This window comes from Rutidosis leptorrhynchoides, chromosome 4, assembly GCF_046630445.1.
Source record: "Rutidosis leptorrhynchoides isolate AG116_Rl617_1_P2 chromosome 4, CSIRO_AGI_Rlap_v1, whole genome shotgun sequence".
Classification (NCBI taxonomy): Eukaryota; Viridiplantae; Streptophyta; class Magnoliopsida; order Asterales; family Asteraceae; genus Rutidosis; species Rutidosis leptorrhynchoides.
The window spans coordinates 14,808,982-14,881,070 of record NC_092336.1 but is presented as its reverse complement, the minus strand read 5'-3'; the positions used below and the strand labels follow the sequence as shown (position 1 = coordinate 14,881,070).

At 33.1% G+C, this 72,089-nt stretch overlaps 4 protein-coding genes and 1 non-coding gene across 5 annotated transcripts; 2 read left to right on the top strand and 3 right to left on the bottom strand.

The window, feature by feature from the left end:
• The first annotated feature begins 17,440 nt into the window (after positions 1 to 17,440).
• LOC139845815 (small nucleolar RNA R71) lies at positions 17,441 to 17,547 on the top strand. The gene has a single exon (XR_011758571.1). It is a non-coding gene; the product is annotated as a small nucleolar RNA R71 (small nucleolar RNA).
• Positions 17,548 to 32,547: 15,000 nt separating this feature from the next.
• On the bottom strand, positions 32,548 to 33,834 carry LOC139840422 (pelargonidin 3-O-(6-caffeoylglucoside) 5-O-(6-O-malonylglucoside) 4'''-malonyltransferase-like). The gene has a single exon (XM_071830689.1). The coding sequence runs from the start codon at positions 33,832 to 33,834 to the stop codon at positions 32,548 to 32,550; it is 1,287 nt and encodes a 428-aa protein (XP_071686790.1).
• Positions 33,835 to 36,231: 2,397 nt separating this feature from the next.
• On the bottom strand, positions 36,232 to 38,663 carry LOC139843653 (uncharacterized). Its single transcript, XM_071833770.1, has 5 exons — positions 38,384 to 38,663; positions 37,858 to 38,091; positions 37,473 to 37,551; positions 37,174 to 37,252; positions 36,232 to 36,550 (listed from the first exon to the last, which is right to left on the bottom strand). Exons 1-5 carry the CDS (start codon positions 38,660 to 38,662, stop codon positions 36,475 to 36,477), a joined length of 747 nt encoding a protein of 248 aa, XP_071689871.1. The 5' UTR covers position 38,663; the 3' UTR covers positions 36,232 to 36,474.
• Positions 38,664 to 53,943: 15,280 nt separating this feature from the next.
• Positions 53,944 to 60,575, top strand: LOC139839588 (uncharacterized). Its single transcript, XM_071829689.1, has 12 exons — positions 53,944 to 54,276; positions 54,679 to 54,807; positions 56,360 to 56,452; positions 56,559 to 56,638; positions 56,864 to 56,977; positions 57,229 to 57,302; positions 57,453 to 57,529; positions 57,684 to 57,767; positions 57,856 to 57,948; positions 58,309 to 58,416; positions 58,516 to 58,590; positions 59,894 to 60,575. The coding sequence occupies exons 1-12, from the start codon at positions 53,989 to 53,991 to the stop codon at positions 60,320 to 60,322; spliced, it is 1,644 nt and encodes a 547-aa protein (XP_071685790.1). The 5' UTR covers positions 53,944 to 53,988; the 3' UTR covers positions 60,323 to 60,575.
• Positions 60,576 to 62,297: 1,722 nt separating this feature from the next.
• LOC139844136 (uncharacterized) lies at positions 62,298 to 64,860 on the bottom strand. Its single transcript, XM_071834347.1, has 9 exons — positions 64,649 to 64,860; positions 64,401 to 64,476; positions 64,195 to 64,234; positions 63,859 to 63,917; positions 63,738 to 63,775; positions 63,508 to 63,571; positions 62,889 to 62,942; positions 62,683 to 62,784; positions 62,298 to 62,491 (listed from the first exon to the last, which is right to left on the bottom strand). The coding sequence occupies exons 1-9, from the start codon at positions 64,822 to 64,824 to the stop codon at positions 62,435 to 62,437; spliced, it is 666 nt and encodes a 221-aa protein (XP_071690448.1). The 5' UTR covers positions 64,825 to 64,860; the 3' UTR covers positions 62,298 to 62,434.
• Positions 64,861 to 72,089: the final 7,229 nt, after the last annotated feature.

The window sequence follows — 72,089 nt, the reverse complement described above, 5'->3', positions numbered from 1 at the left end:
GGACCAACTAAGGAGATTTTATTGATATAACTCGTGCACATACATGAGGGTTACAATAGGATGCTTATATAGGCAAAAAAACACCTTGGAGAACAAGAAAAACATAAATATGGAAACTACCCGTCAGACACTAGCCGCGCCGCGGCTATATAGGGCCGCACCGCGCCTCCAAGGCAAAATCCCAAACAGTAGGTTTCTTCAATCTGATGCTTTGTTCACGTGTTAGGCCGCGGCACACCTCTTTACTTGAACCGTTTCCTTCGTCTTGTTTTGATATCCTTCACATCCAACAATCTCCCACTTGAAGATAGTCAAAACCATGACTCATTTTGTTAACCCATCATATCATCAAACTAACCAAGATCGCCAAAGCACCCTTTACCGCCAAACTCCTTTTGGGACACGCACACTCCTATCACATACGCCGGATAAGCAGACTTACGATACAAGGTCTTCAACACTTCTTGTTAGAATCGAATCATCATCTCTCTATCTCCCTAGTCGGTCACCACCTTCTCATTAGTTCATGAGAAGACCCGTTGAGGCTATGCAAAACCTCAACTTGTCCACTGACACCACCTTAGTAAACATATCCGCGGGATTCTTCATACCAAGGACTTTCTCCAATATCAAAGTACCATTCTCAATACGTTCTCGAATAAAATGATACCTCAAATCAATGTGTTTCGTACGATTATGAAACACCGGATTCTTCGCGAGATTGATTGCCCTTTGGTTGTCACAAAATAAGACGCAATTGTCGTGTCTTTTACCCAACTCACACAAGAAGTTCTTCAACCAAACAAGCTCTTTAGAAGCTTCCGCAATAGCCATATACTCGGCCTAGTGGTCGACTGTGATGACCCGAAAATTTCCGACTAAATTTAAACTTTATCTTTATATTATTCTGACACGATAAGCAATGTTTGTTAAGTTAAATCTCAAGGATTTTAAACTATGTTTATACATTCATTTAAACCTCGACCAAATTCCAATGATTCACGAACCATTAAATGAACATATATGAATATGTATGTATATGTGTATATGTTATAAATTGAAAATGTCAACAAAGTATTTAAACGTATAACGCTTTATATGAACGTATTTGTTTCAATATGATTATCGACGAAATAAAAAAAAAATATTAAATGATTGGATTATCAAAAACATTGAATTATGATTACAAGTCTCTGTTGAGAGGTCCACTATGATTTGAGAAAATCTATTCCTCTTAATGATATTCAGAATAATTTGTAAAGCTATTTATAAATAAAAATAAAAAGTGTCATTTACGAAAGTTAGACAAAAGCTAGTGGAGAATTGGTTTCCATAATATTCTATTAATCTATTTTCAAACGTACAAAAACGTTTTCAGTTTAAAAAGAACTTTATTATTAAAACGTATATAACTTTTCTAAATATCTAGAATCACTTTTGATAACTCATTACTTAACCAGTATAATAAATATAACGATATTTATATTTTATTTCATTAAATATATATAATGATTTAAATTAATATTATATATATTTATACGCGTATTATACATACATAGTTTTATACTTTTACTATACTTTAACTTTACCTTTACTTTTACTTTACTTTAACTTTAATAATTCACTTTAATAATTCATACTTTAATAATTCACTTTAATAATTCATACTTTAATAATTCACTTTAATAATTCATAATTTAATAATTCATACTTTAATAATTCACTTTAATAATTTAAAAATCTATTATAAATAGAATTCAATAGGTTTCATTATTTCATAGAAACTTGAAAATATATTTCTCTAAACTCTCTCAATCGATTTACATATATATATATATATATATATATATATATATATATATATATATATATATATATATATTGCTCTGTATTATTTCAAGATATTATTAGTATACATAAAATATTACGACGGAGTGATGTCCGAGTGATTTCAAAATAGTTTTTTGAATGAGTCGAAGCTAAGAAAATTATGGGTTATAGCTATGGAGGTGATGGGTATGGTTCATGGGTATGCTCGTGAGGTCAATCTAGTGTTTATCATCTCCGTTGCGTCTACGTACTTTCTTGCAATATTGAATCTCAATATTGATACGTGAGCACTCATAACTTAACTTTTATATATCAATAGTGTATCCCTGACTAGTGCTCGAGTATATAGGATTATGCATGCTTGTACATTCGATATTGTCCTTAGATAGGTTTGTTGAATCCTGAATTAGATACATATGCTACTGAGATAGGGTATATGATATGCATGTCATTGGGAAGCTAGCGAAAAATTAAGAACTTTTCATTTAGATATCGAATGGTTTCGATGAACGGATTTGAAGTTATAGTCAACTGAATTTTAGTATTATTGTTAAAATGATTATTATTACTATCGTCGTTATTATTTTAATAGAAATATCATTGTTATTATAAAATATCATTATTACTATTATGTTAGTATTATCATTTTATCATAATAACATTTTTAGTAAATATAAATATTGTTATTTTTTTTATAGAATAATAATAATTATTATTACAAAATAATACAACTTTTACTTATTATTATTATGATCAATATTATTTTATCAAATAAATAGGGGATACAAAGATATTTTTCACCACGCGTAATATAATTACATTAATAATACTTACCACTATAGTTTTACGATATTAAGTGAACTTTATAAATTTTACTACTTAAGATATATAAAAGTATATTTTATCATATATAAACGTTAATATAAATTTTTATTAATAAATGACTTTTATTATTATAAAATCTAATAAATATATTTAAATATATAAAACGACTATAGTTAAGTTATATAATAAACACGTATAAATTTTAGAAGTCATTTTGGGTCAAGTTGACTTTTGTTGACTTTTGCATATTAGTCTCGAGCATTAGGATTGTGGTACACTATGACTTGACCAAAAATTGTTAGACAAATATTGACCAACATATAAATATATATAATTAATATAGGTTCGTGAATCCGAGGCCAACCTTGCACTTGTTAAATGACGTTATATGTATTTTTACTACGAAATACAGTATGGTGAGTTTCATTTGCTCCCTTTTATATATATTTTTGGGACTGAGAATACATGCGCTGTTTTTTATAAATGTTTTACGAAATAGGCACAAGTACTAAAACTAATTCTACGTGAGTTTAAACCAGAAATATACCCTTAGCTTGGTAATATTAAACTACTTGTCTATGTACGGTAGGCGCGAATCCTAAAGATAGATCTATTGGGCCTGACAAACCCCATCCTGACTATGGGATGCTTTAGTACTTCGAGGTTATTTTAAACACACCTGATCTGGTGTACTTCAGAGGGTAAAACATGAACGTTAAGGCTTGTTACCAGGTGCCTACAATTTATAGAATACTTTTATACACTTGCGAGTGTACATATATTTATAAACGGAAATCTTGTGGTCTATTAATATATTGAAATGATTGTTATGATAAACCTATGAATTCACCAACCTTTTGGTTGACACTTTAAAGCATGTTTATTCTCAGGTATTAAAGAAATCTTCCGCTGTGCATTAGCTCATTTTAAGGATATTACTTGGAGTCATTCATGGCATATTTTGAAAGACGTTGCATTCGAGTCATTGAGTTCATCAAGATTATTATTATGTCAATTATAGTTGGATATATTATGAAATGGTGTGCATGCCATCAACTTTTGTTGTAAAGAAAGTTTGTCTTTTAAAACCGAATGTAATGTTTGTAAAATGTATCATATAGAGGTCAAAATACCTCGCGATGTAATCAACTATTATGAATCGTTTATAATGTATATGAACGGGTCCTTTCATCGACAGAGCAATACTCCTTTGTAGTCTAGACATCCAACTAACCGCCGTCTTACCAACCATGAACACATATCCCGTAGTACTCTTACCCGAATCACCAAATCCACCTAAATTTGAATCCGCATAACCTCTAAGTACAACATTGCCCTTAGTGAAATATAATCTCATACTAGAAGTACCTTTCAAATAACGAAGCAACCATTTGACCGCTTTCCAATGCCCTTTCTCGGATTAGACATATAACGGCTTACAACTCCCAATGCATGAGCTATATCCGGTCTTGTACAAACCATGGCACACATAATTCTTCCCACGGCCGATCTATATGAAACCTTATCCATCTCCGCTTTGTCTTCTTCCATTTTAGGTGATTGATTCTTCGATTACTTCATCGCGCTACCCAAAGGCATAGAACGAGCCTTTGCTTTATCAACATTAAACTTTTCTACTACTTTCTCAATATATTTGGATTGAGAAAAGTATAGAACACCTCTAGCACGATCACGCATAATACTCATTTCAAGTATTTGCTTAGCACTACCAAGATCTTTCATCTCGAACTCTTTTGAAAGCATATCTTTCAACTTATTGATCTCGGACATGTCGGAACCCGTAAGAAACATGTCATCAACGTATAACAATAAGATTATGTAAGAAGACTTGAATTTCTTCAAGTAACAACAATGGTCCACTTCACATTTTACAAAATCAACCTTCTTCATAAACTCATCAAATCTCAAGTACCATTGCCGAGGTGCTTGCTTTAATCCATACAAACTTTTCTTTAACATACAAACCCACTTATCCTTACCCTTTACCTCAAAGCCCTCGGGTTGCCTCATATAGATCTCCTCATCAAGATCCCCTTGTAAGAATGTGGTCTTCACATCTAGTTGTTGTAGATATAAGTCCTCGGATGTGACCAACGAAAGTACCAAATGAATAGTAGTCATCTTCACTACCAGTGAAAATATCTCTTGGTAATCAACCCATTTTCTTTGTTGAAACCCTTTAACCACTAATCGTGCTTTGTACCTCTTCTTGCCATCCACCTCATTCTTTATTCTATACACCCATTTGTTTTGCAACGTCTTTTTATCATAAGGTAATTTCACTAGTGACCAAGTCTTGTTATTCTCAAGTGACCCCATCTCTTCTTTCATAGCAAGCTCCCATTGTATGGATTCTTTGGAATTTCTTGCTTCAAAGTAACTTTCGGGTTCACCATTCTCGGTATAGAGTAGGTAGTTTGTTGATGGAGAATACCTAGGATTAGGTTTGGGTACTCTAGTCGAGCGTCTAAGTATAGGGACAATCGGTATGATTGAACCGGTTTCATTAGTAGTCTCCTCATCACTAGAACTCGCACTATGTTCGGAATTATCACCGCTATCCGAACCATCCCCATCATTGTCAAGATCCGACCCATCACCATTAATCGGCAATTCATTGTTCCCTGAACTCCCACTAAAACCCGCAAGATCATCAAGAATAACATGATCCAGTTTTTGACACTCCGTTACCGGTTTTCCATAGACCGAATCTTCATCAAAGGTAACATCACGCGATCGAATAACTTTTCTAGCTTCATTATCCCAACAACGATAGTCCATCTCATCTGAACCATAACCAATGAACGTACACTTCTTTTACTTAGCATCAAGTTTATCTTTATCAATATCTTTGGTTTTCACATAAACATTATACCTAAAGATTCTAAGATGATTGATGTGTGCGAGGTGGTGTATAAAATAGTTAAATTTTTACAACAAAATACTATTAAATACGATACAATTTTAAACAAGTTATTTATTTATTTATAGAGTGGATATACCTAAACCTTGCTACAACACTTATAGGCAGTGTACCTAATTGTACAGTAGTGTAGTTTTTAGTAAGTCCGGTTCGTCCACAGGGAACTCGCCAAGTTTAACGCTATATTTTTAAAACTTATAATTGTAAAAATACAAAAATATATAAATAATATTATTATTATAAAAGGGGGATTTTACCGTTTAATGACCGGTTTGTCGATTTTAAAACTTTAGTCGTAGTTAAAACCTAATGTAAAATATTAAAAATATAAAAGACTTAATTTAAAGCGTAAAGTAAATGACAATAATTAAAATGCGATAAATTAAAATGCGATAAATAAAATGACAATAAATAAAATTGCGATAATTAAAAGTGCAATTAAATATGAAATAAAGGAATTATGCTTATTTAAACTTCCGTAATCATGATGTTTGACGTGTTGATTTTAGTTTATTACCATGGATTAATTGTCCTTTGTCCTGGATTATTCAATATGTCCATCTGATTTTTGTCCATAACAGTCCATCAGTCATAAATTTAAAGTGCGAGTGTCCTCGTCAAATTATCCTTATATCCTAAGTCAAATATTCCAACTAATTGGGGACTTAAACTATAATTACACCAATTTTCCTTGTATATAATTCACCCCTGTTTTAATAAGTCCATAGACTATTAATCCATTCCCGTGTCCTTTTTAAATGAACGATTATTAATACTTATAAATATCTCGCCCATCGTGTCTGATCGAGTGTATATGGTTATTTATAGGTACGTTCAATTGTAAATCTTTATATTAAATTAACAAACTATCATTTAATTAAACAAATATAAAGCCCATTAATAGCCCATAGTCTAATTTCCACAAGTGTCGTTCTTTTGTCCAAACCCCAATTAAAGTACAAAACCCAATTACCCAATTTTAATATTTTAGCCCAACATCATGATTACTTTGGCTTAAATAAGCATAATAATAACTTAGCTACGAGACATTAATTTAAAAAGGTTGAACATAACTTACAATGATTAATAATAGCGTAGCGTTACACGGACAGAATTTCGACTTACACCCTTACAACATTCGCTAACATACCCTTATTATTAGAATTTAAAATTAAAATTAAAATTAAAATTATAATATATATATATATATATATATATATATATATATATATATATATATATATATATATATATATATATATATATATATACGTGAGATAGAGAGAATGAATTAGAAAAGGTGTATCGAATTCAGCAAAATGCGTTGCCTTTTATAGGCCCCATCTGGATACTGTGCACTCCGCGAGTGCGGTTTTTCTTACCTTCGAAGCTCCGCGAGTGCGGAGCTGTGGATTCCAGCTCACACTTTGGATCCTAGCTTTGCCGACGGTTTTTAAAATATAAATATAATATATATATATATAATTTTAAGAATTATTTATATATTATATTATATTTATTTGCATAGTTGACTTGTAATTTTCGGCCCGTTGCGTCGTGCGTTGAAAGTTGACTTAGGTCCTGGTTCCGGATTTTCGAACGTCCTTGTGTACTATTTAATATCTTGTACTTTGCATTTTGCGCCTTGTACTCTTGCAATTTTGAGACGTTTCTCATCAATAATTTGAACCACTTTGATTGTACTTTGTACTTTTTAGCTTTTTGGTCGTTTGCATCTTCAAATCGTCGAATCTGTCTTTTGTCTTCACCTTTTATTATTTAAATGAATATTACTTGTAAATAGAACAATTGCAACTAAAAGCTTGTCTTTCTTGAGGGATAATGCTATGAAATATATGTTCGTTTTTAGCATTATCAAATATTCCCACACTTGAGCGTTGCTTGTCCTCAAGCATTATAGTCTTGAAATAAAAATACTAGAATCACTTCTTTATTCTTCACACTTTGTACATCAGTGAATTCTATACGGCGGTATGAACAATGGTAGTAACGTTGTGGTTTACAGTCCCATATGACTATGAAAATTTAGATCCTTAAGGAAATTGGATCTTTATGAAAACATTTGATCTTTTGAAAATTCAATCTAGTTTTTACCCTAGATAAGTTTTCCGGAATAACCCTTCACCGGTGTTTGCAAAATGTCTTTGTGGGTTTGGTGGGTTTCAGATTTGAAAATTTTAGCTCAAAACTTATGGTTTTGTGTCACCCACTTGCTAACCTTGCATTGGGAAAGCAACACGTCCAGTATACTTACTCCGTATATTACCTTTCGGTAAACTACCGTCCGGTTGTAAAGAAAAGCGTTGAACAAGCAACTGTTAAGGCAATGTCCCCTGACATGCTTTTAATTATGGTCTATAACGTGTCGGATGCAATTACTATCCTTTGTAGGAGCAATAGTAAAGCTCACCCTATAGTTTTTCGGTCTGGCATAAGGTCCTGTCTTCGAACATGCTATACAACCACCGTTCTTACGGTTGACACCCGATTTGGTTCAGGTGACCTAATGAATTTTAGGTGAATTTCTAGGATTTTACGTTCAATGGTAATGAACGCATTAAAAATGGGTTTTTAGAAAACAAATCGGTTTGTAATTTTGATCAAAATATTTTCTCGTTCAAGCTCGAGTTTAGATATCATCGAATTCCATGAGTTTGAATTCTCAATCTTTAAAAGTCAATCTCTAGGATTGAGTAATATCAGTCTTAAAAGCTGATTTTTGATCTTTAAGGAGATTATCCTTTCTGGGGGTCTGATTCATTAGTCTTATCAAGCTAATTTGCACGGCGCACTCCCCATTTTACGAGACAGATCCTCTCATGGTTAGGATAAGTCTGACCACTTGGCGACCCTGTTTGATGCTGAGGTCCGTGGATTTCCAGCTGATTTTCGAGAAAACTTTTCAAGGTTTTTTGTAGACTCTACAACTGGTCTGGACGACAACTTCTTGACCTAAATCAAGAAGCGCGTGTCTTTTTTGGAAGACTTTACTTCCTTTTAATGATGAAATTGATTCATCGTGTAGATCCATCTATTCTTTCAAAAGTATTACAATAAATCAGGTAAAATGGTTAATTTTGTCCAAAACAAAAGTATCTTTGTACAAAACATGTGATATATGTTTTAAAGAACTAGGTAAATTTTTCCCACACTTAGCTTTTATTTTCCTTTATTTGCCTTTTTATTGTCCTCTATTCCATTTTAAATGAATTCTAACATTTTGGGTTGTTTCTCAATTTATGTCCTTTCCGAGGTAACAATAATTTCGGTGTTAACACCTAGTTTTAGCGTTCATAAATATGTATAAACATGATTTTGAATTCATTTATTTGAAAATTTTGAAAAAATTTACTAGAATTGGGTAGTCAGTATATAAGACTAGGGCTGTTCTTTATTATCAGAGAGCACTAGATTCTAATACAACTACTGCGTTACTAGTATTTTTAATGGTAACCAAGTGTATAAGTCAAAAATTTTAAAAATCCGAAAGAATTTAACCCCTTCCCACACTTAAGATCTTGCAATGCCCTCATTTGCAAGAAATCAGTAACAATTTAAATTATTGAGGGTGATTAGCGTAGAAAAAATGATTAAATTTTACCAAAGTTTCCAAACATATTGGCGTTTGTTTGTTGAATGATAAATGGTGCACATCATTTGTTCATTCCTGCAGTTGTTATTTCACATATATTTTGCATCGTGCAGTTGAAATTAGTTGCTTTTGCTGAACTTAATGCCAGTCTTTGAAAATGCGCTGTTTTACCCTGTTTTGTACATGAGATAAATTACAAACATATATATACGTATTTTTGAAGTTGGGTATATCACCCCACATTCAAAAATTATTAAAAATCTAATAAGAAAAGTTAGAAAATTATAAAAACTATTAAAGTATCAAAAGAAATATTAAAAGTATAAAATTACAAGTTACCAGATAAATAAAAATAAGCATAAAGAAAATCAGGGTTGATAAGGATTGTGCCAGTAGGGATTCCATTCATAGCCGTATGTACTGTAGAATGCTTGAGCTGGGTCATATGTAGGATATGGTGGTCGGGTCTGTATAGTCCAGGGAGGAAATACGGGCATTGGAGTAGCAATGTAGTTTGTATTTATGTGTGCACGATGACTTATGATTTGGTTTTGATGATACTGCCAATCTTGAAATGCTCGTTGTCTAGCCATTTCATACTCATGATGAGCCATAAAAAGTTGCATTTCTGTCATCTCATTCCCCCCTCCCGCGTTACCTTGCTGCTGATCTCTTTCGACCTGTGGATGCGAGCCATCATATGGTGCTGCAGCGTTATGTCTTTTCTTTAAAACCTTAGCACCATGATATACTTTCAAACCAATTGGATCACGGGGTTCTGGTGCTGCAATTATTAATCCCCCTGACTTCTATCGACACCGAGATACTCAGCAATTAAAGTAACAAAGATACCACCTCCGATTATACCATTAGGCCGTATACTCTTAACTATAGCTGGTAAATAATAACCCACACAATAAGGTATACTCACAGCGCTCTGTGGGTCTCGAATACACATGAGATAAAATAAATCATTCTCATTTACTTTCTCTTTGTTCTTACCTCGCTGTGTAATCGAGTTTGTTAAGAACCTATGGATTACTCTTAGCTCAGCTCTATCAATATCAGCATAAGAGTTATTCCCTCCACGAAATCGGTTATGCCTAGTCATTCTACTCCATACACCATTCATATCAAAATTCTCATCAACCCTCCTACCCTCAATTATCAACCTTTGATAATCAGCAGATGCTAGTTCCTCATGCGTATATATACACAAAGCCTAAGCCATGTCTAGTAGAAACATATGGCGCATTACACCTCCTAATAAAAATCTAATAAAACTACGATCGGTTAAGGTAGATACCTGATCATTTATTTCAACACTACATAATAATTTCACACACCATTCTCTATATACACGCCTACGTATATTAAACAAATGTTTCCAATCAGTAAAAGTAGAATTACCATACCTTTGTGTAAGTAATTCTCTGATTGGACCGGCCAATCCGACTGATTCTAACGGTTCCCAATCTATTACTCTAGGTACTTCAACAACATTAGACTGAAGTGTGTGCAAGTTCCTCTGGTATTTTGGATAATCTATCTAATGTCGATCAAACCTTAAATTAGGATGTAAATCTGCGAATTCTATATTTGAATATGAAATGAATTGATGCGGTAAATCTTGTTTACATTGGTCATTAATCTCCTGTTCTTCTGCATTCTCAGGAGGAGCATTGTGAGCCTGAGATGCGGATGAAGATGCACCCCTTTCAGTCGATTTTCTTGAGTAACTTCTTGGTAGCATCCTTCTCAACATGATTTTAGCAAAAAATTTGATGTTTAACGGTGAAAAATCGCGAATTTGAGAGTGGTTTTGTGGGTTTTTTCGCAGAAAAATAAAAAAATGGGTGTGTGTGTGTGGAAACTGGTTTGTCAACCAGTTTATCTGGTCTGGAATTCCAGACCTCCACGAGTGCGGATGTGGAACCCACAATGTACCGCGAGTGCTAAATTTCCCCTTTTTTTTTTATATAAAACCTTTATTAATAAAACAATTACTTGATTAATTTAAACTTTTGTTTTCCTTTTTATTTAGGACGAGGTTGTTTCGGTACGTTGACCTAGTCCGTCCCTCGACAAAATTTTTAAAAAATTCGTCATTTTAAAGCGTTGTTTTAAAAGCAAAGATTTTTGGGTTTTTTTAATGTTTTTGGCATACTTTAAATCAATAAGATTAAAAATAATGATAATAAAATTTCTCGTCCCTCCCTTGGGTAGAGCAATTTCGGTTCAACTACCTAGTTTTCAACTCACGATGAATTTTAAATATCAAATTTTTAACTTAACGAAATAAAGTAAATTTTTGTTTTTAAATTCACACCAAACTTAAATTTAAAATGCATAAAATTAAAAATTCATATTATTAATATTTTTATACATACAAACTTATTAAAAATATTAATTTTTCAAATATTTACAAACTTAAATATATTGATTTTAAAAAGTTTACAATAATAATTTAATATTAATTTTAAAAACAAAGTAAAAATAAAATTAAAAATCTTTTTGGTCTTTTATCCCACTTTAATCAATCAAATATTGTCAAAAATATACGCCCCTTTTTTCGGTAAAGTAATTTCGGCTATATTATCTAGTTTTACTCCTGACGAATTTTTGAAATATTTTGGGTTGATTGATTAAATATATTTATACCTTAAGAATAAACGGTAAATTTCGCAGTGATGTAATAAATTTTTGTATGATATCAATAATTTCGGTTACGCATACCTAATTTTATTGAATACCAATTTAATACTTTATAGTGAACGATTCAGCGTTTATTATCAAAAGGTTAAAAGCAATAAAAATAAAAACTGTACATACTTACCTGTGAGAAAGAATTCTCAAAGACCTGCTTTAGCCGACTCATAGGAGAGTCGTGTGATTTGGTTCTCCATAGCTACGTAAGCATAACCTCGAATCTTCAATATCTTTTCTTCTAAACATATGAACGGTCCTTCTCTGCATAGAGTAACAAATTCGGTATTTGAATATGTTTGATTATTTGAACATTTACCTTCGTGTGACCATTTTCCGTATTTGTAACATCTTTCAAGGTGTCGTGCTCGTCTTTTTGTTGCGGATTTTGATTTTCCTTTACCAAAATGTATCTTATGATGATCTTTTCTGAGTTCTTTCCTTACTCCGTCCATTTTGCCTCTTATGAATGAAACCAAGTCACTCGGAAGTGTGTCATTATTACGTTTAGTAATCATAGCGTGTAGCATTAGACCATGGTTCAGATCAAAGGAATTCTCCATCTCGTAAAGCCTAAAAAAAATAAAAATTCAGAATAGGAGAAGACTAGTTCTTTAGGGTCTGCTAGGGAAAGACCATTCGGATTCCATTCTTGGAAACTACACGAAAACAGAATATCTGACTCTAACAGAAATATATATTTACCTTAAAAGACTTGATTCTCCCCACACTTAGTTAGCTGTGGTGTTAAAATTGTGATTAACTTCATCTTCAACTTTCATTGGATTATCTATATAATGTTTAACTCTGTGGCCATTAACCTTAAATTCAATTCCATTTGAATTTATTAATTCTACTGTTCCGTACGGGAAAACTCTTTTGACTATGAATGATCCAGACCATCTTGATTTCAATTTTCCAGGAAATAGCTTGAATCATGAATTGAAAAGAAGAACTCTGTCTCCTTCTTTAAATTCTTTTGAACTTCTGATTCTTTTATCATGCCATTTCTTCGTTCTTTCTTTATAGATTAACGAATTTTCGTATGCTTCATGTCTTAATTCTTCTAATTCATTTAATTGACTTAACCGTAGACGTCCAGCTTCATGCAAATCAAGATTACATGTTTTCAAAGCCCAAAATGCTTTGTGTTCAATTTCTACTGGAAGATGACATGCTTTCCCGTAAACGAGTCTGAAAGGTGTGGTTCCAATTAGAGTTTTGTAGGCAGTTCTAAAAGCCCAGAGTGCATCCTCCAATTTCATGGACCATTCCTTCTGATTTGATCCTATGGTTTTCTCTAGAATACGTTTTAAAGCTCGGTTGGTATTTTCAACTTGTCCACTTGTTTGTGGATGATAAGCGGTTGAGATTTTATGAGTTACTCCATATCTTCTGAGAACTTTCTCAAGTTGATTATTACAAAAATGAGTACCCCGATCACTTATTAAAGCTTTCGGTGTTCCAAACCTGGCAAAAAGACGTTTTAAAAAGTTGACTACAACTCGTGCATCGTTAGTTGGGAGAGCTTGTGCTTCCGCCCATTTGAATACATAATCAATGGCAACAAGAATGTAGAGATTATTATGAGATTTTGGAAATTGACCCATAAAGTCAATACCCCAAACGTCAAATACTTCACATACTTGAATGACATTTTGTGGCATTTCATCACGTTGACTTATTTTTCCGGCCCTTTGATAAGCATCACAGGATTTGCAAAGAAGGTGTGCGTCTTTGAAAATTGTAGGCCAATAGAATCCAGCATCGTAAACTTTTCTTGCTGTAAGTTGAGGCCCATAATGCCCTCCTGTTGGTCCTGTGTGACAATGGTTTAAGATTTGACTGGCTTCATCCCTGAATACACATCGGCGTATTATTCCATCGGGACAACTTTTAAACAAATGTGGATCTTCTCAGAAATAGTGTTTTATATCACTAAAGAATTTCTTTCGTTTTTGGTACGACAACCCTTTTTCAAGGAATCCACATACTAAATAGTTTGCATAGTCTGCAAACCATGAAATTTCATTATATTCTATCTTCAATAGATATTCATCAGGAAAGTTATCTTGTATGGCCGATTCATTTAGAACTTCTAATTCGGGATTTTCAAGACGAGAAAGATGATCAGCGGCGAGATTTTCCGCTCCCTTTTTGTCTCGGATTTCAATATCGAACTCTTGTAAGAGTAAGATCCAACGGATTAATCATGGTTTAGCATCTTGTTTTGAAAATAGGTATCTAAGAGCAGAATGGTCAGTATAGACCACCGTTTTTGCTAGAACGAGATATGAACGGAATTTGTCAAAAGCAAAGACAATAGCAAGGAGTTCTTTTTCAGTAGTTGTGTAATTCGTTTGTGCTCCTTGTAACGTCTTACTAGCATAATAAATAGGTTGAAATCGTTTTTTAATCCTTTGTCCTAAAACGGCTCCCATTGCAAAATCACTTGCATCGCACATGAGTTCAAAAGGTAGATTCCAATTTGGTGTTATCATGATTGGCGCATTAGTGAGTTTTTCTTTAAGAATATTAAAATATTTGATGCATTCATCTGAAAAGATGAATGGAGCATCCTTTTCTAGGAGTTTATTCATAGGAGTGGCAATTTTAGAAAAATCTTTTATAAAACGTCGGTAAAAACTGGCATGCCCTAGAAAACTCCTAACTCCTCTAACATTGGTGGGATGTGGAAGTTTAGCAATTACATCTACTTTAGCTCTATCCACTTCAATTCCTTCCTTTGAAATTTTATGACCAAGAACGATGCCTTCTTTAACCATGAAATGGCATTTCTCCCAATTAAGTACTAGATTTGATTGTTCGCATCTAATAAGCATTCGTTCAAGATTAACTAGACATAATTCAAATGTATCACCGAAGACTGAAAAGTCATCCATAAAAACTTCCATGCATTCCTCTATCATGTCGTGAAAAATCGCCATCATGCACCTTTGAAAGGTTACAAGGGCGTTGCAAAGTCCAAATGGCATGCGTTTATAAGCAAAAGTACCATAAGGGCATGTGAACGTGGTTTTCTCTTGGTCCTCGGGTGCTATTGGAATTTGAAAATATCCGGAAAAACCATCAAGAAAACAATAATAACTATTTCCGGCTAATCTTTCCAACATTTGATCAATGAAAGGTAAGGGAAAGTGATCTTTTCTGGTGGCGTCATTTAATTTTATATAATCAATACAAACACGCCATCTTGTTACAGTCCTAGTAGAAATAAGCTCATTTTTCTCATTTGTGATGACAGTCATGCCACCCTTCTTAGGTACGCATTGAACTGGGCTTACCCATGGACTATCAGAGATTGGATAAATTAAACCTGCATCTAGCAGTTTAATAATTTCTTTTTTAACAACATCTTGCATATTAGGATTTAGTCTTCGTTGGCGTTGCACATACGTTTTATGACCTTCTTCCATAAAGATTTTATGTGTGCAATACGAAGGACTTATTCCTTTAATGTCATGAATTTTCCATGCAATAGCTGGTTTATGAGCTTTTAGCACAGTAATGAGTTGAGATTTTTCATTTTCAGTAAGAGAAGACGATATTATTACAGGTAATTCAGATTCACCATGTAAATAAGCATATTCTAAATGGTTTGGAAGTGGCTTTAATTCTAATGTTGGTGGTTCTTCTATCGATGATTTATATCGATATCTGTCTTCTTCTTTTAGCATTTGAATTTCTTCTATTGTTGGTTAATATCCATTAGCCATAAGTGTAGCTAACATTTCAGTTTCATCAATTGGTTCAATTCCTTCTCCTAAAGAACATTCCCCTGTTCCTTGTAATTCTGGAAATTCTTCTAACAATTCTGCATGTGAATCTATAGTTTGAATATAATAACAAGTATCATCTGCAGATTACGGTTGTTGCATGGCTCTATCAACAGAAAAGGTAACACTCTCGTCCTCTATACTTAGGGTCAGTTTCTTACCAAACACGTCTATTATTGCTTTGGCCGTGTTTAAGAAGGTCTTCCTAACATGAGAGGAACTCGAGAATCTTCTTCCATATCCAGAATAACAAAATCTACTAGAAATACTAAAGTACCAACTTTAACTAGCATGTTCTCCATTATCCCTCTAGGATATTTTACTGATCGATCTGCTAGTTGTATGCTTATTCGTGTTGGTTTCAATTCTCCAAGGTCTAGTTTAACGTATAGTGAATATGGCATTAAATTTATACTAGCACTTAAGTCTGCTAATGCTTCTATTGAACTAAGACTACCCAGAAAATATGGAATCGTGAAACTTCCTGGATCTGATAATTTTTCTGGTATCTTATTCAACAGCACTGCAGAACAATTTGCATTCATAGTAACAGCCGAGAGTTCTTTCATTTTCTTTCTATTTGTGATTAGATCTTTCAAGAATTTAGCATATCTAGGCATTCCTGAAATCACATCAATGAAAGGAAGATTTACATTTATCTGTTTAAACATATCCAAAAATTTGGATTGCTCGGCTTCAAGTCTCTCTTTTCTCATTTTACTAGGGTAAGGAAGTGGTGGTTGGTATGGTTTAACATATGGTTTAGCCTTAACTGTGTTATTTTCATTAACCTTTTCAACTACCGGTTCTTTTTCCTTATCTTGCTCAGGTTGTCGTTCTTGTAGAGTAGGAATAGCTTCATCAGAAATTACAGGCATTTCAGGTGGTTTAAGTGTAATACCACTTCTTGTGGTAATGGCTTTAGCTGTTTCATTCCGGGGGTTAGCATTTGTATCACTAGGTAAACTTCCCGGTTTTCTTTCACCTATTAACCTTGATAGGTTACTTACTTCTTGTTCCAGATTTTGAATAGAAGCTTGTTGATTTCTAAATGCTTGAGCATTTTGTTCATTGGTTTGTTTCTGAGATGTGAAAAATTGAGTTTGAGATTCAACTAGCTTCGACATCATATCTTCTAAATTTGGCTTTTTATCATCGGTTTGTGGTGGTTTTGTTTGAAAAATAGGTCTTTGCTGATTGTAAGTATTATTGGATACTTGTTGATTGCTAGGACCTTGTTGGTTGTTGTATGGAACATTTCGGTTATAATTCTGATTTTGATTGTAGATTGGTCTTGGCGGTTGATAATTATTCTAATAATTATTTTCAGGCCTTTGGTTTATGTATAAAACATTCTCTCTTTGTTCCATTGTTAGTTCAATACTGAGATAATCTTTTGTCAAATGTGGTCCTCCACACTGCTCACAACTAATTCTTATTGAGTGAATATCTTTAGTCATCTTTTTCATTCGTCTCTCGACAGCATCTATCTTTGCGGAAATGGAATCGAAGTCATGGCTAGAATCGGTTCTAGCTGCTTTAGATGATCTAATGATATCTTTTTCTTGGTGCCACTCATGTGAGTGGGAAGCAGTGTTATCAATAATTTTGTAAGCGTCAGTTGCGGTTTTCTTCATAATAGAACCACCAGCTGCTATATCTATATCTTTCCTTGTAGTGATGTCGCATCCTTGGTAGAATATTTGTACTATTTGACAGGTGTCTAAACCATGTTGCGGACATCCTCTCAATAACTTTTCAAATCTTGTCCACGCTTCATATAGTGTTTCATTTGGCTTTTGTGTGAACGTAACAATTTCTCCTTGAAGTCTCACGGCTTTAGATACCGGAAAGAATTGTTTAAGAAATTTTTCAACTAAAACGTCCCATGTATCAATCGCCCCTTTAGGTAACGATTCTGACCAATCTTTGGCTTCTCCCTTTAAAGTCCAGGGAAATAACATGAGATATATCTGTTCATCCTCCACTTCTCTGATTTTAAATAAAGTACATATCCTATTAAATGTACGAAGATGTTCATTTGGATCTTCCTTCGGTGCACCACTAAATTGGCATTGATTAGTTACCATGTGTAGAATTTGTCCTTTGATTTCATAATCTGGCGCATTAATATCAGGTTGAGTAATTGTGTGACCTTGGCTAGTGCGTTTAGCTCGCATTCGGTCTTCCATACTTAGAGGTTCCAGATTCTCCATGATTGAATTTGTTGAATCTGAATCACTAGAGGATTCTGATTTAATGGGTTGTTCCTTGACAATTTCTGTTTGAATAATTGGTGGTTCCGGAGGAAAGATTAGTGGTTCAGGATCTCTGAATTGTCCCTGAATATCCTCCGGATTCTCAATTGTGAGGTCGGGTTCAAAATATGGATTATCGTAAATTTGAATTGGAGTACTTGGTCGACTGGATGACGATTCTAAAGAAAAATCAACGGCGACAATATTTGCTAGATGTCTTGATCTGGTTACAGGTGGTGAACGTATAAAAGGTGGTGAACGTTTTGCTCGGTGCATTCACTGAATATCCTATTAGTTTTTTAAAAAGAAAGAAAAATTATATAAGTTATCCAATTAATAGACTTTTCTGCTTTTGCCCACGTTTCGAATAGCCAATAGATGTAGCAGGGAGCCAGAACCCTTTAAATCGGAAGCTCACAACTCAGCCACTAACAAATCCAACTATTACTACGAACCAGAAAATTTTGGATGTCTATCAATTTAACCACTTAAAATAATTTTTCGTTGAAATTTAAAGAAATTTTAGAGAAGAAATAGAAAATTCTATGTCCTAATAACTAGAGTGGCGAAAAATAAGAAAGAAAAAGAGCGCGTCGAAAAACGTCGAAAAATAAAAATAAGAAAGAAAAATGTCGAAACTTAAAAGTCTAAAACTAAGAATTAAAGGTTGCGTCTAAAGGTATTAAAGCTTAAAAGAAATTCTATATCCAAAACGGCAATAACTTAAAAAGTACTAAAATCTTAAAACGGCGTCGCAAAAATCGAAAGCACCTAAATCTTATTCTAAAGAAAAAACACTTAAGGAATTTTACGGCAAAGCCTAAAAATCTAGAAATAAAAATAACTATGGCAAAAACTATGACTTAAAACTAAATACGAACGAAAAATACAAATATTACGCTAAAACAAATAAAAAGATACAAAATATAAAAAATAAACTTAAAGTTGTAAAAAGTACAATTTTTATAAAAATATTATTTTTAAATTAATATTTTATAAAAGTATTAATTTTATAAGTAATAAAACTAATTAAAACCTAAAAATAAAAATTTAATAAACTAAAACTAATTAATATTTTAATTAAACCCTAATTAATAATAATAAATAAATAACCCTAATTTCGTAATTAATGCTGCAATGTTTGACCTGTCAGATACCTCCGCGAGTGCGGATGCCAACTGGCAAAAAGTACCGCGAGTGCGGATGCCACAGATGCATGTCGAATTTTTTTAGGCTCAGTTTCTATTTTATTTTTTTACTTTTCTGTTTTTATTTTATAGAAAATGTTTTATAATATAACTAAAACTTATATTTTAAATAAAAATCACTTATTAGTATTTTATAACTAAAAATACTTTTTTTTTCTTTTTAGAGACTTAAAGATATATAGTTTTTATATTTTTATATTTTTCAAATTAAAAACTTATGTAAATATACTTTTACAAAAATATTTTAAAAACTAAATTTTTTTTTAATAGGGTCTCGCTTCGGCGTTAAGTGTTATTCCCCGGTAGCGGCGCCAAAAATACTTGATGTGTGCGAGGTGGTGTATAAAATAGTTATATTTTTACAACAAAATACTATTAAATACGATACAATTTTACACAAGTTATTTATTTATTTATAGAGTGGATATACCTAAACCTTGCTACAACACTTATAGGCAGTGTACCTAATCGTACAGTAGTGTAGTTTTTAGTAAGTCCGGTTTGTCCACAGGGAACTCGCCAAGTTTAATGCTATATTTTTAAAACTTATAATTGTAAAAATACAAAAATATATAAATAATATTATTATTATAAAAGGGGGATTTTACCGTTTAATGACCGGTTTGTCGATTTTAAAACTTTAGTCGCAGTTAAAACCTAATGTAAAATATTAAAAATATAAAAGACTTAATTTAATGCGTAAAGTAAATGACAATAATTAAAATGCGATAAATAAAATGACAATAAATAAAATTGCGATAATTAAAAGTGCAATTAAATATGAAATAAAGGAATTATGCTTATTTAAACTTCCGTAATCATGATGTTTGACGTGTTGATTTTAGTTTATTACCATGGGTTAATTGTCCTTTATCCTGGATTATTCAATATGTCCATCTAGTTTTTGTCCATAACAGTCCATCAGTCATAAATATAAAGTGCGAGTGTCCTCGTCAAATTATCCTTATATCTGAAGTCAAATATTCTAACTAATTGGGGACTTAAACTATAATTACACCAATTTTCCTTGTATATAATTCAACCCTGTTTTAATAAGTCCATAGACTATTAATCCATTCTCGTGTCCGGTTAAATAAACAATTATTAATACTTATAAATATCCCGCCCATCGTGTCCGATCGAGTTTATATAGTTATTTATAGGTACGTTCAATTGTAAATCTTTATATTAAATTAACAAACTATCATTTAATTAAACAAATATAAAGTCCATTAATAGCCCATAGTCTAATTTACACAAGTGTCGTTCTTTTGTCCAAACCCTAATTATAGTACAAAGCCCAATTACCCAATTTTAATATTTTAGCCCAACATCATGATTACTTTAGCTTAAATAAGTATAATAATAACTTAGCTACGAGACATTAATTTAAAAAGGTTGAACATAACTTACAATGATTAATAATAGCGTAGCGTTACACGAATATAATTTCAACTTACACCCTTACAACATTCGCTAACATACCCTTATTATTAGAATTTAAAATTAAAATTAAAATTAAAATTAAAATTATAATATATATATATATATATATATATATATATATATATATATATATATATATATATATATATATATACGTGAGATAGAGAGAATGAATTAGAAAAGGTGTATTGAATTCAGCAAAATGCGTTGCCTTTTATAGGCCCCATCTGGATACTGTGCACTCCGTGAGTGTGGTTTTTCTTGCCTTCGAAGCTCCGCGAGTGCGGAGCTGTAGATTCCAGCTCACACTTTGGATCCTAGCTTTGCAGACGGTTTTTAAAATATAAATATAATATATATATATAATTTTAAGAATTATTTATACTCCGTATATTATATTATATTTATTTGCATAGTTGACTTGTAATTTTCGGCCCGTTGCGTCGTGCGTTGTAAGTTGACTTAGGTCCCGGTTCCGGATTTTCGAACGTCCTTGTGTACTATTTAATATCTTGCACTTTGCATTTTGCGTCTTGTACTCTTGCAATTTTGAGACGTTTCTCATCAATAATTTGATCCACTTTGATTGTACTTTGTACTTTTTAGCTTTTTGGTCGTTTGCGTCTTCAAATCGTCGAATCTGTCTTTTGTCTTCACCTTTTATTATTTAAACGAATATTACTTGTAAATAGAACAATTGCAACTAAAAGCTTGTCTTTCTTGAAGGATAATGCTATGAAATATATGTTCGTTTTTAGCATTATCAATGATTATAACTAACCTTTTTACCTAGCCATTCTTCCTCGGGAATTCGGAAACCCAATGGTGTTGAAGGTTCCCTATTAATCAAATAAGCCATCGTATTAACCACATCCGCCCAAAACATCTTAGGCAAATCGGCATGTAGTCTCATACTTCTAGCCCTTTCATTCAACGTACGATTCATACGTTCAGCGACCCCATTGTGTTGTTGTGTCTTCGGTACCATTTTCAACATTCTAATACCGAGCTTTGCACAATGGTCTTTAAACTCAAGACTACCATATTCTCCTTCATTGTCCGACCTTAAGCATTTGACCTTTAAATTTGTCTCATTCTCAACCATAGCTTTCCACTTCACAAAAGCACCAAATACTTCGGATTTAGCTTTAAGAAAGTAAACCCATACCTTTCGAGTGGAGTCTTCAATGAAGGTGACATAATAACGAGAACCTCCATGTGATTCTACATTCGTTGGCCCAAAAACATCCGTATGAACTAGCTCCAATTTCTTTAACTTTGGTGAATTCCCCGATTTAACAAAAGTCACCTTCTTTTGTTTCCCATAAGTGCATGGTCCGCAAAACCCTAACTCTATCTTTTTTAAATCCAGAATTCTCCTACTCGAACTAAGAACCTTCATACCCTTCTCACCCATATGCCTGAGTCTTCGGTGCCATACAGTAGAACTAGCCCCAACGTCAACCGTAGCAATCACCGTGTCTTTTTCAAACATCTCAACCATATAAAGAGTTCCTCTTTTATGTCCACGTGCCACGACACTATGTGATGACCCGAAAAATTTCGACTTATTTAAACCAATTCTCTATACGATTTATTATTTTGACACGTTAAACAAAGTCTGTTAGATTGAGTCTCAAAATTTTAGAACTGTTTCATATATACAATTACCTTTGACTACTCTCGACGATTCATGAACAATTATATGTATGTATATATATATATATATATATGTACAAGTAAAAATGACTTTGCTACAGTAAAACACTATTTGCTACAGTAAAACACTATTTGCTACAGTGAAACCGTATTTTGAAACAGTGATTTGCTACAGTAACACTATTTGCTACAGTGAATTCCTACAGTAAACACTATTTGCTACATTAAACACTATTTGCTACAGTAAACACTATTTGCTACAGTAGACACTATTTGCTACAGTACCGCTATTTGATGTCGACGAACTAGAAAACAAGCAGAAATGAGTTGTTCAACCTAGCCATGCGATCGCATGGCAAATGCACTGAAAACCCATGCGATCGCATGGGGCCCAAAAACACTATTTGCTACAGTTTTTCAGTTGCAAGAATTATCGGACCGTTGATTTATTCGTCACAGTTTTTCACCTTGGGGTGCTCCTATTCTGTTCGTCAAGAAGAAGGATGGATCTATGAGAATGTGCATAGATTACCGAGAATTAAACAAATTAACGATCAAGAATCGGTACCCATTACCGAGGATTGATGATTTGTTTGATCAATTGCAAGGTTCAAGTATTTATTCCAAGATTGATCTACGCTCCGGATATCATCAGCTGAGAGTGAAGGAAGAAGATGTTCCTAAAACCGCGTTCAGAACCCGTTACGGTCACTATGAATTTTTAGTCATGCCTTTTGGATTGACTAATGCTCCAGCAGTATTCATGGATCTAATGAATCGCATCTGTAGATCGTATTTAGACAAATTTGTCATTGTTTTTATCGACGACATATTGATTTACTCGAAGAACAAGGAAGAACATGAGCAACACTTAAGACTGGTACTAGAGATACTCAAGAAAGAAGAATTGTACGCAAAATTTTCGAAGTGTGATTTCTGGTTACAAGAAGTACAATTTTTGGGCCATGTTGTCAGTAAACATGGAATTAAAGTTGACCCTGCCAAGATCGAAGCCATTAGTAAATGGGAAACACCGAAGACTCCAACACAAATCCGCCAATTCTTAGGTCTTGCTGGTTACTACCGAAGATTCATTCAAGATTTCTCTAGAATCGCCAAACCCTTAACTGCATTAACTCAAAAGGGAAAGAAGTATGATTGGTCCACAGAACAGGAATCCTCATTCCAGTTATTAAAGAAGAAGTTAACGTCTGCACCCATTTTGTCATTACCGGAAGGAAATGATAATTTCGTGATCTATTGTGATGCTTCGCAACAAGGTTTAGGATGTGTATTAATGCAACGCACAAAATTTATCGCATATGCCTCACGACAACTAAAAATTCATGAAAAGAACTATACGACGCACGATTTGGAACTTGGAGCAGTAGTTTTTGCACTCAAAATATGGAGACACTATCTATATGGCACCAAGTGTACAGTGTACACTGACCATAAGAGACTTCAGCTTATTTTTGATCAAAAACAACTCAATATGAGGCAACGTCGCTGGGTAGAGTTGTTAAACGATTACGATTGTGAAATCCGTTACCACCCCGGAAAGGCTAATGTTGTAGCTGATGCCCTAAGTCGGAAAGAAAGAGTAAAACCTCTTAGGGTCCGAGCTTTGAATATTACAATTCGTACTGATCTCACAAAGCAAATTCAAGCAGCACAGTTAGAAGCTTTAAAAGAAGAAAACGAAAAAGGCGAAATGAGCAAAGGGTTAGAAAAACAACTTGAAGTAAAAGCCGATGGAATCCTGTATTTTGCTGGTAGGATATGGGTGCCAAAATATGGTAACCTAAGGTAACTAGTACTGGATGAAGCACACAAAACGAGGTACTCAATTCACCCAGGAAACGGGAAAATGTACCACGATCTCAAGAAGTTTTATTGGTGGCCTAATATGAAGACAGAAATTGCTACTTATGTAAGCAAATGTTTGACGTGTGCAAAGGTCAAAGCTGAGCACCAAAAGCCGTCAGGATTACTGCAACAACCAGAAATTCCGCAGTGGAAATGGGAAAGAATAACCATGGATTTCATTACGAAATTGCCAAGGACTGCAAGTAGGCATGATACTATTTGCGTGATAGTTGATCGTCTAACTAAATCAGCTCACTTTCTACCAATAAAGGAGACAGACAGTATGGAGAAATTAGCACGCCTATATTTGAAGGAAGTAGTTTCCATACATGGTGTACCCATCTCTATCATATCTGATCGCGACACCCGATTCACATCACGTTTCTGGCAGTCATTACAAAAAGCATTGGGAACTCGATTAGATATGAGCACCGCTTATCACCCACAGATAGATGGTCAAAGTAAAAGAACAATACAAACATTGGAAGACATGTTACGGGCATGCGTGATTGACTTTGGAACCAGTTGGGATCGACACTTACCGTTGGCAGAATTTTCATACAATAACAGCTATCATACGAGCATCAACGCAGCGCCATTTGAAGCACTTTACGGTAGAAAGTGCAGATCTCCTATCTGTTGGAGTGAAGTAGGAGAAATACAACTTACTGGACCAGAAATTATTCATGAAACCACCGAAAAGATCATTCAAATACAACAGTGATTGAAAACGGCCATGAGTCGCCAAAAGAGTTATGCTGATGTAAGAAGAAAACCGCTAGAATTTCAAGTGAGCGACAAAGTCATGTTGAAAGTGTCACCCTGGAAAGGCGTAGTACGATTCGGTAAACGAGGAAAGTTAAGTCCTAGGTACGTAGGACCCTTTGAAATCACCGAAATAATTGGAGCAGTTGCTTATCGATTAAAGCTACCGCAAGAACTTAGTAGTGTTCACGACACATTTCACGTGTCAAATTTGAAGAAATGTTTAGCTGAAGAGGATGTCGTAATTCCTCTTGACGAAATACGAATTAATGATAAACTCCATTTTGTCGAAGAACCTGTTGAAATCATGGACCGTGAGGTCAAACAATTAAAACAAAGCAAAATACCGATAGTTAGAGTTCGTTAGAACGCTAGACGAGGACCCGAGTTTACTTGGGAACGTGAGGATCAAATGAAGCAAAAGTATCCACATTTGTTCAATGATATCGCTCATGAAACAGGTACTACTCAAAATTTCGGGACGAAATTTTCTTTAACGGGGAGGTACTGTGATGACCCGAAAAATTTCAACTTATTTAAACCAATTCTCTATACGATTTATTATTTTGACACGTTAAACAAAGTCTGTTAGATTGAGTCTCAAAATTTTAGAACTGTTTCATATATACAATTACCTTTGACTACTCTCGACGATTCATGAACAATTATATGTATGTATATATATATATATGTACAAGTAAAAACGACTTTGCTACAGTAAAACACTATTTGCTACAGTAAAATACTATTTGCTACAGCGAAACCGTATTTTGCTACAGTGCTAAAGTGAACACTATTTGCTACAGTAAACGCTATTTGCAACAGTAAAACACTATTTGCTACAGTAACACTATTTGCTACAGTAACACTATTTGATGTCGACGAACTAGAAAACAAGCAGAAATGAGCTGTTCAACCTAGCCATGCGATCGCATGGCAAATGCACTGAAAACCCATGCGATCGCATGGGGCCCAAAAACACTATTTGCTATAGTAAATATTATGTCGACAAACTAGCAAACAAAACGCCATGCGATCGCATGGCAAAAGCACTGAAAACACATGCGATCGCATGGGGACCAAAATCAGGAAACATGCCTATAAAATGCCAGTTTACTCGACGAATATTTTCATAATCAATCTATGTAATCAAATATTATATTATAATTATAATTTATAATTTAAGTTTAATAATAATAAAGTATATTCGAGAGTGTTTTAATTCGGGTTTCAAACCGCTTTAAGCTAAGGTATTGTTCGGAGTATTGTTCTTGAATCCAAGGCCAACCATACAGTCGTCTACCATCATTACGTCCACGCAATTTGCCTACAATATTGAGTCTCAATATTGAACTGTGAGTTATAGTCTCCCTTTTTAAATACTTTAAATATTTTTGGGCTGAGAATACATGCAATTTATTTTAAACGCAATAAGACACAAGTACATACTAAATTCTACACTGAGTTAAACCGAAAATCCCTTAGCTTTGGTAACTAGTAGCTGCCAGTACATAGGATATGGACTGGTGGGCGCGAATAATTGTATATGAATCCATAGGGCTTGACATCCCCGTCCGAGCTAGAGCGCTAGCCTTTTAACGGACGTATGTTATTTGAGTTTATGACACGTTGGTTTGCGTGTATTAAAACGAATGGGGTAATTATCCTTATAGCGTTAAGTTTAGTTACCAGGGTGCTCTGTTACGTAGAATCTATTGATAAACTTTTGATGAAATCTTGTGGTCTATCTTTATATATGTTTATGACTCGAGCAATTAAACCTATAACTCACCAACATTCGTGTTGATTTTTTAGCATGTTTTATTCTCAGGTCCTTAGAATGCTTCCGCTGTGATGTGCTTGTTGCCTGCATGGAGTCTCTCATGCTTTGTACAAAGTTTATTGCATTCAAAATAAAACTGCGTTGTGTAATAAATAATTGGACCGTGAAGTCAACCTGTAAATTAAAGACTTATGTATTTTGGGGTTTTGCTTATACCTAAGCACTCGCCCACATGTTTATAACTTTCTATGTTTAGAAAGTCACTTATTTTAATGAATGCAATATTTTATCAAAACGTATCATATAGAGGTCAAAACCTCACTGTGGAATCAATGATTAACGTGCCGCGTCAATAGCGATTTTGACGGGTCGTTACACACCACTACCCTTAATCACCTTCCATTGGCGATTCTTGAAAGTAACCTCATTACCTTCTTCATCTAATTGACCAATCGATATTAGCTTCCTTTTTAACTTAGGAATAAACCTCACGTTTTTCAAAGTCTAATTAGAACCAAGAGTAGTCTTCAATACAAATTTCCTATACCTTTAATCTCGAGACCTTTGTTGTTTGCCAATCTAACTTTACCTTGATACGACCGAAAATTCTTCATCATGCTCTTAGTGGATGTGGCGTGAAATGAAGCTCCTGAATCCAAGACCCAAGACTCCACCGAACTTTCAATACTACATAATAATGCATCCTCCGTATCTTCCGCGGTTAAGTTAACATCTTTAACCGGAGCATTCTTACAATTCCTTTGATAATGCCCCTTTTGATTGCAACCCTAACAAATAGCTTCACTTCGGTCTTTCGATGGATACCTCTTCTTTAACTTCCGTTTACTCTTCTTCACACCGCGATCAATTTTCCTACCACGGTTTCGGTACTTAACAAAGAACCGGATAACAATTCCCCCGAACTTCTCCTACGAGTGTCTTCACCGAGAATTAAATCCCTAATTCCTTCATACGCAAGCTTAGTAGTACCGGTAGAGCTACTAACCGCGGTAACCGTACCCGACCAACTTTCCGGTAATGATGAAAGCAAGATTAGTGCTTTTAGTTCATCACAAATTTGATTTCAACCGACTCTAATCTTGAAGCAAGATTGTTAAGTTCGTTGATATGATCCATTGCACTCATACCTTCCTTCATCTTCGTAATGAACAATTGTCGCATAAGAAAAACCTTATTCGCCACCGTAGGTTTCTCATACATGTTGGAGAGTGCCTTCTAACAATTAAACGTTGTCTTTTCATTCAAAATATTACCAACAACGTTCTTGGCGAGTGCAAGACGAACCGCACCCAAAGCTTGACGATCCAAGAGCATCCAATCGGCATCGTTCATGCCTTCGGGTTTGGTTTCCAACAAAGGTTGGTGAAGTTTCTTTTGATACAAGTAGTCTTCTATTTGCATCTTCCAAAAGGCGAAGTCTTTGCCATCAAACCGCTCAATCTTCAATTTACCGTCTTCCGCCATCGATCTCAACTCGAAACTTGAGCTCTAGATACCAATTGTAAGGATCATAGGACCCAAACAATAAGATTAATTACCCACTTTGACAAACGAAAGACAATAAACGAAAAATTAAAGAACGCAAGATTTAACGTGGTTATATGTAATCAAATGTCGATCACTTCAATCCACGGACCAACTAAGGAGATTTTATTGATATAATTCGTGCACATACATGAGGGTTACAATAGGATGCTTATATAAGCCAAAAATACCTTGGAGAACAAGAAAAACATAAATATGGAAACTACCCGTCAGACACTAGCCGCGCCGCGGCTATATAGGGTCGTGCCGCGCCTCCAAGGAAAAATCCTAAACAGAGTTTTCTTCAATCTGATGCTTTCTTCACGTGTTAGGCCGCTGCGCGCCTATTTATTTGAACCGTTCCCTTCCTCTTGTTTTAATATACTTCACATCCAACAAAACTGCGCACATTTTACAACATGTAAAGACGTATAGAATGCTAGAAAGAGCAACACACACAGCAGTGGATGGAGTAAGTGTAATATCAGTTCGCCATTGACAATCGTCTGAACATCAATTTCAAGACCACCATGTCCAGCAGCTTCTAGATTACGATCTAGCACCTTAGAATCTGTACAAATTACATTCTGATGTTTCCTAGTTCACCAGTTAGAATTCCATTCAAAATCTCTTTTCTGGTACACTAGTTGAAATTCCGAACCAAAAAGGTCCGATTCAAACTGCCAAGGAGACGATTGTTTGAAGGTATGTCAATATGAATCACGACTTCGCATTTTTCTACATTTTTTTAACTATTAATCAACCGATTTGTAAATTGTTTTATGCGCCTTCAAAGTGAGGACTTGATTTTGATATCACATAATTGAACTAGGTGGATTGTTCATTGAAGATAACTTCGTTGCTTTAATCCGATTGGGTTTCCCTTATGTTATGAAGAGTCCTTATCTGATGTTTGAATGAGATTTGTTTCGAATGATTATGTTAAATTTCTAGAAATTAGGGTTTCTTTTTACCCTCTATTAAAATTTTAAAAGAGTTTCTTTTGCTATTGTTGAACACTTAAACTAAACATGAAGACAATGTGTTTGAAGAAATGCTCATCTAATAAGTTGTGTGGTTGATTGATTAGGAATGCTCATTATTGGTATGCCATTTACTTTTACTGATTATTTTTATCTTTTTATTTTTGAAAATGTGCAATTTAGGATTTGTTAATCTATCCAAGTAACTCGGAGGTTGCAGCGTACATGAACTTGCCTTCTCATGTCCAATTAACAGAATAGTAGCTCACGGTAGCTCAACTTTCGGTTATTGGACATGAAATTCTGGTAATATGGTTTACACTCACATTCAGATACAATTTAGATATAGTTGTTCTCATGCTTATAGTTGACAGGTGAAGTTTAGTTATAATTGTCCTCATGAGGTTATTGATATTGTCCTCATACTTATTTTAATATTTTAGACCAGTTTATTTATCATAATTCGACATGTAAATTCTTTTAAGGAAGGATATAGATAGTTGTGACACATTTGACTCATGGTGGTTTGTTGTTTTCTGGATGTAAAGCATCTTTTTTTATTCAATATTACTGATTGATAATTGACAGATGAAGTTTTTGCGATGTGGTGCTTACATTTACTTTGAAGCTTTATATCCAATTTAGATATATTTGTATATAGTTGCTAAATACACCATAACCTTTATCATATTTCTTAAGATATCATAAAGTAAAAAACTCCAAAGGCATCACAATATGGTATAGACAGTAATAAAGGTGGTAATTCTGACCCATTAATGTAATGGTCTATTGTGTAAGTATCTTTCAACCCTAAAACAATCCTATGTTATATTTGTTGCAGTGCATCACAGTATGGTATAGAAGGGATAAAGGTGGCAATTCTGACCCATTAATGTATTAATGGTCTACTGTGTAAGTATCTTTAAACCCTACAACAATCTTATGTTACATCATGTATGCTCTGATGAGTGATTTATTGCAAGTGGCAATATGAATTTGACAATTTAGCAGTTTCTACCTCATGATTGAATCTGTGAACCTACTGAACTTATCTGAATCGGATCTTAACTGAACCCTTTGATCTGGATTTTTAGAGTGAACTTTTTGAACTTTCAATTATTTTGAACCCTTAAAACTGAACTTGTCAAATGAACTCTTTCAAAACTTTTAAATCATTTTTTTTAAAGGCAAATAAAACTTTTATTCTTTAACTCTTTGACCACTGCAAACTTTGGTCTTTCTTCTTAGTGCAACTCTTCCAACGTAGCAGCGATTTAACGAACTAAATTGTTAGGTAAATGTCATCACTTGAACAAATGATTTAGCTTACAGAATGTTCGCCCGAGGTGTTTCATGAACACAAAACACACAATTTCAATTAGGGAAATGGATCAAAATAGGGGCAGTTGATTTTGAAATTGACCTGTCGGTGCCAAGAACAGTGTTTAAAGGTCGATGAACAATTTTTCTGAGACGATCAAATCATCGAATTAGCTCGAATTAATCAAATCTAATGATTTCCTGCACTTAGTGATCTTTTAAAAACTTCAATCTGATCACTAACTAAATTACTCTGAATTGAGCTAATATGCGAAGAACATGATGAACTTTTCAACCTCTGTTTTTCGATTATGTGTTCGACTCATGCTTAAAGTTAACAGAATTTGAACCAGGCATAAATTCTAAACTCTAAAACGAAGCTAGTTAGACCTTTAACAACAACTAGATCTCAACAACACCCGGTCTTTCTCTTTTAATCAGAAATGTCAAACATACCAAAATCTAACTAAACAATTAATTTCAAAAAAAAAAAAAAAAAACACTTTAAAGGCAGAAGGTTTTTCCCTGTTCGGACTACCCGGAAGGGCAAATAATCTGACCTCATACTCTGATGTACGCATCTTAGCATGATTACTCCCCTGCTATTTTCAACTCTTCCTTCAGTTCCTTGGCCAGATTTGATTCATGTATGATTATTAACTTAACGAAATGATTAATTCGATCAATTAACCGGCAAAACTCTATGTCGTCCTAAATGGTTTGTCTTTTACATAACATGTCAAATAAACGAATTCCAGAATGTTGACATAAAATGATTGTACTAGATCGATAAGTGTACTACTATTATACTCTTATACAACAACAAGAAGTTGGCGTAGTGATAGTGATTTGCCTTCCCATATGGGAGGTCAGTTATTCGACTCTCACTCGCTTCAAAATTTTCCTTATTGTTACCGGCTCATTCATGGGCCTCGGAGGTTGCGGACGTCTTGCGTTCGGGCCTCACCCGAGGAGGTTTTACCATACGCGATGCTCGTATGGATTCGTCGTGGGGATTTCCTTATGAGGGATGGTAGGATTGTAACGATTCGTACCAAGAAAATTATAGGGGGAGTGGGTGTCGACATTGAGTTCGGCCCCGTCAATGACTCTTAACCGCCGTTAAAAAAAAAAAATTATACTTTAATACCAAATTTTAACAACTAATTTGATTGAAGTTCGTTTAATGGATAGTTTGGTATGAACAGGACATGTGAACTATAATCAAGACAAGGTATATGATGATGAATCTGTATACGAATGATTCACACACCCCAAAGTCCCAATCGATTACTTCTCGACTGATGTACTATGCAACCTTGGTTGTAACCACAAGAAAATACTACATCCTTAAGCGTACATTAACTATTATTTCTGTCTAGACTATAGAAGTGCAAAGTAGAGCTATACAAATAACATGCGCTCCATTCATAACCATATTTATTCAACTTAATCCTTTTTGGCGTTTCGAATTGCCTTGTTACGAATCAGATGCGAGTCAGAGAACAACATAACCATATTATAACTTGAGCCCGTTTTGGTTCATCCATATTTGATGGAGCAGGATTGATTCTAGCAGGTAACAACAATTGCAAGACATTACTACATTTTAAATGGAAAATATATTAAACGGTGGAGGCCAAGATAAATTTTCAGATTATATTACCCGGGGTTTACTTGCGGTGGGAGGCCAATGTGCTCTGGCCCATAGTGGAGTTCCTCGTTAAAAAAAAAAAAAAAAAATTCAGATTATATATTGATAAGGACATAAAAAACTCATTGATAATTCACTTGATTTGGTCAAATCACAAACAGCTACCAGAATATTGAAGTAAAAAGTAATGAACAATTTCAAACTAAAGTCTTTAAAAATGTTAAAGCAAGCAAAACGACCTCGTAAATGATCTAACATTTGCACACACACTCCTAAAAATTAAGCATCAACTTACTTTATAATCAAATCATCGGAAAAAAACAAGCGAAAGAAAAAGATTTTTTATGCACGTAAAGCATTGGCATTCAGACTTTTTTCAAAAATAGGGACGTCGTTAACTTCCAAAAAGACATGTGCTTCTACTCCATTTCCTCCTGCATCATCCAACAAATATGTTGCGTTTTCCATTGGTACCGTCCCAGGGGCAACCCAAATTGGTTTTCCAAAGCCAAAGTTAGCTTCATAAAAAGGGAATCCGCACCAACTACCAATTCCAATCAAATGAGTAGATTTGGGAATCTTGGCCATCTCTAAAACGGAATCCCAAACCATCGATTTTCCTTCTTCGGTATCGTGGTGTAATTTTGAGTAGTTATTAACGGCCTTTTTGATTGCATCGCTTATAACATCTGCCAACTCAATGGTAGTTTCAAATATACCAGATTTCGTGATGCAAAATGTCAAAAGATTCCCACAAGAATGCTTAGGAATTAGGGATGCCATTTTCCCTCTTAGATTCATTGGCTGCACGACTACAGACTCTCTTGGATATTTATTTATCGCACGATCCAAATCAATGAAAGCCTTTGAAAGGATGGCTATTGCCAACTGTACCTTAGACCAACGACGGATGCTAGTATCTCCACTTGCGAATGCAGCTTTTGCTCTAATGTTTGATATTTCACTCTCACTGAATGAATATTTCTTTCTTGTATACTTGCTCAACATATCATCGCTAATAGTTGGTATATCCGTAGAACGTAGGCCACGTGCAGGAAACAGGGACGATGAGTTGAAACATGCCCCTGAGAATTCAAACTCATTTTCCTCTCGGTTTATGGCAGCCCAAACATTTAGGAATGTACACAAAGTGGACGCATCTACAATCTTGTGTGTAGCGCTTACACCAACTGCTACCCCTCCACACTCAAATTTAGTAACTTGTATTGAAAGTAAGGGGTCAGTCAACTTATGAGCCGCACGAGTATTGAATGAAATGAACTTATCAACCAAATTAGGATCCATTCCGGACCCATGAATTTCTTGAAATTTAATATTAACTTCGGCATGTATAAATTCAACACCTTCATCATTACACTCAACGATTTGAGGTTCATCAACGTATCTACCCGCAAGAGGGTATAATCTTGTTAAGGTTTTTTCAAGGGATTTTTCTAACCCAACTACAAAATTCCTATTCTGATCACTAATCGGGGAGAAGAAAAGAATGACTTTCACGTTACATAAAATAGTTAGCTCATCGATGAAGCCTAACTTAAAGTGACGATGGGTTTCAGGGGTTGGGACAAAAGGTTTTATGAATGTGCTTGATTGTTTTGAAAGCTTCATCGTTATTAATGTTTAATACGTACTCTATAGTTAAAGAAGAGGTGGAAGATGACAATGCTTTCACCTAAACTAGAACTACATTTATACTTAATATGAGATCTTAGATGTTCAGTTTTATTACAGATTTACAGTATATTATAATTATATTATTGGAGTAGAACGCAAGTACTACTCATAAAAAATTTAAAATATAAAAGTGTATGCGTTGACTATATTAGAATCTTATTATTTGCTTAATGTACAAATCTTGAATGTATCCTATATAATCACATATACTCCTTATGTTCCACTTTATTATTTTTATTTGTTCCAAAATTATTGTTCTTTACTCTAAATAACAATTAAAAATCATTGAATTTCAATTATGTCACTTTTATTATTGAAAATTTAACATTAAATATAACAATTAATTTATTAGTTACTCTTTATAACAACATTAAAATTAAATGAACAACATTAAAATTAAATGAGTAAAATAGACAATTCATCCAAATATTTTGAATTCAATGTAAAGTCAAACCAGACTGTTCTTTAGAACAGAGATTGTATATTATAATAAGGAATATCTATCAAGGCTATAAACTCAAAGAATAAACAATAAAGATTGAAATCAATTATCAATTATAAGTACAAACTAATCAATTCTGTATAAAAGCTTTGTGAATTGCTAAAGTTCATCGTTGACATTTTATCAAACGAGTGCACATGCTTGATTTAAGCAATACATAATGCCTGAGTTTAGCGATCGATATGAATCACGTGGTACTGATACATCAAATTAAAGAATGAGTATTAACAGGTATACAATCCCCACCTAATATTATTTATATTATCATCGTTTATACTAGTCATAAAACTCATCACTCATGATATAGTTATATTAATTATTAATTAATCAAAACTATAAACTTAAAGAATAAACAATAAAAATTTTAATCAATTAAGTATGTATATACGGATTAATTAATTCTGTATAGAAGCTTTCTGAATTGCTAGGACTCATCGTTGACATTTTATCAAACGAGTGCACATGTATGCGTGATTTAAGCAAATACAGTAATAATGTTTGAGTTGAGCTATACAGACCAGCTACAGATACATCAAATGAAAGAGCGAGTATATACAATCGCCACCTTATTTACTCTATCTAACTGATGTAATTTTTAATGGAAAAATATAAGCTAAGGAATAAATGCTAAAATAATACACTTGACCACATCCGATATCTCTATGATGAGTAATAATAATAATTCATCCGATTTTGTTAGAAGTACGCCATAATTTGGTCAATCTTACGTGGTGTTTATTTTTCTTATTGGAGACTCTATTAGCTACTCTCAAACCATGACACACTTTCTTCTGCATGACTAACTGTCACATCAGCGTCATATTAGCATTTTCTCACCAAAACTAATATCCCTAGTTCTGTTACTTTGCACGTTATTTCATTTGTTTATCGATCATTATTGTAAACTTATTATAACTTTTGAATGTTTGAGATGTTTAATATTTAATCAATTATCAGTTGATCACAGTCGACCGACTGTCGAAGTCAGTTGATCGACTAGGAACGCAGTCAATCGACTGTGTCTGCAGGTCGTATATATATGGGTGTCAAGTAACTTTGATAGTTTTCTCCCCCTACTCATACCCTAGCCATTTAGTTTCGTCTGATTATCGACCCCAAACCTACCCAACACGAATAACAACTCGAGGAGTCGTTCTTGTAGGTTTGATTATCGACCCCAAAGCTTGCTCTAGTGTTTTCCGCCTCTAGATGGGGTCCACGTTTGTTCTAAGATCCCTAAAATCGTTTACAAAGTGGTATCAGACCGTAGGGTTGTCGAATCAAACGTTTTTAGTCGAAATCATCAAGGGTTGCTTTGGGTTTTTGTTGAAAAAGTGTTTTTGTGATCAAAAAATTATATTTTTACGTTCAAAATCCATGTTTTTGAGTGTGGATGTGTCCATTCGTGTTTTCGAGAAGTTCCTATCGTAAAACATAAGGTTTTTCCTTCGAAAATCGTGTTTTATATTTAACCAAACTCTCTCTGGATACGGCAACCACCTCACTACAGTGTTGGGGTGTTTGGTATTTGGTTTGAAACCGTTTAACCCAAAAACCAAACCGGAAGAAAACCAAACCGAATTTGAAAATTGGTTTTCGGATCGAGTAAAACCAAAATTAAATTCGGTTTTGGATATTTTGGATCTGGTTAAACCAAAACCAAATTCAAAACAGAATTACTAATAAACATCAAACCGACCATTAGGCATATTTTAAACCCAAGTCGGATGATGGGTTTAAAATCCACTCTCATTCCCATTACCCATTGTCACCCCCTAATTTGAAGATTGTAGAAAAACAGAGTAAAAAGGTACCAACTTTAGTTGCTACAAGAAAGATTCATGTATCCTTCATTGGTTTTAACCTTCAAAAGATGTTGCAAAAGACAACAAAAGCATTAAATGCTTGTAAATTTGTGTTAAACAAGTACATAATACTAATCTTCTAAAGGCAAGCTTCATATAGAATATTGTTAAGTAAAGATTGAAAAGCGCACAAGGTCATTACATTTTTACCATTCATGGGTTGCAGACCTGTGGTTGTTGGTTTCTCATACATCATGTTAACTACTATCATGGCCCTGCTACAACATTTGCAGCTTCTTGATTTTGAAAAACGGTGGCAAGTTGTTTCTCCATTTCTAACAAACTGTCAACACAAGTAATGGAAAAAGTGAGCCACCAAACATAATCAGTACTCATGTTATATTGAGGTGGTGATTGACTCTTTTAATTATAACCATGCCCATGTGGGTTTGATCATCAACAACGGGTTAAATGGATCAAACAAGTAGATAATATCAAGACTTATTGTAGTGCATTGAACTTCATATATAATATACGGAGTATAATCTTTTATAATCTATATATAAATTTAAAAAAGAAGATTATTTTATTGAAAAAGATACAATATTGGAGTCATATGTGACAATACTAATCACATGTGAGAAAAAACTATGAGGCTATGTGTAAAGTGTCTAGGACAAACTGGCCAGACCCATTTCTACCAGCACCAACAAAATTACCCGCTTTGACCTGTTAATCATCTCACCCATGTTGCCACCTCTACCCATATTACATGCAACTTTTGGAGATAAATATAGTTTAAAAAGTTGTTAGACTACAGTATTTTGCAGCCATTATTTATGGGGAAATACATAAAAGGCTAGATGTTGCCTTTAACTTGGTTACCAATAAAAAACACTCGTTGATTCAAAAAACCATTTTGCAATACATAAAAAGAATGAAAAAGAAGAAGAAAAAAAATCTCACATCTCAAATTTTCGGAGAGCTTCGTTTCGTTTCACCATGTATATTGGACTATCCTTTGGAATCTTTGTCACACTAGTACCTTCAAACAATGAAGTCATATATAATATTGCAAATACATGCAGGAATTTCAGCATTTCTCTGTACTCAACTTAATGCAATATCCATGAAGACAAATGAAATAATTCGCATGGTATTTGCAAATGAGAACAAAGATTTAACATTTTCATTAAACCATATTAAAACCAATGAACTCATTTGCAGAGTACATGAAAAGGGAAGGAAAAAGTCATGTAACATACTTGAAAGGGAAACTAGTGATTTCTTTTCATCAGTCTTGTGAGTTCTTGGAGAACTTAACTTAATGGTAGTATGCAATCCCTGCAAAACCAAAGAGACATGTCAAAGAAGCATTAAATAATTTAAAAAAAAAAAAAAAGAAGTTTGAACATGAAAGAAAATATACAGTCAAGTTTTTGCCTTGTTCTAGCATAAAAGTACTTCGCCAAAATCAACTGGCATAGGCCAAGAAGTTGTAATATTAATTACCATCATATATAAACACTTTTCTTTTTACCATTTGGTAACGATAAGTACGTTGTGTCGCTGAAACGTAAATAATACATTGCATTTTGTTGCATACTAATGCAAAATAAAGCGATACGATACGATAATGTGTAACTTTACCTGCTTCTTCTCTTTTCTCTTCAAAATTTTCATGTGACATTTTTTAATGTAATGCATTAGGTGATAACGTGAATGTCTAGCAGACAAATCGTCCCTGACTTCTGGATTCTCCGTTAGCCAATCTATAATTTCTTTTGAGTTAATCACCTCCTCTGTTTGTAAAGTCTCTAACCATGTATAAATTGGCTTCCATTGATCAGACCGTTGGAACCGAAAATGATACGGATCTTTTTCCTACCAAAAAAAAAAAAAAAAAAAAAAGAATTATCACTGCAAGAACAACAACATATATTATACTCTCCAGCTAATAAGTAATATTTCGATTTCAATAACAAACACACATTCAATAAAAGTCAAAATCCCTAATTGTAGTCAAAGACTCAACTCAATTATCATAATCTGCAGCTAATACCTCATATTATACTAGCAAAGTAACAAACATGCATTCAATAAAAGTCAAAATCCCTAATTGTAGTCAAACACGTAAGTCAATTATAACAAAAAATTTAATTTTAATATATGCTACCTCATTGGAGACATTTCCATCGTTTAGAAAGGAAGTAAACATCTGATACACATCTGATGGAGGCATTGATTTGATGTGATCAGGTAAGGATGAATTATTGGACTGGAGCCAAGTTTGAACGTCATTAGGGTTTAGTGATTTGTCAGACGGGAGAGTTGAGAGCCAGGCTCGAGCAAGTGATTCGAATTCATGAGTTGTATCGATTTCGTGATTAGGGTTTTGATGATCGACGTGGTTATCTTCTAGGGTTTCTGGTTTCATATCCACTGAATTTGACATTTTTGCATAAGTAGGTGTTTCTTTCGTTAGTTAAAACTAGTTTTCCAACCTGGCTTCGCCGAGTTGTTGGATTTTTAATGTATTTTATTGTGTTTAGTTACGAAGCCTGCGAGTGAAAAAATCAACTTATATGAAAAGTACCTTAAATATTTAGCGTTTTTTTAAAAGTATCCGTTTTGCGTATAGTTAGTGACATTGTGTTCATAAAATTATTTCGAGTTTAAGGATGGTGTCGGAAAAATTTAACTCGTTGCGAGCGAAAAGATATGACCTGTTGAATATTTGAGTGGAGTTTATTTAAGATATTTTATGAAAATTTTGATTTGACGCTTTAACCCCTGTGTTGGGGGACGATTTTAATTTTTGAACAAAGTGTGGGGGGGCTTTTGTGGTGTTACTTGAAAGAAATAAGGAAAAAAAAAGATATTTTATGAAAATTTTGATTTGACGCTTTAACCCCCTGTGTTGGGGGACGATTTTAATTTTTAAACAAAATGTTGGGGGCTTTTGTGGTGTTACTTGAAAAAAAGAAGGGAAAAAAAAGGGTGAAAAAACGAAAATACCCCTGGTACTATTCGTAAGTTTTGTCTAATAGTTAATATGATAATTTAGCCTATATTCACGGTTTATCTCGTGGTCTTTCCTAACTTCTTCGGAAACGTAATGGATCAAACCGGTATCTGCTCCGAATATAAAACCCATCGTTAAACAAAACTCTTGTCTCCCGAACCTCATGTCATTCCTACGAGATAATGCATATTGTAGATCATCACGTTCGGTAGGGCCAATGTTGGCCCTAGATGGTTGTCTATTCTTTTTCTTATGAAGCATCACATGCACATAGCTCAGGTCGTTGTGTCGACACGAGACTTCTAACCATGGGTTGAAAACTATCTATCTAAATATTTGTGATGACCGGGAAATTTCTGACCAAATTTAAATTTAATCTTTAACGTTTTCGACACGATAAGCAAAGTCTGTAAAACTGAGTCTCAATACTTTTGAACTATTCAATTACCTTTCGATGGTTCTCAACGATTCGCGAACAATTATATGTAAATAGATACATATACTATAACTTGAAAACGTAACAAAGTGTTGAGTATATGATACTGTGCATTAAACTTATTGGTTTAATTATCTGATTGATATATTTAACTACGAAGTTAAAAGATAATAGCAAACGATTGAATTAAAAGATATTTATTAAGTCTCTTAATGATTATAATATTGTTACGGGTCTCTGTTGTGAGGACCACACTGATTTGAGAAATTATTCCTTTTTAACGGTATTCGGAATAAATGATAAAGTGTTTGTTTAAATAACGTAATTTGGACACATACAATAATTAGAATATTAATTGTTAAGAATTAAATTGCAAGTTTTCTAAGCGTAAGAAAATGCGTTCGAGAAACCGGAACCGGGACATAAGTCGAGTGACAACGTACGAGTCATCGGAACGAAAATTACAAGTCAACTATGCACATGAATTTAATATAATATATAATTAATTATATAAATTATATATATTATATATATTATATTTAATTATGTCGACAAACAAGAAAACAAAAAATATGTGAGCTGGATCTGACGGCCATGCGATCGCATGGGAAATAGGCATAAAACCCATGCAAGTGCATGAGCTCATGCAAGTGCATGAGAATTGCACTAAAATCCCATGCACTCGCATGGGGTACTTTTTCAGAAAAGGTTCTATAAAAAGCTCGAATTCTGGCTCTTACATATCATTCATCTATCTATCTGTATTACTATATTACTTCGTAATTAATATTAATTATTTTATTATTTATATTATTATTAATAAAGATTATTATTATTATTATTATTATTATTATTATTATTATTATTATTATTATTATTATTATTAGGATTAATATTATTATTATTAATCTTATTATTATTATTAGAATATACATAAAATATTACGACGAAGCCTTGAGCGTGTCACTTTTGAAATGGGTTTTCGAGCGGGATAAAGCCAAGGAAATTATGGGTTATAGCTATGGAGGTTGTGGGTAATATTCATGGGTATTGTTTGCAAATCAAACCTAGTGTTTATCACCTCTGTTACGTCTACGTACTTTCCTACAATATTGAATCTCAATACTGATACGTAAGCACTCATATCTTATCTTTTATATATTAATTATGTATCCATGTCTAGTGCTCGAGTATATATATTTATATATGCTTGTATGCTAAATTTCGTCGTTAAACAGTTTATAATGAATCACTAATTAAATACATATATTACTGGTAAAAGGTATATGATATACATGTTTTTGAAAAGCTGGCGAAAAATCAATAACTTTTCATTTAGATATCGAATAGTTTCGATGAACGGATTAAAAGATATGATCAACTGAATTATGATTGACGTTAATTGAAATTGCTTTTGAATCTGCAATTAAGATTTAAACAACTTGTTTACGAGACTGATAAAGTGAACTTTTAAATATTACCAACCGAGTAAATGAATCCTTATATAAGGCACGTCTCGTTTTGTTGAACTATTGTCAAAATTGACTTTTTGAAACGACTTTGGATAACTATTATATGTCAATCTCGAGCATTAGGATTGTGATACACTATGACCTGACCTAGCTTAATAGACATTTATTGACCAACATATGTTCTCTAGGTTGAGATCTACGATTAATTGGTAATCCGAGTTTCGGTAACATTTTGGTGAACAACTTTATATGCTGCTAAGGTGAGTTTCATTTGCTCCCTTTTTAATTGCTTTTGCAATCTATATTTTTGGGCTGAGAATACATGCACTTTATTTTAAACGCAATGGATACAAGTACATACTAAATTATACACTGAGTTTGAACCGAAAATCCCTTAGCTTTGGTAACCAGTAACTGCCAGTTATAAGAACTGGTGGGCGCGAGTAGTAGTATATGGATCCATAGGGCTTGATATCCCCGTCCGAGCTAGAGCACTAGCCTTTTAACGGACGTATGCTATTTGAGAAGCGTACACGTTGGTTTGCGTGTATTATTAAGATGATTATACAAAGGGTACAAATTATATATACGTTAAGTTTAGTTACCAGGGTGCTCAATCTTGTAGAATATTTTGATAAACGTTTCTGGATGAAACAACTGAAATCTTGTGATCCACCTTTATGTACAGATTATGCAAAACATTAAAACTATTGTGACGACCCGGAAATTTCCGACTAAATTTAAACTTTATCTTTATATTATTCTGACACGATAAGCAATGTTTGTTAAGTTAAATCTCAAGGATTTTAAACTATGTTTATACATTCATTTAAACCTCGACCAAATTCCAATGATTCACGAACCATTAAATGAACATATATGAATATGTATGTATATGTGTATATGTTATAAATTGAAAATGTCAACAAAGTATTTAAAAGTATAATGCTTTATATGAACGTATTTGTTTCAATATGATTATCGACGAAATTAAAAAAATATATTAAATGATTGAATTATCAGAAACATTGAATTATGATTACAAGTCTCTGTTGAGAGGTCCACTATGATTTGAGAAATCTATTCCTCTTAACGATATTCGGAATAATTTGTAAAGCTATTTATAAATAAAAATAAAAAGTGTCATTTACGAAAGTTAGACAAAAGCTAGTGGAGAATTGGTTTCCATAATATTCTATTAATCTATTTTCAAACGTACAAAAACGTTTTCAGTTTAAAAAAAAACTTTATTATTAAACTTTTATAAATAAATAGAATCACTTTTGACAACTCATTACTTAACCAGTATAATAAATATAACGATATTTATATTTTATTTCATTAAATATATATAACGATTTAAATTAATATTATATATATTTATACGCGTATTATACATACATAGTTTTTATACTTTTACTATACTTTAACTTTACCTTTACTTTACTTTTACTTTACTTTAACTTTAATAATTCACTTTAATAATTCATACTTTAATAATTCACTTTAATAATTCATACTTTAATAATTCACTTTAATAATTCATACTTTAATAATTCACTTTAATAATTCATACTTTAATAATTCACTTTAATAATTCATACTTTAATAATTCACTTTAATAATTCATACTTTAATAATTCACTTTAATAATTCATACTTTAATAATTCACTTTAATAATTCAAAAATCTATTATAAATATAATTCAATAGGTTTCATTATTTCATAGAAACTTGAAAATATATTTCTCTAAACTCTCTCAATCGATTTACATATATATATATATATATATATATATATATATATATATATATATATATATATATATATATATATATTTGCTCTGTATTATTTCAAGATATTATTAGTATACATAAAATATTAAGACGGAGTGATGTCCGAGTAATTTCAAAATAGTTTTTTGAATGAGTCGAAGCTAAGGAAATTATGGGTTATAGCTATGGAAGTGATGGGTATGGTTCATGGGTATGCTCGTGAGGTCAATCTAGTGTTTATCATCTCCGTTGCGTCTACGTACTTTTCTGCAATATTGAATCTCAATATTGATACGTGAGCACTCATAACTTAACTTTTATATATCAATAGTGTATCCCTGACTAGTGCTCGAGTATATAGGATTATGCATGCTTGTACATTCGATATTGTCCTTAGATAGGTTTGTTGAATCCTGAATTAGATACATATGCTACTGAGATAGGGTATATGATATGCATGTCATTGGAAAGCTAGCGAAAAATTAAGAACTTTTCATTTAGATATCGAATGGTTTCGATGAACGGATTTGAAGTTATAGTCAACTGAATTTTAGTATTATTGTTAAAATGATTATTATTACTATCGTCGTTATTATTTTAATAGAAATATCATTGTTATTATAAAATATCATTATTACTATTATGTTAGTATTATCATTTTATCATAATAACATTTTTAGTAAATATAAATATTGTTATTTTTTTATAGAATAATAATAATTATTATTACAAAATAATACAACTTTTACTTATTATTATTATGATCAATATTATTTTATCAAATAAATAGGGGATACAAAGATATTTTTCACCACGCGTAATATAATTACATTAATAATACTTACCACTATAGTTTTAAGATATTAAGTGAACTTTATAAATTTTACTACTTAAGATATATAAAAGTATATTTTATCATATATAAACGTTAATATAAATTTTTATTAATAAATGACTTTTATTATTATAAAATCTAATAAATATATTTAAATATATAAAACGACTATAGTTAAGTTATATAATAAACACGTATAAATTTTAGAAGTCATTTTGGGTCAAGTTGACTTTTGTTGACTTTTGCATATTAGTCTCGAGCATTAGGATTGTGGTACACTATGACTTGATCAAAAATTGTTAGACAAATATTGACCAACATATAAATATATATAATTAATATAGGTTCGTGAATCCGAGGCCAACCTTGCACTTGTTAAATGACGTTATATGTATTTTTACTACGAAATACAGTATGGTGAGTTTCATTTGCTCCCTTTTATATATATTTTTGGGACTGAGAATACATGCGCTGTTTTTATAAATGTTTTACGAAATAGGCACAAGTACTAAAACTAACTCTATGTGGGTTTAAACCAGAAATATACCCTTAGCTTGGTAACATTAAACTACTTGTCTATGTACGATAGGCGCGAATCCTAAAGATAGATCTATTGGGCCTGACAAACCCCATCCTGACTATGGGATGCTTTAGTACTTCGAGGTTATTTTAAACACACCTGATCTGGTGTACTTCAGAGGGTAAAACATGAACGTTAAGGCTTGTTACCGGGTGCCTACAACTTATAGAATAATTTTATACACTTGCGAGTGTACATATATTTATAAACGGAAATCTTGTGGTCTATTAATATATTGAAATGATTGTTATGATAAACCTATGAACTCACCAACCTTTTGGTTGACACTTTAAAGCATGTTTATTCTCAGGTATTAAAAAAATCTTCCGCTGTGCATTAACTCATTTTAAGGATATTACTTGGAGTCATTCATGGCATATTTTGAAAGACGTTGCATTTAAGTCATTGAGTTCATCAAGATTATTATTAAGTCAATTATAGTTGGATGTATTATGAAATGGTGTGCATACCGTTAATTTTTGTTGTAAAGAAAGTTTGTCTTTTAAAAACGAATGCAATGTTTGTAAAATGTATCATATAGAGGTCAAATACCTCGCGATGTAATCAACTATTGTGAATCGTTTATAATGTATATGAACGGGTCCTTTCAGTTGGTATCAGAGCGGTGGTCTTAGAGAACTAGGTCTACATTAGTGTGTCTAACTGATAGTCGTTAGGATGCATTAGTGAGTCTGGACTTGGACCGTGTCTGCATTTCAAAAGTTTTGCTCATCATTCTTGTCAGAAATTACCTGATTATCATTCTTAGTCTAGACACATCTTATTGCATTGATTGCATGAATAGTGTATAGACAAAATTCATATCTTAGCGTATCTGCTAATTCATATCTTAGCGTATCTGTTACTGTAAACTTTGCCTGACATATTCCGTAAATTCCTCCGTAATCTACGAAACCTTTTGCTCTATATAATTAGAATACCACCCGATAGCCGAAAAATCATTTCATATCCAAAAATTCTTTATTCAATCGTACGAAATGGAATTCGTCATTAGTTCAAGTCCCTCGGATTCCGAAATGGAATCCCACTCAAGTTCCGAAAGCAGTGTGACCGGAATGGATCAACCAATTAGTCATCATCTATTCTGGATGAATTGGGGATGGGTTCGTAGCCTCCTTAATCATTGAAGACAAGAAGAAGGTGATCCCTTCCATCCACCACATTGCCCTCTTGGCGAAGAACCTGAAGCACTTACCGGCGAACCTATCCGAAACACCATTTTCTCTCTTATTTCTAGAGTATCTCGTCACGATTACATACTACACCAAATTCTAGATTTTATTTATCCGCTCGTCCGAACCGACAATCACCCCGGTGTAATAGAAGAAGTCAACGAGCTTCGCGCTCAGGTAGTGGCTTTGGAGAATATGGTGCAAAGGTTACAAACACCAGCAGCAGCACCAGCAGCATAAACAGTACCACCATCAGCAACACCAACAGTACCATTACCACCACCAACAACAACCGCATCGCAAACCTCAACTTCACAATCTGTCCATGAGCATCGACGTCATACGCCCTGTAGATACTAAGGAATACCACAACGATGAAGTATTGATTCATAACTTCATTGGGAAAATATTCTACGACGATTATGTAATTTCTAAAGTTTAGAAATTATCTATCCTAGCCTTAACCGTAAATCAAGTGAGTTTAATTTAATATTAACTCATTAAATCTATATTACATCTGAAGAAATATACACATATATTTCCATAAAGACTGTAATAAAATTCTTTTGTACAAAATATTAATTGTGACATTTTTTTTAACGGGTAGTTAATACCCGAGAGATATATAAATTCACAATTAATATGTTACATTCTTCGAATCTGATTCAGCAAATCATCCATTATACTCCCTACTTTCACAACAATATACATTCTTTTATAGAAATCAAAACAACCATACTTATTCAAAAATCTAATTACATATTCTGATTTTGAAATCGCCGAATTCAATTCAAGTTATAAACGATATCATCACTCTTAGATTCTTACATCTTTCAAAGCTATACTTTAACTTCAAAACTGTGTTAGAACATCGTATGTATATTAACGATTATAATCTGTGTTCAAGCCCTTCGAAATACCTGAAGACACTTCAAATAATGAACAATCGAGATGATGATCCAACCACATGTTATCCACAGTTACGTACCTGAAAAACTCTTAAAACCAAAGTCATAATTTAACATGTATCCATGTCAGACCTTTTGGCATTTACTAGCTAAAATAACTTTTCAATCCCTTCTAAAAATAGACGATTTTGTCACAGCTCCAGCAAACCAACTTCAATTGTTCATTCAAATAAGCCTTATTATAATGATTACCCCTTCATCATTATTACCGGGGAACCTTTCATATCTCGCCACATTAGCAGTAAACTTATTAACAACTTCATTGATCTTTGACTTTCCGAAAAATCTTTATATTTATCAAAATCCCATCATTTACTCATCTGCATCTTGTAACGAGAATTGCTATATGAATCATCAGAAATTAGCAATCAGTATTTTGAAATCTCGCAGCATGTCTACGCCAACAATTATATGTGTCTATCTTCTGGACTTATATACTTTGAATGTGAAGTTTCTGAAAAACACCTTAAACTGCGAACTAGTTCTCGAAATACTGATGAAGCATCAAAAACTGTAAACGATCTTAACAGTAAAAAGTTTGATGACAAAGAATAGTAAGGTGGAAAAGCTGAGAAAAAGAGAAGGTTTGGAACTGGAAAACGGATTGAACAGACTATGAAGGAGGCTGTGGACCAATCACAAAGACTAAATCTGCCTTCAAAGAATCCAAATGATTCAGTACCTGCTAAAGTCAATAACGAATACCTTACTCTTTATTCTAAACCTTTACAGACAAATCTTCATCATCATCCATCAATATTAGAAATTCTAAGATATTATCATATCTTTCATTATAAATATCCGCGATATTTCTGAAGATATTTTCATAACTAATCTTATCTGAAGTCATTTATCTCTTTGCGCTATCAGTGTTACATCATATAAGAAACTATTAGTTTCTATATTCTATAAACTTTCGAGTTTAAATTATGAATGTTTTGAAGTAGTGTTGGGAACTGAAGCATGAGTTAGTATAATATAATGACACTTGATCAACGTGATTATATTACAGTAAGTCATGCTGAGTTTCTAATGGGACATGACGATTCACAGACCATGCCGTCATCATGTTCCATGTTACACGACTCTTGTATTCTATTTAATCTCTAAAAATATCAAGAATATATTTTCTTGATGATTCGGTCTTTTCAGGGTATTCTGGTAAATTAACAAATCAAGATCGTGCCATTACCATTTCCTTCTTAGAACATTAACTATGTTCATTCTGAAATTCATATCTGTGAATACTGGACCATTACAAACGTTGCTTAATCGCAAGAAGAAGAAACGAAAGGATAAAACTCCAAAATAGAAATTGGAGTATAAATCGCAGCAAATAGAAGGGAGCATTAACTGTGGATGTCAATGATTATAGAAGACAAAAGCAGGGGCTTTGAAATATAAGGGAAGATATAAAACCCAACAACCACCCAAAAATTATAAACCGTATATATCGATGCATATAGCAATATAAAGACACGGAAGAACTAAAAACACTATAAAACCGAGAGTATAGTAGAAGTAAATAGATTCTTCTGGAGGCAGATGAAAAAGAAGAACGACAGATATGAAAGTGAGGAGTATATCGAGAATCAGTACTGGATGAAGCATATTGACAAATACTTTAAAATATGAGTTGAGGAAGAAAGAATAGAAGGTGTGAGTTGTAAGGAAACGAAGGAGGTGGATTTATAGTGAAATACCCGACAGAGAAATCAAGATGGATTATCGTATTAATTCGAAGAGAATCATAATCTCCTTAATCACCGAAGCATCAAATCCAACATAGATTACAAAGATTTTCTTTAAATTCGGAGATCAATTGTGATGACATCAAAAGATATGACGAATCACTATAATCTTATTTCCTTCATTTACGATAACTTCCCTCATACGCTTTGAGTAATCGAATTATTTTATCCATACTTCTTAGACATGATAAAACTTCATAATCGTCATAATAACATTCTCATTGTTAGCCATAACGACCTCTATCAAATTTCGGGGACGAAATTTCTTTAACGGGTAGGTACTGTGACGACCCGGAAATTTCCGACTAAATTTAAACTTTATCTTTATATTATTCTGACACGATAAGCAATGTTTGTTAAGTTAAATCTCAAGGATTTTAAACTATATTTATACATTCATTTAAACCTCGACCAAATTCCAATGATTCACGAACCATTAAATGAACATATATGAATATGTATGTATATGTGTATATGTTATAAATTGAAAATGTCAACAAAGTATTTAAAAGTATAATGCTTTATATGAACGTATTTGTTTCAATATGATTATCGACGAAATTAAAAAAATATATTAAATGATTGAATTATCAGAAACATTGAATTATGATTACAAGTCTCTGTTGAGAGGTCCACTATGATTTGAGAAATCTATTCCTCTTAACGATATTCGGAATAATTTGTAAAGCTATTTATAAATAAAAATAAAAAGTGTCATTTACGAAAGTTAGACAAAAGCTAGTGGAGAATTGGTTTCCATAATATTCTATTAATCTATTTTCAAACGTACAAAAACGTTTTCAGTTTAAAAAAAAAACTTTATTATTAAACTTTTATAAATATCTAGAATCACTTTTGACAACTCATTACTTAACCAGTATAATAAATATAACGATATTTATATTTTATTTCATTAAATATATATAACGATTTAAATTAATATTATATATATTTATACGCGTATTATACATACATAGTTTTTATACTTTTACTATACTTTAACTTTACCTTTACTTTACTTTTACTTTACTTTAACTTTAATAATTCACTTTAATAATTCATACTTTAATAATTCACTTTAATAATTCATACTTTAATAATTCACTTTAATAATTCATACTTTAATAATTCACTTTAATAATTCATACTTTAATAATTCACTTTAATAATTCATACTTTAATAATTCACTTTAATAATTCATACTTTAATAATTCATACTTTAATAATTCACTTTAATAATTCAAAAATCTATTATAAATAGAATTCAATAGGTTTCATTATTTCATAGAAACTTGAAAATATATTTCTCTAAACTCTCTCAATCGATTTACATATATATATATATATATATATATATATATATATATATATATATATATTTGCTCTGTATTATTTCAAGATATTATTAGTATACATAAAATATTAAGACGGAGTGATGTCCGAGTAATTTCAAAATAGTTTTTTGAATGAGTCGAAGCTAAGGAAATTATGGGTTATAGCTATGGAAGTGATGGGTATGGTTTATGGGTATGCTCGTGAGGTCAATCTAGTGTTTATCATCTCCGTTGCGTCTACGTACTTTCCTGCAATATTGAATCTCAATATTGATACGTGAGCACTCATAACTTAACTTTTATATATCAATAGTGTATCCCTGACTAGTGCTCGAGTATATAGGATTATGCATGCTTGTACATTCGATATTGTCCTTAGATAGGTTTGTTGAATCCTGAATTAGATACATATGCTACTGAGATAGGGTATATGATATGCATGTCATTGGAAAGCTAGCGAAAAATTAAGAACTTTTCATTTAGATATCGAATGGTTTCGATGAACGGATTTGAAGTTATAGTCAACTGAATTTTAGTATTATTGTTAAAATGATTATTATTATTATCGTCGTTATTATTTTAATAGAAATATCATTGTTATTATAAAATATCATTATTACTATTATGTTAGTATTATCATTTTATCATAATAACATTTTTAGTAAATATAAATATTGTTATTTTTTTATAGAATAATAATAATTATTATTACAAAATAATACAACTTTTACTTATTATTATTATGATCAATATTATTTTATCAAATAAATAGGGGATACAAAGATATTTTTCACCACGCGTAATATAATTACATTAATAATACTTACCACTATAGTTTTAAGATATTAAGTGAACTTTATAAATTTTACTACTTAAGATATATAAAAGTATATTTTATCATATATAAACGTTAATATAAATTTTTATTAATAAATGACTTTTATTATTATAAAATCTAATAAATATATTTAAATATATAAAACGACTATAGTTAAGTTATATAATAAACACGTATAAATTTTAGAAGTCATTTTGGGTCAAGTTGACTTTTGTTGACTTTTGCATATTAGTCTCGAGCATTAGGATTGTGGTACACTATGACTTGTTCAAAAATTGTTAGACAAATATTGACCAACATATAAATATATATAATTAATATAGGTTCGTGAATCCGAGGCCAACCTTGCACTTGTTAAATGACGTTATATGTATTTTTACTACGAAATACAGTATGGTGAGTTTCATTTGCTCCCTTTTATATATATTTTTGGGACTGAGAATACATGCGCTGTTTTTATAAATGTTTTACGAAATAGGCACAAGTACTAAAACTAATTCTATGTGGGTTTAAACCAGAAATATACCCTTAGCTTGGTAACATTAAACTACTTGTCTATGTACGGTAGGCGCGAATCCTAAAGATAGATCTATTGGGCCTGACAAACCCCATCCTGACTATGGGATGCTTTAGTACTTCGAGGTTATTTTAAACACACCTGATCTGGTGTACTTCAGAGGGTAAAACATGAACGTTAAGGCTTGTTACCGGGTGCCTACAACTTATAGAATAATTTTATACACTTGCGAGTGTACATATATTTATAAACGGAAATCTTGTGGTCTATTAATATATTGAAATGATTGTTATGATAAACCTATGAACTCACCAACCTTTTGGTTGACACTTTAAAGCATGTTTATTCTCAGGTATTAAAGAAATCTTCCGCTGTGCATTAACTCATTTTAAGGATATTACTTGGAGTCATTCATGGCATATTTTGAAAGACGTTGCATTCAAGTCATTGAGTTCATCAAGATTATTATTAAGTCAATTATAGTTGGATGTATTATGAAATGGTGTGCATACCGTCAATTTTTGTTGTAAAGAAAGTTTGTCTTTTAAAAACGAATGCAATGTTTGTAAAATGTATCATATAGAGGTCAAATACCTCGCGATGTAATCAACTATTGTGAATCGTTTATAATGTATATGAACGGGTCCTTTCAACTATGAACTCACCAACCTTTGTGTTGACACTTGTTAGCATGTTTATTCTCAGGTTCCCTAGAAGTCTTCCGCTGTTTGCTTATATGTTAGACAAGCTATGTGCATGAAGTCTTACATGACATAATTTTCAAGGAAACGTTGCATTCACCAAATCATCACCATGTATCTTATTTTGACTGCATTGTCAACGGAAGTATCATTGTAAACTATTATATTACGATGATTGTCTATATGTAGAAATTATCAGATGTCGAAAACCTTTGATTTAAATATTCTTTTATGGTGTGCCTTTTCAAAAGAATGCAATGTTTACAAAACGTATCATATAGAGGTCAAATACCTCGCAATGAAATCGATGAATGACGTATTGTCCATATGGATTTGGAGCGATCGTCACAATATTGCCCGCGGTTAATCATTCTAGCTATGCTTTGAAACTTTAATATATTATTCTTTATGGTAAGCGCATAATATCCCAAAAACAAACCAAAACGAGCATCAAACAAATGTTATTAAAAAAAAAAACATAATAAGAGTGAGCAAGACGCATCACACACGGAGCAACACTTACCACTCACCAAACAACAGGCACCATGAGTCGTGTGGTGTGTCGTTCCAAAGAACTCGCATAATGTGGTCGGTAACGAGCCAAAAACGAGTTTTTCATATTTTTGCACAATCTAACAACAAATACTTCGTATAAGTTTAAATAGCATCAAAAACAACTAAACAGCACCTACAATACAATATATTACATACACGCACGCAATGTAGTCAAAAATTTGAAGACGAAATGTCTATAACAAAAAAATGAATCAAACCAACATAAAAGTGTTGTTTTTTTTTTTTTTTTGTAAGCGAGGAAACCCCCTATGAACAAGCACATTGGTTTCCCCATAGAAGGTAAAACCTCGGGTAATCATGCCCCCCGAGCGCGAGAGTTTTGTCTGATTGTTAGTCAGTGTTGAAGATGTCTAATTGTCTAATTACTTGATCAACAACTTGTATACCTCGAATTTGTCGGATTTTCATTTAAAAATTTATTATAATGTGTGCGCAAGTGTTAATATGATGTGTGTGCGCCTGTTAATGGTTGTATCTTGAAGGGATTATGAGATCATTTAAGGATAAAGCAAACAAAAGTGGTAAGCGTAGAATTTTTTTGAAATCGCACATTTGGCGCGCCGCGCGTGTTTGTTAATTGTGTGTGCGTAACCGTCCAAAATAGATCATGGGCGTCTTTTTAATCAAGCTACACGCACGGTGCGTGTTGTTGGAAGTTGATGTGTGATGCGAGTAGAATATTATGTCTTGTTCACGTGCTCGGTAACGCTCACTACGCACCGATCAACACGCACCATGCATGGTACATGGTGCGCGGTCAGGGTGGATTTCTGAATTTTCATGATGCGAAGGGCATATCGTAAACATTTTTGACTTGGGACATTTCGACCCATTTTCCTTGGGTTATGATAACACCGCCACTTCGTCGTCAAATACAGTTTGGTTCTGCAAAAGTTAACCCAACATCAATTTCACGGGCCCAACCCAACCCAAACCCAACCAACCCAAAATTCATCAAAGACGTACCACTTCAAATCATGTGTATTCGTGTATTTCACTTTTATTTATTTAAGTTTAAACAATAAATAAAAAAGGGATTATCACCAAAAAGCCCATTTTTTCGACCCTTTTTGCGTGAGAGCCCAAAAAATAAAAAAATTGCCAATTTTCCCTCGGAAGGAGCAAGGCGCCTTGCTCCCTTGCGCCTTGCGTCCTTGCGACCTTGGTTTCACATGGGAGCAAGGAGCAAGGTGCCTCTTGCTCCCTTGCTTCCACCTGGGAGCAAGGACGCAAGGTGCCTCTTGCTCCCTTGCTTCCACCTGAGAGCAAGGTGCCTCTTGCTCCCTTGCTTACACCTGAGAGCAAGGGAGCAAGGTGCCTCTTGCTCCCTTGCTTCCACCTGGGAGCAAGGACGCAATGTGCATCTTGCTCCCTTGCTTCCACCTGGGAGCAAGGACGCAAGATGCATCTTGCTCCATTGCTTCCACCTGGGAGCAAGAGGCACCTTGCGTCCTTGCTCCCAGGTGGAAGCAAGGGAGCAAGATGCACCTTGCGTCCTTGCTTCCACCTGGGAGCAAGGAGCAAGGTGCCTTGCTCCCCAATGGAAGCAAGGTCGCAAGGACGCAAGGCGCAAGAGAGCAAGGCACCTTGCTCCTTGCGAGGACAAATTGGCAATTTTTATTTTTTTTGGGCTCTCAAGGGTAAAAAAAATAGACTTTTTGGTGATAATCCCAATAAAAAAGGATATAAAACAAGTGTTTTCAGCCTCATTACAATTTACAATATCACAAAATTCTAAAACCCTAAACCTTACGAGTATTCAATTACAATCGCCTACAATGGAAACCGAAATTGAAGATAAAAAACAATCAATTCAAGATGAATTTATTGAATCGGAATCAGAGGAAGAAGAGATATTGTGGTCATCAGATTCTGAAATAGGAGAAGCATTAGATTACTTAGATTCTAAAGATGATACCGGAGCTGTTGACGGAGCCCTAATTCTCAACGCCCGACGCCCGAATGCACACGGTGGAGTTCATTCACGGCCTAACGCGTCACCACTACAACCGCTTTCGAATCGGAATCAGAAGTTTACTAATCATATTAGGGCTTCACCTTTAGAGGTATATATTAATATTAATTATTATATTATTAATAACAATTTTTGGTTACTGATTACTGTATTACTGTATTGCCTTTTACGTTTGAATTATTAAAAGCTGTTTTCAGTGTCTTGTGTATCTGTAATCTGTATGATATGTAATTATATATATATAGGAATTTGACATGTATATAAATATACTTGTTTTAAAACCCACTTTGATGACCTGAAGGAGAAATAAAACAGTCGTAAATGATTTCGTACCTTGAAAAACAAGGTACGGCTAGTAAAATGGGAGAAATGAAAAACTATGATGCCAATTTATTCAAATAATTGCCCAATTATATAATGATAGGCGGATGATAATTTTTGCACAAACAATAATTTATTTATGGACATTTATGATAAATTTGTTAAAATACAGGAGTGGGAAGGAAGGTGGAATTCTGGGATGTCAAATTCTGTTACCACAGCTATCCGTGAGAGTGTGCGAGGGATGGCGATTGGTAAAACTAAAACTACTGAAAAAGCTGACAGAGCAACAGTTGAGCAGGTGAATGAGAAAATTCAGTCTTTCATGTATTCGTTTTTTTAAAGGCTAATGTTTAATTCACTTTAGGCCTTGTATATCAACACTTGTCAATGACACTCAAGATTTTTACTAAGTTAGTGCCTAATAATAGATTGATGTGTCTTGTGGCGAAATTAGTCATATCATATATTGCTACAATTGGCTAGGACTTCAAAAGCTAGAACCTTGGGATGCTTCTATTGTTTTGAAAATAAATCTACTCAACGTTTTGAAAATGTTTCAGCTGCTGTGTGACATTTAAATTCTGATTTATACCCTTCCAACCTCTAGACCATCCGTCACTGCAACTTGTTAAAAAGGGGCTAGATTATTATTAGTTTTCACTCCAATATCGTAATGAAACCTTGATGTCGTAAGTTATGAACTTGCGCCTTTTGAGCTTTTATTTCATACCTAGTGTCTGTAGACCTCTCACTAATAAGGCTAGAGCAGTAGTTTTAGTATCTTAGGAATTCTGATGCTAATGTTTTGAAGAATAGGAAGAAAAAAAAGTATGTCTGTCTAGTTTTACATGTAGCAGTCTAAATTGCCCCGTATAAGCAAATTACTGTGACAAAAGAACTTGAACTCCTCGTGTGAAAAGTTTTATGGACCTTTATTATACATTTGTACGGTATGATATCTATATGTATATAAACTATGTTCTTTATTTGTGCAGTTATTTGTTCTATTTAGAAATGTATCTTTTCTAACCCGGAAGCTATAACTGTGATGTCTGCTGTTACTTCTCTTTTCCACATAGGTTATAATGGCTTTTAGTCAGCCTTGTGTTCAATTTTGTTTCTGGTAAAATAAGTTTATGTAGTGTCCATGTGTAACACTCAGTCGTTGATCCAGAGTAGTCCGTAGCATATAATTCGACTAGTTAGTTGGTCAAAGGTCAAGGTCAAATTGGTAAAAAACGGCCGACTTTTGTTTTTTTATAGAAATATGGTGTTTTTTCTAAAAACCTATTTGGGCTGCCACTCTAATTACACACACAACTGGGTTCTGTTTTTATATAAACCTATTGGAGGCAAAACTGTAACCGTCTGGAAAGTTGGACGGATTGATTTCATAAAATCAATTAGGGAAAGCTGACTGTTGAAATAATATGATTATATTTGGTGTCTGTATGCATGAGGTATTTGAACGTCTATGTTTATGTTGCTAAACAATATGTTTATTTTTTCTAGTCTTTTATTTTTATGTTTTTAAACAATGATATTGGAAATACGTTATTTATATATAAAAATTCCATTTTGATAAATTCCTGTTTAGACCGAGTACAATCTACATGGTCCCCGACTGCTCGACTAGCGGCTAGCAAGTTCTACAAGCTTGGGCTTAACATTATTACATTTACTAGTTCTCAAGAAACATACCTTTATATTGTATTGTGTTGGGTTGGAGTTTTTTCATTGGCTTTCTTTTACGCAGGCAAAGTTCTTTGACTTGCTTTTAGGTTAGTAAAATATGTTGCATTTTATTTATTAACTATGTTAATAATTAAATCTAATTTACTGTTTGTCAGGCAATTGACCCTAGAACTCGCATGGTTTTATTCAAAATGTTGAATCGTGGTGTTTTTCATGATATAAATGGCTGCATATCAACTGGGAAGGAGGTACATCTTACTCAAAATAATGATCCCCTTTTCATCATCTTTAGGAATATCGATATTCTTTTATGTGATTATCATCTGTTATTATCAACCGATTTTCGTCAAACAGGCAAATGTATATCATGCTACAAAATCTGATGGCCAGGAACTTGCAATAAAGGTCTACAAAACTTCCGTTCTTGTGTTCAAGTATGTTCTTTATGCTAAACACTACATCTTATTTTAATTATGTGTCTTTTAATGATATGTGTGTAATGTATAATCAATGTGTTGGGTGTACATTATCTCGCTTCTAATTATTGGCATTGTTCTCTTTTAATCCATCGATCATCCCAATATTCTTTTAGATCTCGCGTTGTAGTTTTTACCAATATAGCCATAATTCATATATTTTTTGGTCGATGACAACTTCAGGGATAGAGATCGCTATGTACAAGGTGATTATCGGTTCAGATATGGATATTGCAAGCACAACCCAAGGAAAATGGTGAAGACTTGGGCTGAGAAGGAAATGAGAAATCTTATGCGGTAACATATTTATATTTATCATTTCTATTATGATGTTTTTTCATTTGACCCATTTGATGTTTTAGAGATAAAATATAGTTCTTATAGAACTTTTTTCAAGTAAACGGGTTGATATAGTGACATTGTACATATTTTGAGAGTTTGTATCGTGAATTGTGATGTGGTCCTCATTATTACATGTATATGGTTCTATTTCTTTTATATTCTAGTTTTTAGGATGCTGTGATTTTTTAACGATCGTTTAACTGCAGACTGAAAGCAGCAGGAATTCGTTGCCCCACTCCACTTCTTTTAAGGCTTCATGTTTTGGTTATGGAGTTCATAGGTACATGGTTCTATTCATATTTTACTGATATGTTTACTATGCTATCATAGTATCCCTTAGTTACCACCATATCTTTTGAAGTAACTCTTTGAGACATCACATTTTGTTTTTTAAGCTATTAATGTTTTGTTTTATGTCTTACGTGTTTAGGCACGACAGGATGGGCTGCACCTCGACTTAAAGATGCTGCACTGTCTCTGGACAAGTTACGAGAAGGTTATGTAGAGGTAGTTTGAAATTATGTTACTTCTATCAGAATTTACAGTTACGGTACTTAATTTTTGACTCATCATTGAGTGTTGAGATGTGCACCTCAAATTGATCATTTTGAGTTAGGTGTTATCACATTCTTATGGCTACTTTCTTCATATTTGAATGTAGATGATAACTATAATGCGGGTGTTGTATCAAAAGTGTAAGCTTGTACATGGAGACCTTAGTGAGTATAACATACTGTACCATGAGGTACGTCTTGCTATCTTCCTTTTTTTTTTCTTTTTAACTTGATTATGCTTAACAAAATAACATCTCATAAAATATTTATTGTTGGCAGGGTCACATGTACATCATTGATGTATCTCAATCAGTTGATCTTGATCATCCTCACGCACTTGATTTTCTGAGAGAGGATTGTGTTCATGTATCTGTAAGTTGCTTGTAAAAACTTGTATGTTTCTATAGAAAGTAATACTTAGAGGTGACAATTCGAGGTTGGCATAAGTGGGATATGTTTATGACTGGTCAAACAGTGCAAATAAAATTGAACAGCTAGAAAGGAAACAGGTCCAACAATTTAAAAATCAATAGTCCCCAAAAGTTTTAGTGTGCACAATCTTGTATGTCCATTCATGCAACAAATTAAATTACTTTTTGTAATAAAATTAGTCTCTGTAGTTGGATGAAAATATACCATGTTCCCGTTTCTTAACCACTGTGTGACGTGCTTATCTTGTTATCTCTAGTAACTCAGTAGAGCTAATTTTATCCATGCTTCTGTTGAATTTAGGATTTCTTTAAGAAACACGGTGTAGCTGTTATGACTATCCGAGAGTTGTTTGACTTTATCGTTGACCCATCAATTAATGAGGATTCCGTGGACAGTTACTTGGAGGAGGTAAGTTACCATTTTTTACATATCGTGGACTTGTTTTTTTTTTTTTTTTTAACTTTTCGGAAGTTATGTAACATTATTAATCAACATCGAAACTTTCAGGCTCAAAGAAAAGTCTTGGCTCGTGGAGATGAGATCTCTGCAGAGGATGAAATTGCTGATGCTGTTTTCATCCAGGTATATATATTATATATTTGTAATATATAACTGCCTATTTTCTTGTCCTGCAGCTCCCTTCGTTATTTGATTAACTTTTGTTGTAACTAATATCGTTGTTTATAAATGCTAATGACTCATGTACAGACAATTGTTTACAACCACTTGATTATTGTCAGTTTTTTTAGGTTCTGAATTCATCTACTCCGTATTTTTTAATGGTCAGTTTGAATTCTGTTTAACGTTTAACAAGTCAAATGGGTGCTATAATTAATCTAGCTGATATAGCATACTCATGTATTCCGTATCTCCCAAATGCATCATATAGAAAAGACGGGCTACCTGTTCTAACTTCTTATACTATTTTATTGGGGCAGGATGCCAGGATCAATGGGGAAGTAACCAATCGGGGGAAGCAAAAAAAAAAAAAAATTCTTTTTTTTTTTTTGGAATTTTTTTTCAGGCATCAAGATCACACGAAAATATGAACATTTATAAAAGACACTTCGTGATGAATGTTATTATTTAGGCGGGAAAACGATCGACAAAAATAACATTCAAGATAATATTGATCGTGAAGAATGTTAACGTTTTTTTTTTTTTTTTTCATGTTTTGTGAAGTAAAATTTAGCCCGATTTAGAGTTTAAGGTTTAGGGTTTGGTGTTTTGGGTTTAGTCCCTAAACCCCAAACCCTAAACCCTAAACTCTAAACCGTTCGTGTTAAAAACTCAATCTAAATCCTAAATCTAAACCCTAAACCCTAAATTTCTAAACCCTAATATCTAAACCCTATAAACCCTAATATCTAAACCCTAATAGCTAAACCCTAATATCTAAAACCTCAACATACGCTCGAAAAACACGATATTTGTTATATATTACTTCTTCGAGCGTTTTCCCGCCAAAATAACAACATTTATCACAAAGTGTCTTTATTAAATGTTCATATTTTCATCCAATCTATAATGTTCGTGAACAAAGTTTTTTCAAAAAACGAAGAAAAAAAAAAAAAGTTTTTGCTTCCCCCGCTTCCCCCCGATTGGTTACTTCCCCCTTGATCCTACCACCTATTTTATTTGTATTCTTTCAATACAATAAATATAAATAATTACTTGTTGAACCATGGAAAGAAAATTGTGTGTAAATTTAGACTGACTTTAAAACTAACATGTAATAGTTGACTTGTTCCCAGCTTACTGAACCTGCCCGTTTGCATAAACTGTAATCATGCCTATTTGAGAATAATCTGTTGAAAATTAACTTGTTCCCGAGTTATATCTGATGTCTGTCCTATATTAATGCTTTTTTTTTCAATCTGTTTAGTCGTTCATTCCAAAGACACTAGATAACGTGAAGGATGCTGAAGCCGATGTAAATCGGATAACAAGTGGTCAAGACACAGGAGACATGTACTATCAAACCATTACTGGACTTAAACACGCTATTTCAATTGAACAACAACAACAACAACGTGAAGCAAATGTTCATCAAGACACCCCTACTGATCCAACACAATCTATCTCACAAGATCATGAATCACAAACTGAATCAGATGAAGATAACTCTGAGGATTCTGAAGTTGATGACGAATTTTCAGGTGATGAAAAACAGACGCCTTTGGAGAGAAAAGCAGCTAGGAAAGAAAATAAGAAAAAAGTAAAAGAAGAGAAAAGAGAAGCTCGTAAGACTAAAGTGCCAAAAGCTGTCAAGAAGAAAAAGAAGAAATTGGCGAAAGCGAAGAAAACTCGTTAGAAAATGACACTCTGATTAAGCGGTTTAGTCAGGTCTTTTTGTGGCAGTAGATGCGGGTCTGATTTTGCACCAAGATTGTTTTATATTGTAGGAAATCTTAAATTATTCTGTACTATTACGTGAGCTTTTACTGTACCTTTTTTCAGTTAATGTATTAATATTAATTGATGTCTTATGTCGTTTAAATGATGTAACTAGTATGTGCAAACAGTGAGGTAGTTCTTATAAAAATGGATAATTTTCTGTTATGTTATGATTAACTAGTATGTGCAAACAGTTAGGTAGTTCTTATAAAAATGGATAATTTTCTGTTATGATTTTTTTCTTTTTAATGAAATGTGTTAAATTAAAGCTAAGCGCCTAAGATGTAAATTTATGATAATATGCTACAGTTTATTGGAAGTAGTCCTTGTAAATTCAGTAGTTTTGTTTCTTTTAACTAAAAGTTGGATTGTTATTGGTCTGATTGAGTTGAAGTTTATTACTCTAATTATTACCGCTATATACTAACATGCTAACATGCAGGGCAAAACCGTAGTTTCAGTTTTATCCGAATGTCGTTTTAAGTTTGCGTTCACACTACACCGGTTCCTTAAATTCGGCTTCATATACAAAACGAACCCCCAACTTTCTACTTTTTTAGGGGTAAAAAGCGTAAATATATAATTTTAAAAAAAAACAAAAGAAAATGATTCCACCCGTATTTTTAACGGGCTCTATCTTCTCGCTCGGTCCGAGTTAAATTTTTCCGAGACTACCGTTCAACTCGAAAAAATCAGACGGACACAACGGGACTAACTATGCGCGAAACGGACATCGTTAAAAAAACACTAAATAACGGGCCCTATATTCTCGCTCGGTGCGAGCTAAATTTTTCCGAGACCACCGTTCAACTCGATATTATTTTACGAACACAACGTGACTAACTATACGCGAAACGGACATCGTCAAAAAAACACTAAATATTTCGAGCTATATTTCATACATATACGTACACGTATACACAACGTATATACAAATATGACCGCGCGTTGAACACAACCGCAGCAACGCGCGGTTGAATTTTTTCTAGTTTTTAACAAAACTTATCAAATGGGATGCACAGTTTCAAACTGGAAAAGCTAGGTTTGCTACATTGTTTCAAAACATGTGTATCGGCAGGGACATGTTAGCCTTGTGTTGACTTTGTCAACCCATCCAGCGGTCCCCGGTAGCCCACTGGAGCCTGGCGAAACACCATCACCCATTTCCCCACAGCATGCCAGGCCCGATAAACGAACCTGCATTGTCATTGTTTCAATCTTCGCATGCGTGGGACCAAGGGATCATTTGGGCCCGGTAAGAATGGTTTTTGATCCAATTATTTGGAAAATACTCACCTAGTGGGAATCGAACACTCACCTCCCCTAAGGGAGAGTGAGTCATTCACCACTAGGCTATTGGCCCATTATTTAGGTTTGCTACATACACAGCACACGAAAATTACAGACAGGTAAATATTGGTACTCATCATCAATGTGTGAATAATTCTGAAATTACAGACAGGTAAATATTGCTACACATTATCAATGTGTGAGTAATTCTTGGTAAACTTTGAGTGGATATAGTATTTCTCAATCCAAAACTAGGTAAATTAAACTGTTAATTTGTACCATGACGCATCATTTTCTTTCATATATTACAGTGTATTTGTTATCATGTTCGACATATTAACTCTTAACTATATATAAATAATATAAATATTGATAATTATAACTAATAATTACTAAATTACTGATTAATCATAACATATACTGTAAGTGAGACTACAAATTACCTACACAATTACCAACTGTATGGATAACCATTTGGAACGAAAAGGAGAGTAAAATCTTCTATCTCAGACTAGGTGGATACACAATGAAACATATTCTCAAGAAACAAATAAGCAATTAACTTTAAATAACAAAGTCGCACAACTACAATGTTTCGCTACGAAATATTCAAATCACATAAACCTTGACTTGATCAACTTTACTTATACTATACTAACCATCCGTACAACGATCATTAACTAGGGTGTTGGAAAAGAAACTGGAATTTTAGAAGATGAGTACAACAATAAAGGTGGTTTCAAGTCTCATGAAATTTGAGTAAAATCTGATCCATTCTTGGCTGATGTCTTCTAACCTTCAAAGTTTAAAAAGATGTCAATAGCTGACCTAATGTAAAATACAGAGGTTTGATTCTTTATTTCAATTCCATCTAAAAGCAACCAGGTTTAATTCTTTCTTTCACATCCAAACACACCTTAAGTTCGTAACATAGAAAATGATCGTAGGAAATGTTGGTTGAGATGAGTGAACTTATGTAAAACTTACTTTTATGCCTGCCAATGATAAGAGCTTACGAGAAGCAACGTAAATAACATTAGACTTCTCCAAACTTTTCTCCACAAAATAGATAACTTCCGAAACCCCAGACTGTAATATAAAAGTTCACCAGTTATATAAAACCTTGTGTTAATCAAGAACTCTGGTGTAGAACGCAGAAGTAGGAAAATGTGAAGTAAGGGTTTAAGACTCACCTGAATGATAACTTTTGCACACTCGTTGCAGGGGAACATTGTTACATAGAGCTTCTGCATGATTAAATATAGAATATATATGTCTTAATATTCTTATCAATACAGCAACGAATGTTATCACAAATACTAGAGGTGACAAAATGGGTTCATCTTGCAGGCTAGGTAGGCGGTCAAAAAAGGTTCAGCCCAGGTCTTAATAGTCCTTATTTGCAACAACAAATGTTTTTAACAAAAACTGAAGGTCACAACATGGGTAAGCGGTCAAAAAAGTTTTAAATCTAATGATATTTGTGGTATTAGTGGACCCAAAATAATTCTTGTCCAAGATTTGAGCTGAAAACAATTCCAATTACAAATCTAATGTTTTACATTAAAAAATCGTCAACTTTTGACTTTTCACTTCAACAAAAGGTTAGTAAGAACACTTCTAAACCGATTTGACATGTCAGAGATAAGACATAACGTGAATCAACACATTCAAAGTAACTTGGCCAATATTGCGACCACTAGATAATGGATCTTGCCTTCAATTTTGTGTGGCAATATACATCCACACACACGAAAAAACAACAATGAAGAAACAAAACATGAAAGATTTACAAAAGAAAGTTGGACCAACCTGCCCTGCAGCAGATGCATGATTTGTGTTCAGGATGCAGTTAACTTCCGCATGGCAAACATAACTGTAAAGAAAGGATAGAATTCATAGAAGTCACAAATGACTAAAGAAATTTTTTTAATTGAACGAATTAAACAAGCTTTTTTCCTAAATTTGTACGAATAGAGAAAAGTAATAGCAAACTAAGTTAAGCAAACATTTGTAAGTAAGAAAACGTGCAGTCCACTTACGGAAATTTTGTCTCCAAGGGATCACCGCTTTTGGATTTCTGAAAGGAAATAAAAGATTAGTGACAAACTATTAGTATCGGGCCCTATCAGATCTTATTATCTTAATATAGAAAATACCAACCTTCGCCCATGGAAGTTTGTCATCAGAACAACCACGTGGAAACCCATTGTAGCCAATGCCTGTTTCAAAGACAAGAAAATACATTTCAAATGGACACGGACATGTATAAATAAACACAAAATGTAGTATGATTCGTCAGGGGACCATACTATAGTTGTAAAGCAAAGATATCGTGTAAACAAACAGATAAGGTTTTTCCTATTTAAGCAACCAGATAACTAGGAGTATTTTTACTCAGATGTACGCAACCTAACGGGTTACCAGGTTATCCAGTGACCGTTTCCATCCCCAAAATCTAGTAGAGGCATCAAATACTTTGAATATATGTGTTCTTACCAAGTATTATATCATCTTGACTCACCAAACATGCACCAACCTACAGTTTAAAAAATGTACAGTTAGCCACATAGGCGCATACCAAGACTGAAACAAATTTCAAGTTAGCAATCTCATCCAATAATATACTATATACTATATGCATACAAACAGAGTCTTTAATCAGCTAACTAACTATTTAAATACTTCAAGAGCAATAATTCAACCTGCCTGTTAGGATCCTTTGATCTTTCAGCTGATAGAAATGCAATTGCCATAAAATAATCGTCCCATGATAAGTATCTGAATCATAATAGACACAACTTCTTAGTTAACATGTCTCAACGTTATTAAATTAACGACCTATGAGCGCCGTTTACTTGATTTGAATTTTTATCTAATTTTTCATCAGTCATTTTGCGGATAAAACATGAAATTACAAAATTAGCAATATAAATAAACTAAGTAACTTTACCCGTTGCGTTTCGATGGATCGTACGGATCATTGGAAGATGAATTCCGGTTTAAAAAATCTTCTGTAGCAGCTGAATATTTCTTCTTAGGGTTTAGTAAAAACCTAATTGTGAGTGCGGAAGCAACTGCACCTGCAACGGCGGCCGAAGTTATGAGAGTCAGGTCCCTAGAATTCATGACCGGCGATAGTAACGATGAATAATACGGAGTAATTCTGATTTAATCAAACTAAATGAATCCTTCGTTGAAGAACTTTTGTCGCCAAAAAAGGATAAGATCGCGGGAAATGAAAAGTGTGATCATATATGTTTTGGGCCGGGCTTTTGCATATTACTTGGGCCTATTTGGGCTTTTGTTACTCCGTCCCATTATAAATGTCCACTTACTTTTTGCACACAGTTTTAGGAAATTCCGCTTACTTTATTTTCCACCAATCAGAAATCTTCTCTCTCCAGAATAACCTCTTACAATATGGACACTTGTAATGGGACATCCTAAAATGAAAATGTGAACACTTGTGGTGAGACGGAGAGAGTATTATTTAGTAATTCCTACAGTAATTCGTAGAGGAGAGGAAACAACCATTCCTTTCCTCCAAACAAAGCCTTGGCAAAAAAACAGTTCAAAGACAAAAGGCTAACGCCATCCATTTCTTTAATTGCAGTACAACTAAAGAGTACCTTCCCCACCCTCCATTAGTGACTAAAATATCCTTCACGCATGCTAAACTAGGGGCAACAACCCAAGGGCAAGCTCGTCATTTCACAAGGCCAAGTTGGGTTTGTGATTATTCATGGAAATGAAGGGCACTTTTGGAACTTCACTTGTGAACATCCTATATAAAGATGTGAAATAACTACTACTGTATTAACTAACCAATTTTCAAACAAGTTTCCCAAAAAAAAAATGGAAGATGATCAAATGGAATTACAACTTCTTCCTACACCACACACAAGAACTTCTCAATCACTTGCATCATCATCATCATGGTCATCGGATTTGAGAAGCTTTCAATCTAACCACACACAATATCACTCGAATAATGGAGGTCCATCATTAGACCTTCAATTATCCAACACTTTTGAGCCGATTATACCATCTATAGAAAACTACAAGCTAGGAGGTGGAAGAGGGTCTACAAATGCAATTAAATGGCAAAGAGGTGATCAAATTCGAATAGGAACGATGGAAAAGGCGTATGTGGAGCATGTTAGGGAGATGACTCAACGAGAGATGGAGTTGGCGCAATCGGAGTTGTCATGTGCAAGGCACATGTGGGAGAGGGCACAGGAAGAGGTTGAGAGGGCAGAGAAAATGAAAAAGAATGCAACGCGTCGGATTGATTCGACATGTATGGAGATAACTTGTCAAGCATGTAGACAACCATTTAGGCCTTAATTGGGTAATGAACTGCAAATAATTAGATTGCTAAATAAGGTTGTTAGTTGTTTGAGTAGAGTTACTAAAGAACTATACCTTAAACACAATTTGATGTTTAGTTCCAGTATATGTATTGTCTGTGTTTATAAGTTGAAATGATATCATAATCAAAACTATAAAAGAAATCTTGTACATGCATGTAGAATTGTAAATAATACTCCGTATATGAATTTTTTTTTTTTTTTTTTTTTGTTTTTAACGGCAATATCGGTATCACACAGAGGGGACTTAACCACCTTCAGGATCATATGTCACCCACACACGCGTTAGGAGAAACTCAAATCGCAACAACCCATGCAGTATGGTTGAAGGTTGGATAAACCCCTCTGATAAGTTAATTGCTGGCAGTACCAATTAGATCCCGACCCTTGAAATCGAACATACGCCTACACATTGAGGAAAAATAGGTCGTTGTCTCGTATACCACTCAAGCAATAACTCGGTAGGCTCCGTATATTATGAGTTAGGTTGTAGTTTTACAGTTGTGAAATATATATTTATTGATGTACAAAATAAATCAATAAAATGATATTATCTTCCCTCTCTTCTTTCTTCACCGTGAGCTATTTATTTGTAAACTTATAGTAGTATAATAAAAACCCAATAATAAATTTATTACGGAGTATATTTATATGAGTTCACTACAAAATGTGCTTTTTTTAAAAAACCTAGGTATTCAACCATTTTTTTGAACTGACTAATACCAGGGCGACTACCCGGCCACTTTGTGAGCAGCCTGGAGTCATTGGCGAACCTCTGTGGCCATGTAGGAGAATAACTTTGTGAATGGTAGGAATCGAACACTTGACCTCCAGATTGAAATGTCAGGATCTTACCATGACACAACCACTCTCATGGTTCTATAAAATGTGCATTGATAAGTTGTTTTTACAGTTTATTAATACACACCATATATATATATATATATATATATATATATATATATATATATATATATATATATATATATATATATATATATATATATATATATATATATATATATATATGGTGACTATATTAAATTAATGGTGAAAATATAAAATATGATGTAGTTTTGTCTATTCTAAAATCGAATATTTCACAAAAAGTTGGTTCAATCACATGATTATATTGTCTAGAATCGTATAGTACGTCACATATTTTCAACTTATATTTATCAAACTAATATCAAATCATCAATGATGATTGAGTCATAGACTAGTTGGAACAGTATGAACAACAGCTATATAAATTATTTACATAAAATTCTTTCTTCTCTTACAAACATTAACGAATAGACCAAAGTATGTATTATATATATGTTTTTGATGTAGGATTAATGTGCAATGTACAACATATAACTATATTGTCAACTTCATTTGAGCCTTCGGGGTCACACACATATACACCGAGACGTCAAATAAAATATATATATGATGTATATATATATTACTCAAATAACAAAATAGTAAATCGAAATTAATTCATTTACTATTCATATGAATAGTAAATGAAACGAAATTAATTAATTTACTATTCACATGAAAGCAAATTATTAATTATAAGTTACATAACATACCCCTAAAGTATTTGAGAAATACGACTTTTTATAACCTAATCAAATAAAATATGATATTACAGACAAAGAAATCGAAAACAAGATATTCTTTTAATTTGCTTTTTGCTACCAAACAAACGGAGTATATCATATATTCGTGTATATATATATATATATATATATATATATATATATATATATATATATATATATATATATATATATGTTCGTTGGGTTATGAGATGTGTAAGAGAAAAAACATAACACCAAAAATTGCTATTGATTTTTTACTCTGCCTTGCAAACTGAAACACACATTCTTTTGTTTTCTTTAATGATAAAAACAAAACGTGTTACGGAGTATTATTAATATTAATGTAATTTGATTATATTAATATTAGTATGTTATTTGGGTTTGTACTAGTATCCATTGACGGTTGTTTGAAGTGTAGTGTGGACTATCCTAAGAGACGGTCATATTTTTGATCGTATGTTTCTCTCCTTCAATCAGTTTCTTCAATAAAGGTATATCGTTTACTCACTTTGTGAATTACATATTTTGACAATTATTAGTGGTGTAACTGGATCTTTGGGATCGTTAATCATGTGCATGTTTTATTAAATTTAAATATATGGATATTTAATTTTGTAAATGGTTTATAAAATAATAACTGATTATTTTTAACTATCCGCTGCGTTTATCTGACTAAAAGTACACACGATTTTTCCATCATTTGAATGTTTTGTTATTTTGTTATGTATACACAAAATATTCATTTAGAACATGACGAGATAGTCTAGTATTGGACGTGTTGATATTCTTACAATATATATATATAGTGAAAGGATCCATAGAGAACTAGAGTATGTAGAGAACCCATAGAACTCATAGATTGAACTTCAATCTATGTGGAGATTGAGCTTCAATCTATGGGGGAAAAAAAACTGCAAAAAAAAAAAACAGCGAATCTGCACAGGAAAAAAAGTGAATCTGCAAAAAAAAAAAAAAAAAAAACTGCAAAAAAACGTCAATCTGCACAAAAAAAAAAAAGTCAAATCTGCACAGAAAAAAGTCGATCTGCAAAAAAAAAAAAAAAAAAAACTGCAAAAAAAAAACGCAGATTGACTCAATCTGCATAAAAAAACTGACAAAAAGTCGATCTGTAAAAAAAATAAAAAAAAAACTGGAAAAAATCGTCAATCTGCACGCAGATTGACTGAATCTGCAAAAAAAAAATCTGAATAGAAAAAAAAAATCTGCAAAAAAAAAAAAAAAAAAAATATGTGAATCTGCACGCAGATTTAGTGAATCTGCACGAGTTCCATGAGTTCTCTACTACCATGAGTTCTCCATGGATCCTCACCCATATATATATATATATATATATATATATATTAAGTTCAAAGCTCACTTTCAACACATTTTGAAGTAGTCATAAACAATATTCGCTAATTTCTAACTTGAATAAAAGAACCTCAATAGTTTATACATTTCTCCCATTCAAAAAGACTCATCATATGGGTAAGTCCAAGTCCATTGTTTACACTTTACACCTTGTTACCTTTATAAATCCATTCAACCAAACACCCATTACCCATGTCCCCTTTGGCTATTAACTTCTAAACACTAAAAGATACTATCATCTTTCACTATCATATCCCTTATTCTCAACTTGGTCAACCCAACATCGATTCAAACCCGGCCCTTATCCTAACAACAATCTTGAAAAGGTACGATTTCATATGGCTCGAGTACAAGCATGCATGAGCAAGTGTGTGGATCTATATTCTTGTATGATTCTTAGAATGATTTTTCAAATCAATATGATAAAAGATATAATGAATAATTGGGCTTAGTATTCAGTTGTATAGGGGAAATCATGAAAGAATCGTGATGGGGGATTTAACGGGAAAAAGAGTTCGATTATAATACTTGAACTTATCGTTTTGACGTTATATAAACCGATTGAGTCGATATTATCGTGATGTTTTTGTGTAGGACATCCATATATATATGGTTAAAGTATTTGGTGTACTCAACCACAAAAGTGGGGATCCTTTTCTCATGTAATATTTGGAACAAATGATTTGGACACTTTTAGTAGGGGGTGGAATTGAAATTGGCAAGGGACAAATGATGGTGGGTGTGTTTGTGCCATGTGATGATTTGCAGATTTGCTTTTCTTTTTCATGTACAAATCTATCTTCCAATTACTTCAAAGTACAAAGGAGAAACTTTTTATTTCACTAGCCAAGGACCATTTGGCATATCTTCCATGAGTGTTCAACTGAACCCAAAAAGACTGATCCATAACATATTATTTTGACAAAAAAAATAAATAACAATAATAAATAAATAACAATAATAACACTCGATGTTTTCACTCTTCGGAATATCCAAAGAATCGGAGTATTTTTTTCTAGCTAGATTGGAATCACTGTTGGGGACCATTAAAAGGAGTTTCCACCATCCGATCATATCCGTTCTACGTGTCAAGGATGTTCCACCGAACAACTGTCATAGAACAGGCTCTACGTGTAGTCACCCTTTGGAAACACCTCCTGAACAACTGACAAAACATGCTCAAACAACGATGCCTCCAGAGGACATCATAACCATCTGCAAAACAAATTGCATTATGAAATCTGGGGGTGAGCAAAAAACCCCCATTAACCGAACTGTAACCATACTAACCGATAAAACCGCACCAAATTAACCAAATCAGATGGATAACCGCGGTTTTGGTTAACACTTTTAAATTAACCGCGCACTTTGTGGGTTGGATATGAAAATAATAGGTACTCGCACCGAATTAACCGCACACGCACCATTTAGTATTTTATATATGATCATTTTTATGGAAGATGGTCAACATGTTAAAATATTAAACTTCGTAGATCAATCTGTAACATTATTTTAACTTTTAAGTTAAGGAAAGTTAAACATAAATATGAATTATACCAAAAGGAAACACATCAATGAAAGACGCTTTAATCTATGACTCTCGGATGGAGGGAGTATAGATTTTGAAGGAAAGTTTATTTATTAAGAACTTTACGTAAACATATGTTTTGTTTAATTATTTATGGTCTTTTGCATCTATTTAGAGTATAAAAACGACATTGATCTACCTCTGTTTTCGATTAGAAATATGAGAAAATGACCTAGTCTCGTATTAAAATATTATTTATGTAGTATGGAAACAAACTTATTAAATTATAATTTTTTCGTAAATGGTTAACCAAATTAACCATTATATAATTAAGCGGTAACCATATTAACCAAATCGCTTTTAACCGCACCCAATGGTTAAAAAAACTAGTTAACCGCAATAATGGTTATGGGTGTTGTTTTGGCCTAAAACCGCCTCAACCCGCACCATACTCACCCCTAATGAAATCCCCATATGAGACTCGAACTCGAGACCTCATGGACACCGAGAAGGCCAGTAACCACTAAGCTAAATATAGACAATTAGTATTATTATTTTTTACTCAAATGTATGCGTCCTAATCAAAAATCTTGTAACCATTTTATGACTATTTTTCTGAACACCCCAAAATATATTTTCAGAAAGTTTGAACATGAGACTTCTAAAAAAAAATTAAGAGCGCAAACTACTAAACTATCTTGGGAGGAAGGTGAGACCCACATGGAGGTGAAACTTGTGTGATAGGCCCCGCAGCCGCTAACATCGACCTTCATAGGACGCACCAAGTAAAGAAGCATATGAAATAAAATATTTGAGGTATCTTATGGTGGTTTCACGACTTTGGAGGAGCAAATGCTTTCTTATCTTGTAGATTGTGTTTTATAAGTTTTACTTTTTATATTTGTGAGATATACTTATGGATGTTGTTAGTGAAGGATATTAAGTGTTTAGTGATCTTTTAGTAAATGAAGATTATGCTAATGTGAAGCCGATGTTAAAGATAGAACTTCATTGAAATCGATGAACTAATGGAGTGATTGTCATTGACACTCAATTTCTTCGTGTTTGTCTTGTTTAGCTTTGCTGGTGGATTGGAGACTCAGAAATGAAATTCTTTTTGCTTTCAATAATATCGAAAAGAGTAATATGTTCAATAATATTAGGCTTCACTATTTCTCTTAGCTTAAAACAAAGGGTTTTGTTGTTTCTAGATTCATTTATTGGTTAACCTACGTAATTTGTTTCTCTAGTTACTTGCTAGTTGGTTATTTAAACATATTTTTGATTTGATGTTCAAAAAATAATTATGAGAAAAACGAAAGAACAATTTAAATTTAGATTTACATTTACATCTACATCTATACTGAAACATGAATATCATCATGACATCGTATCATGATGTTGTCATGATCCATTATATATATATATATATATATATATATATATATATATATATATATATATATATTACTTTTAATTCTTAATTTTTTATTAGATTTTTCTAAACATAAGAGTTATACTCTAGAATTT

Excerpts from the sequence above, each read along its gene's own strand:
- LOC139843653 (XM_071833770.1), bottom strand. The coding sequence starts at position 38,662 with ATGTCAAATTCAGTGGATATGAAACCAGAAACCCTAGAAGATAACCAC. Across the intron at positions 38,092-38,383 it reads ATGGAAATGTCTCCAATGAG|GAAAAAGATCCGTATCATTT; the intron begins GTAGCATATATT and ends TTTTTTTGGTAG. Across the intron at positions 37,552-37,857 it reads AGAGAAAAGAGAAGAAGCAG|GGATTGCATACTACCATTAA; the intron begins GTAAAGTTACAC and ends TTGGTTTTGCAG.
- LOC139844136 (XM_071834347.1), bottom strand. The coding sequence starts at position 64,824 with ATGAATTCTAGGGACCTGACTCTCATAACTTCGGCCGCCGTTGCAGGT. Across the intron at positions 64,477-64,648 it reads GATCCATCGAAACGCAACGG|ATACTTATCATGGGACGATT; the intron begins GTAAAGTTACTT and ends ATTATGATTCAG. Across the intron at positions 62,943-63,507 it reads ATGCATCTGCTGCAGGGCAG|AAGCTCTATGTAACAATGTT; the intron begins GTTGGTCCAACT and ends TTAATCATGCAG.
- LOC139839588 (XM_071829689.1), top strand. The coding sequence starts at position 53,989 with ATGGAAACCGAAATTGAAGATAAAAAACAATCAATTCAAGATGAATTT. Across the intron at positions 57,949-58,308 it reads AGGATTGTGTTCATGTATCT|GATTTCTTTAAGAAACACGG; the intron begins GTAAGTTGCTTG and ends TGTTGAATTTAG. Across the intron at positions 58,591-59,893 it reads CTGATGCTGTTTTCATCCAG|TCGTTCATTCCAAAGACACT; the intron begins GTATATATATTA and ends CAATCTGTTTAG.
- LOC139840422 (XM_071830689.1), bottom strand. The coding sequence starts at position 33,834 with ATGAAGCTTTCAAAACAATCAAGCACATTCATAAAACCTTTTGTCCCA.